The following is a 72,089-nucleotide window of genomic DNA, read 5'->3' as shown; positions in this document are numbered from 1 at the left end:
TCGTACCGTTTTCGAGCTTTTCATGATCGAAAGACAGACACCATCAAATTGTTAGTGAACGATTGTTAGTAAGAACCCAGATAATTGGTCATGGTCAACGATTTCATTTTCTGTTGGTGAACGATTTACGGTCAACCTAAACTCCTCATCCAATTTGCTGTACAGCATTACCACTAACTATCAAGTATTCTGTTCTCAGATGTGATGTTTAAACGACGGAAATGTCACAATACCAGTGCTACTACTTTTCTGAACATTTTCAAGACTTCAGTGGGGTGATATATCACTGTATTGACATTTACAGGGAAAAGACAATTATTATTTTAAAAAATGCGTTTATGTGACATAACAGGTAACCTCAAATACGTACAAAAAGATTTCAAAGATGTGCCAAATGAAACTGCTAAAGAAATTGTTGTCTCTAAGGAACCTGAAAAACTCAGTTTAGTATCAAAGGATGACGAATCACCATGTCCACCAGAAAAAGAAAAGATACACTCTTCAAAAAAGAAGAAGAAAAGAAACGCATGAGCCATTTTTAGAAGAATTTATTGTGTTAGTTAAAGATCAATTATTTCATGTTATTTTAATGGTAAAGAGGTGAAGATTCACCAGTCTATAGACAAAGAGTCCGCTAACACAACAGCAGCCTTTGTTTGTCAGTTCTGTGTGTGGCCACCATTGGCAGCAATTACTGCTCGGCACCGTCTCGGCACAGACTGGATAAGTCGACGAAGTCGCTCTTGTGGAATTTCATCCCCACTCTTCCTGCAATGCGATGACCAGTTGTGGACGTGTCTGAGGCGTGTGTTGACGTTGACGTACACGTCGATCGAATTCGTCCCATAGGTGTTCTATCGGGTTTAGATATGATGATTGGGAATGCCATAGCAAGACATTGACGTTAAAATTGGCAAGTAGGGGACTGTGACGTGTGCTGTATGTGAAATAGCGTTGTCATGCTGGAACAACTCCCTCTGTTAGTTCATAATCGGAAGTATGTGACGTGCAAGAACTTCGTTGATGCACCGATTCCCCTGAGTCGCCACTAAATCAGATCTTTATGTGCTGGACATCGCACCCTACACTATGACACTATCTCCACCGAATCTGTCGAATGCAGTTAGGGGCAAAACGTTAATTTCTCCGACGGTAAACATGCTGTCTTCCATCTCGCCGGTGAAGAAGAAATCGCGATTCATCACTGAACCAGACTCGCCTCCAGTCTCCAGTTCCGGACTCTACGACATCACCGCAAGCGATTGCGCCAACGGAAGTCTAGGGCTGTGTATTGGCAAATAAATTGTATTGCAAAGCATTGTGATACTGGTACCCGTATTCCGATGTATTGGGAGCCTAAGTGTTTGACAGTGAGTGACATCGATTGTACATGCAGAGCCTGTTTTCTACATGCTAAAGCCATAAAAAAACCTTAATGGTTGTGATAACAGACATTTCGAATTAAGATTTGATTTTGATGGATTGTTTTTGCTTTTTTATTAAATGTATTGTATGTAAAGTATGCTGTTTTGTCAATCAATTACAATGGAAAACGTCAGCGTGAATGAAAGCCTGTATGGATTTGAACTTAAACCCGTAAAGATAATCACAAAAAACAACATTGCAATACGTGTCGTTTGAAAGGCGTATTGCGATATACCGTTCATACCGTGCAGTCCTGGCGACAACTGGCCTTCTTGGTCGAATCCCAAATTCACGCAATCGATTCCTGACAGTTTGGTCGGAAATTCTTCTCAAACCAGGGATGCGGTGTGCAGTCTCCATGGCTGTGGCAAGACGACGTAAGTGAGCAACGGGGATGTAGCGGTCCAGAGCTTGGGTGGAAACTCTTGGACGGCCGCTTCTTGGACGGAATTGGTCTGCAGGAAACGATTCCAAAGGCGAGATATGGTGCTCTGATGAACGTTGAAATGTCGGGCAACTACAAACTGCGACTCCCCAGCTTCAAAGCGGCCAATGGCGATGTTTCGATTGGCGGCACTCAGTCGTGGCTTGATGATTTCCTCTTTTCCAGGCAAAACGAATGACAAAATTAAACACAATATTTGTCTTTTTATAGTGATCGATACCCCATGCTTTTCCGCTTACTTGCACGTGCATTTTGATTTGCAAATTTTCTTGGTGACGTTTTGGCGAATATTTCTTCAAACGCTTCTAAAACAAGGTAAAAAGTTAAAATTGCCGCGTTTTGGCGCTGAAGCACAAAGGTGACGTTTTGGAAAGAAATAGTATATTTGTATTGTTTTTGCCGCAGCTACATGAATCCAATATTCTCAAAATCACTAGGGTTGGGTATTGCAAAAACATTCGTAATGCGATATTCGGATTGCAATATATTGTGAAAGTGTAACACATGGGTTAAAGGTAATGAAATTACTGTTTCCTTTCTTTGGCTGACTGACTGAGTTTGGTTTTACGCCGCTTTTTTAGCAATATTCCAGCAACATCACGGCCACCAAAATAGGCCACACATTGTGCTCATGTGGGGATTCAGGACGAGCCAACGCTTTAGATAGGCTACCCCATTCCTCCTTTCTTTGGAAAAATTGTCACTAACCACTGTCAGGTCTCAGATGTAATTGTACAAGAGATCAATTGAAAATGTTTCCAATTTGAAGACTTCGCTCTAAAGTTTGGAACTCGAGAAAAAGCGTTATTAGTAGTTTTGACTTCATCACGAAAATTACCAATCGTATCGAGTGAATCGGTTACCAAAAGGTGTACCGCAATATATCGTACTGTGAAGTTCGAATTGCAATACACCGGTTAACCGGTATTATCGCTCACCTCTAAAATCACCTATGCGTTTTGCTGTTTTTTTTAAGAGTGTAGATGATGAATTGATGAATGAAACCGCACTTTCACGGCACAGGTGGAGATGTGCTCACAGGGGGTTGGGGGGTTAGTGGGGGTGAGTATGTGTCTCATTAATGAGACGTCCAAGGTGATTCCACTCACTTGTAGTGTCTCCATCTGATATGACATGTTGAAACAGTAGTTACGAATACAAACCACTGCCAGTTTTACTCAGATATTAAAGTTGACGGAGAGAATCGTAGGTAAGAAATATAATTACCATGTACTAATAATAAAAACACATGGTGAAAAACACTTATCAAGTTGATATAGTTCTACGTGACTGAAATACGGATGTATGTATATGGTTTCTCTGTGAATAAACTACTTTTGGGCAGTACAGCTCAGGTTTGTCACTAGAAACTTTATTGAATAACCACCGTAAAGCGTTCACTGTGTCAATTAGAGTTGGACAAGAAATCGTTCACCGTGATGTTCTCAAATCGTTCACTAACTGTTTGATGGCGTTGGTCTTCCGAGGATGAAAGCTCGAAAACGGTACACAACTAAGCATTGAAATTTGGCACAAAGATAGTTCGATAATTACTCTAAATGTTGGTATATTTTGTTTTTCGTTTATACAGCAATGATACCTTAAACTTTGATATGTTTTTGCATCTTTACGGAATCGTAACCGACGCTAGACATTGTTTAGCAGGCTCTTGGGCTCGTATAAAGACAGAATTGAAAGATATTTGGTGGGATTACGCACATGTGTCTTCAATTTTACAGCATGAATTTTGGGGACAATTTTGCCTATACAAATATAGATATTGACAATTTTCTACAACTATAAAATAAAACCTGTTCCCCTCTCGCGTGATAAATCATTCACTTCTATGCTAGGAAATATTTCCTGCCGTTCACCGCTCCTACGGTGTAATATGGGTGTGGATGTGTGTGTGTGTGTGGATGTGTGTGTGTATGTGGGCGTGGGCGTGGGCGTGGGCGTGGGCGGGCGTGGGCGTGGGCGTGGGCGTGGGTGTGGGTGTGGGTGTGGGTGTGGATATGGATGTGGATGTGGATGTGTGTGTGAGAAGAATATGTGTTTAAGAGTGAGTGAAATCCGATTTCGATCAAATCGTCGAATCATTCACTGATGTGAAAAATCAGCATTTGACAAACATTCGGGTACGTGAGTGAAGGGATGAGGGAGGATCGGAGGGTATGTGATTTCAATGCTTGGTTGAGTGAGTGAGTAAAATATCCCAGCTGAATCACACGTAGAATACCACGTGAACTAGTGTTAATGTAAGTTGAGATGGGGTATGTGGGCGGGTAAATGGGTATGGATGGTTAGGCCGGTGAGTGGGTGATTATGACCCATTACTGCAATGCGGTATACATAAAAACTTGGGGGTGGTGGGGTAGCCCCGTGGTTCGTTCGTCACGCCGAAGACCCGGGTTCGAATCCCCACATGGTTACAATGTGGGAAGCCCATTTCTGGAGTCCCCTCCGTGATATTACTGGAATATTGCTAAAAGTGGCGAAAACCCAATTCACTCACATTTAAGCTGACATAAGGGCATAGCGTCCAGGCTTCTAAATCTGAGGAAAGGTCAGGAACGTTTGACTTTGACAGAATCAATTTGAAAATATTGGAAATATTCCAAGCAGACGCATGCATCTCTCAATCAAGGAACTGAGCGCGAATTAGAATCTGTGATTAGAACTTCCTAATTTAACACAGCCACACACAGATATGGAGTCAGTCTTAGATTAATCATTCAGCAATTCAGCACTTTTTACCACTTCCCAAGTCGTGTACTTTTATATTCCAGACTCACAAACGCTGAGCGAATCAGAATTTCCTGGAAGTAGAATGATTTGTCAGATCTGTTGTCCATACATTTTGATCCGGTGTTACAATCTCAAATCAATCCTTTAAGAATTTATTATGGATTGATTTGGAAATGGGGAGTCATTTGGTGCGATAAATTCAATATACCCTGGAGTGACCTCAGCATAGACGCAGTAAACTCGAGAGTGATCTCAGCCAAGGACTAAGTCACTCTGGTGTGATCTCAGTCAAGGACCAAGACAGTCTGGTGTGGTATCACCCAGGAACCAAGTCACTCTGGAGTGATCTCAGCCAGGACCAAGTCACTCTGGAGTGATCTCAGCCAGGGACCATCTCAACCAGGACCAAGTCACTCTGGAGTGATCTCAGCCAGGACTCTGGTGTGATCTCAACCAGGGCTAAGTCACTCTGGAGTCTCAACCAGGACCAAATCTCTGGTGTGATCTCAGCCAGGACCAAGTCACTCTGGAGTGATCTCAGCCAGGACTAAGTCACTCTGGTGTGATCTCAGCCAGGACCAAATCATGTCACTCTGGAGTGATCTCAGCCAGGACCAAGTCACTCTGGAGTGATCTCAGCCAGGACCAAATCACTCTGGAGTGATCTCAGCCAGGACCAAGTCACTCTGGAGTGATCTCAGCCAGGACCAAATCACTCTGGAGTGATCTCAGCCAGGACCAAATCACTCTGGAGTGATCTCAGCCAGGACTAAGTCACTCTGGAGTGATGTCAGCCAGGACCAAATCACTCTGGAGTGATCTCAGCCAGGACCAAGTCACTCTGGAGTGATCTCAGCCAGGACCAAGTCACTCTGGAGTGATCTCAGCCAGGACCAAGTCACTCTGGTGTGATCTCAGCCAGGACCAAGTCACTCTGGAGTGATCTCAGCCAGGACCAAATCACTCTGGAGTGATCTCAGCCAGGACCAAGTCACTCTGGAGTGATCTCAGCCAGGGATGAAATCACTCTGGTGAGATCTCAGCCAGGACCAAGTCACTCTGGTGTGATCTCAGCCAGGACCAAATCACTCTGGAGTGATCTCAGCCAGGACCAAATCACTCTGGAGTGATCTCAGCCAGGACCAAGTCACTCTGGAGTGATCTCAGCCAGGACCAAGTCACTCTGGAGTGATCTCAGCCAGGACCAAGTCACTCTGGTGTGATCTCAGCCAGGACCAAATCACTCTGGGGTCATCTCAGCCAGGACCAAGTCACTCCAGAGTGATCTGAGCCGTGGAATGCTTGGAGCCTCCTTCACCGACTGCCATAAAGACAAAGTGTTGACTATATTGAATTGTTAACGTGATTTCTTTCATGTATGGCAGCCTGTCCGCCTGTTTGATTTCACATTTTTTACATGTATCATTACAGTGAAAAAGAGTAGGTATGTCATGACCAAACGTTTAACTATAGCGTGTCACTTTTTGTGTCGCTCGATATCCCTTTCATCGGGGTTGTGTGGGTACTCTAAAGAATTGTGGGAAATGTATTCACTCGGGGCCTTTAATTCTCAACGTTAATCGTTACACCAATGATGACATGAACTAATCACAAACTAATTACTACTTGTGGATAAGAATACACACACATCAATGTTGCGATTGAAAAATCAATACTCATGAAAGAAAGTAAGAGGGTTGGTAAAATTGATAAAAGTGCAAAAAGAGAGAAAAAAAATCATCGGCGTGATGAGCGAGCGCTTTAACCACTAGGCCACCTCACAAGAACAAGCCTTTAACAGTTTACTTCAGCTTTAAGTATATCGGGGCGGTGGGGTAGCCAAGAGGTTTAAACGTTCGCTCGTCACGCCGAAGGCCCGGGTTGATTCCCCACATGGGTACAATGTGTGAAGCCCATTTCTGGTGTCATCCGCCGTGATAATGCTGGAATATTGCTAAAAGCGGCGTAGAAAATACTCACTCACACAGGTATATCGATTATGTCATGTCGTTCAATAACGGTCAAATAGCCTCTGATTTACCTACTTGATATAGAAACATCAGAGACCGATGAAACCTTAGAAGCCTTTGATGACCAAGTATCACATTGTGTGAGTAACAATGAAGCATGTTCGTTCTAAAACAGCGTCATACGACTCTTGCTCTAAAGTTGTTTGATCAAGGCTGCGCCATTTAAAATTTTAGTAAAGCATTCTTGAAGATTTTGTGGTAGACGCGCAGGACATTTCCAAATTATACACGTCAGAGACAAAATGAGATCCCATGCATTTCCCATTAAATCAACACATGTATGTTCTCGCGTTTTCTCAGCTTTCAATATTCCAGAATATAACGGCGGGGACACCAGAAATGGGCCTTTGTACCCATGTGGGAATAGAACCCGGGTCTTCGGCGTGACGAGCGAACGATTTAACCATTAGGCTGCCCAACCGCCCCCGCGAACAATAATGTCATTACGAATTGATATAGTTTCGCGAACACCTGGTGTCATCACTGAGTTTTAGTGATCCATTCATTTATAATTTTCGCAGTTTCCTTTCCCTTTTACACCAAACGGAATTTGTTTCTGACATTATTCAAGTTAAGTCATTCTTTTACACTAACGTTCCATATCTGTATTCAGCCTAGTGGTTAAAGCGTTGGCTCGTCACGCCGAAGACCCGGGTTCGAATCCCCACATGGGTACAATATGTGAAGCCCATTTCTGGTGTCCCCCGCCGTGATGTTGCTGGAATATTGCTAAAAGCGGCGTAAAACCAAAACTCAGTCAGTCAAAATCACCTGATCAGGATAAAAATACAATCGATTTTTCTTTCTTGCGTCTTTGGTGGTTAGTGTTTTCTAATTTGGGCGACATTTTACGAAAATGGAAAACTTCACGTTAAGAGAGTAATTATACCACTAGGCGACACACTACAAGAATCTCACAGGTCCATCGGTCCCAATGAAGTTCCGAAAGTTACACGGCATAACCTAGTGGTAATATTTTTACATTTGAAGCGTTTGTTACTTTCAAGTAAATACGAAACAGGATACATGTCGCCCAAACTAATCCCCTTAACATTTAAACGTGGTGCATTAAGCGACAGTGGCCGACTATAGCCTGACAGTGTCACAATGACACAATTATTCTTAGAGACAGACAAGTGATAGGTTTTCATTTCCTGATCAAATTAAAGTTATTATGCTGTGATTTGGGGAAATAACGTCTGGTTGAATGTAATGAACCGAGCAGACGGCAGTTCTTAGCTCCCTCAAGCGAGCACAGCTCTTTCAGTTGATACAATTGCAGAGAGTTACAAATTGGCATGACGTCACACTTCCTGTATCGTGTGAAAAGACGATCGATGTGAGTGAATCTCTATTCGATGTAGACATTAATCCTGATTTCAGTATTACCCAGCCCGGTCCTATATTTACACATTTCCGGTTGAAACCGACCTGTCATTGAAACCAATATCCGCCTGGTCCAAGTTGCGGCAAACCAAGACATAATGAAGTAATTGGCCTGTCTCGTAAAATCACTCTTTTAAAACTGACCACGTTGTTAGCTACTGGCCAACGCCAATTGCAGATAAACTGTATTGTAATTCACGGCTCAAATTAGCAACAGAAATGAACGTGGCGTCGAACGTCCTTTGGTTTACGAGGGTAAATCGAAAAGGGCTTCACATAGGAAAACGTTCACTGTCAGCATTGTCTCAATGATGTCTCTAGTCAATTCAACACCCTTAGTCAGTGGTACCCCAGTTGTTATCCCGTCCAAAAGAAGTCCTCACCATACCCACAATGCTTAGCGAAAGAGCCTTTTAAAATGGATCGGATGATCAGGCATCATTCTGTGACGTCATAGTGAGTGAGTGAGTATGGTTCTACGCCGCTTTCAGCAATATTCCAGCAACATCAAAGCTGGGGACACCAGAAATGGGCTTCACACATTGTACCCATGTGGGCAATCGAACCCGGGTCTTCGGCGTGACGAGCGGACGGTTTAACCATCAGGCTACCCCACCGCCCCGTGACGTCATACCCAGTGGGACCAAACGGTGCTCATGCTGTCTCTCACTGGTTTTCGTGGCCCATATGTACAGAATTCCATGACTTATCAGGAATACTGCTGACTGCGGCGTTAATCGACATTCAATCATCTTTTCTTTTTTCGAAAATTTAATCATCATCAACCCGTGAAGATCCGGGTTAGAATTGGTCCTCAGCAATCCACGGTTATCGTAAGAGGCGACCAAAGGGGTCAGGTGGTCATGCTCGCTGACTTGGTAAACACATGTCATCGTATCCTAATCGGCTTGAACGATGCTCATGAAGTTGATCACTGGGTTATCTGGTTCAGACTCAATTAGAGTCCATTATTTACAGACCTCTGCCATGTAGCTGGAATATTGCTGAGTTTGCAGTAAAACAACAGACTAAAACAACATTATCGTCATCCTTCTTCTCCTCCTCCTCCTCTTCCTCATCATCATCATCATCATCATCATCATCATCTCCTTCAGTCTAATTGAAGATCAAGACAAGGAAAACTATTTAAAACTAATTGTCGCTTTGTTTAGTTGGACAGACGATGTAAAGTTGAGTTATTGTGTAGTCAAACCACACAAAGAGAACGCACGCCGTGAAGAGATTTGATAATCTTGTCTAATTACCTGTCGAGACGGAGATAAAGACTAAAACAGTCAACTACCGGCAGGAGCATGCCACTAGGGTTCATTATACAGAAATTCATTCAGTTCGGGATCTCTATGGCGATTCGAGAGCAACATCTCATTGTGGGATGTTCGTAAAATTCCGGTCATTGCCGTAGGTGCGGTAATCCAATTTTGTAACAAATTAGTTCCGCCGACTTTGTGAATGAACAATCACACTGCTCCTCCAACCCCAGATTCTCATGTAAAAAAATTGTATTGACGTGTAAGAAGTCACGTGGGGTCACGTGTAATATGTGACGTCAGCGGGGGGTAAGACAGGAACCGTAAATGAGGCCACTTCGATGACGTACGACGCCCTGGGATGAATCTTCACGTCTCGGGGTGAACGAAGGTCCTCGCTTTCCATAACCCCGTCGTCCATTTTCAAATTTAATTTTGAGTTAATTCACTTGTAAGCGGAGAAAGCGAGATGATTTGGTTATTTGTTATGGAAGCGCCGCGGGGCCACCCCGCTAATTGGTTGCCTCATCTGCTCTGGTCGCTGGCTTTGCGACTAAATGGAGTGAGGGTGTGCTCCGATAGAGGGCGTTGTGACGACAAAATCAGCTATTTGCACACCACGGATGTGTCAGTGGGCGACAGAGGTATAATTCTGTTTCCACGTTTGATTCATGCCTCATTTCATTCGAGTTAACCGACCGTGTTTCCAATATCCGTCAACTCGATTTATGTCTTCTTGTGACTCACGGACACCTTTTTTATGTGCCCTCTGAGTTGACACTGATTGGGCACACGCTGCCATCTTTTTGACTCAAGGTGTTATATATTGTCTTCCTTGTAAACTAAACGCTGTGACAAACACGCTGCTACTCCATCTACGGCTGGTATTCCTTGTCATTAACTACGACATATGCTACCACTGCAACTGCTACAACTGCAGCTATAAGTGCTGTTTCACAACTACGCAACTAACTCCACCACTACCACTACCACTACTACTACTACCACTGAAGCTATGACTGACGCTACTACTTGTACCACAACAATAGCGCCTTACTACTACTACTACAACTACTACTAAAACTACTACTACTAAAACTTCGACTACAACTACTACTAAACTACTACCATTACTACTACTACTACCACGACAACAACAGCGCCTTACTACTACTACAACTACTACTACTACTACCACTAAAACTACTACTACTAAAACTACTACTACTACTAAAACTATTACTACTACTACTACTAAAACTACTACTACTACTACTACTACTAAAAATACGACTACTACTAAAAATACTACTACTACTACTACTCAAACTACTACTACTACTAAAACTACGACTACTACTACTACTAAACTACTACCATTACTACTACTACTACTACCACGACAACAACAGCGCCTTACTACTACTACAACTACTACTACTACTACAACTACTACTACTACTAAAACTACTACCACTAAAACTACTACTACTAAAACTACTACTACTACTAAAACTATTACTACTACTACTACTACAACTACTACTACAACTACTACTAAAACTACTACTACTAAAACTTCGACTACAACTACTACTAAACTACTACCATTACTACTACTACTACTACCACGACAACAACAGCGCCTTACTACTACTACAACTACTACTACTACTACAACTACTACTACTACTACCACTAAAACTACTACTACTAAAACTACTACTACTACTAAAACTATTACTACTACTACTACTAAAACTACTACTACTACTACTACTAAAAATACGACTACTACTAAAAATACGACTACTACTACTACTACTACTACTACTACTAAAACTACGACTACTACTACTACTACTAACTACTACTACTACTAAACTACTACTACTACTACTACTACCACGACAACAACAGTGCCTACTACTACTACTAGTACGACTAATATTTCCTTCTTTGAGAGACATTTAGAAGTCGGTACACTAACGAATGATAACCATATATGGACAACTTCTTTATTACAGTGGGAGCGACGTCTCGGTGTAGGTTCTATCAGGTTATCAGGCAGGTGATGAACAGGATACGGATAAAGAGACATAATTACAGACGCGGGGAAGTATTATTCCCCTAATGGGATTCCGGCTGCAATAACATGGGGAAGCGAGTTAACTACACATTGCCTACTACAACTACGACTACTACTACTGCTGCTACTACCACTGCTACTACTACAACTGCTGATGCTGATGCTGCTATTAGAGTGCGGCGTGAAACCAACCAACCAACCACCATCGCCGCAACTCCATGTTCACCACCATTTCCATCACCACCACCACTACATGTACCACAACAATCACTACTGCTACTACTACCACTTTAACTACAGACATATGCTGTTGTTGCTATTGTTTTATGAGCAATACTAAATTACTAAAAGACCTCAAATAGCAATTCACAAGTTAATAGATGATCATAGACAATAAAGATGCATGTGTATTTGTAATCTGTGTTCCTTATGTAATCAATAACAAACTGTGTACTTTCAATCCATCTGAAATAAAATAAAATTTAACACCTGGAAGATCAAAGCTGGTGCCACGCGTCTTGTAATGTTTTGCACGTACATATTTTAACTGTCAATAAGACGACTTAAATCTTGCTCTTTATGTCCTAAATTGATTAGTTTGCTAAATACATTTTAAATGCCTCTGGAAGGGAAACACTGACGCTGGAGCTGGTCGTAGGGGAATACTGTCTAGACGGTACTGTGATGTTTGTTATTTTATATTGCTGTAATAGCTTAAAGGTCACAAGTGAAAAAGACCCGATCTGAACTGATTATGTAATGCCTCTTAAGCCTCTTTTACATGCACACATTTACTCCTGTAAGTATATTTACTTTCTGTTCACATGGATATTTAACCAATAGGAGTACATCTGATTTGCATACCACCCAGACATCTGGTTTTGAAGAAGTTTGGTCATTTAAACTTCAGATTCAAAATGAGTAGGCTGTTGATTTTAAAACGCAGAGGAGATCTGCAATATTCTTTTACTATGGGACCTGTCCTAGGTCTAACAAAGGACAAGAATGATTGGGCAAAGACCTGTTCAAGAACCTGGTGGCCAGTAAGAACTTGTAGCAGCGACCTGAATCAGTTCAGTATCGAAACGAGTCGTAACAATTTGAAGTAGCTTACGATGTGTCGTGAACATGCCCTATTTGTCACGACTGATCGCACGCTAAAAGTTCTTTACTACAGATCGGACCGTGTAAAGGCACCTTTTATCATTGTATCTTTACAGTGGTACTTGTTATTTTAAGGCTATCATTATCCCAGTAACATCTTCAATGCATCTGTCTTGTACACCAAAGACCCGGGTTTGAAACCCTGGCTGGAACATTGGTCAAGGTACCTCCGTCCACAATGTCTCAGTTCACCAGCTGTAAAATGGATGCCCATGAGGATGTACTGACAATGTGAGCCATTAGCTCTCTAAGCACCAGACAGCGTGGATGTCTGGTCCCCAAGGAGTTTAAAAAGTATCGGAAGGCACAATGTTCTCCAATGACAGAGATACTAATGTACGTAGCACCTTGTGCAGGCATAAAGCGTGGATATGACATTAATACAGCATTAATAGGCATTGATACAGAAAAGGAAAAGACAATTTGAACAATTGAGATAAAATGGAGGAAAGAAAATGGCCAAAAACCCACGGCGCACTACGTTTCGGTGAAACCCGGAACATATTGTAACCCAAGCATCAATGACGTATCATCCATGTCATGTAACATCATCATACAAAAAGAAATGGAAAAAGCAACAAAGACGGTTTCTGAAAACATGTCAATTCCAATGAAACTTATGTTTTTGATGAAATATTGATAAAACATAATCATAATGGAATAGTAGTACATTTGAAGATATGATGCAATACATTTACTTAAGGAGTAAATCAAAAGTGTCATTTACAAGGTCAGTTTGCTCCTGGAGTAAAATACTCCAGGAGTAAATATACTTTTACTTAACCTCCGGAGCAGGTATAAATTTACTCCAGGAGTATAAATACTTAGGTGAGTAAATTCGCTTTGTGACGTTTACACGTTTACTTACCATAAGTAAATTTACTTCCATAAGCTAATATACTCCTGTAAGTAAATGCGTGCATGTAAATGCGGCTTTAGACTTGGTCTTCAGTTCCTAGGGCTGTGGTCTAGCCTAGTGGTTAACGTTTTCGCTCGCCACGCCGAAGACCCGGCTTCGATTCCCTACATGGGTACACTATGTTAAGCCCATTTCTGGTGTCTCCCGAGGTGATATTGCTGGAATATTGCTAAAAGCGGCGTAAAACTAAACTCACTCACTCACTCTTCGGTTGCCTTGATTGGCGTATGTGGCTTCTGACGGGATCGTGTGGTCAGGCTCGCTGGTCAGGCTGATGCATGTATATCCTAATTTCGATGTACCCGTGAAGGTCCGGGTTAGAATTGATCTTCAGTAACCCATGCTTGTCGTAAGAGGTGACTAACGGGATCAGGCGGTCAGGCTCGCAGACTTGGTCGAGACATTGCTCGGATCGATGCTCATGCTGTTGATCACGGGATCGTCTGGTCCGAGCTCGATTATTTACAGACCGCCTCCATATAGCTGGAATATTGCTGAGTGTGGCGTAAATCTAAACTCACTTACTCACTCGTAGACATATGCTCATGATATCAATCACTGGACTGTTTGGTCGAAATAGTTTTTTTTTATATATGGATCAGTGTGGCATTAAACAACAGAAACACATGACGCGATTGCCAATGAAGTCATTGATATTTGATTAATGGCAAATATAGACAGTGAACATTCGTGAAAACGTGAATGTCAACAGTGTAAGGTGAATTTATAGAGAATGTTAACAATTATATATGTCAACGGTGAATGCTTCATTGAATGTCAGTGTTAATTGAATGTCAGTTGTGAGTGACACTTGTGAATGTCCACAATGAACGTTAATAGGAAATGTCAAAGTGAATACAAATAGGAATTGTGAATAGTGAACAAATGTATGCTTACCATGTAAAAGCGAATAGTTGGGGTAATCATGTGAACGTTCATAGTGTTTTTCCAAAAACCAAAGCCAATAGTGGCTGCTAAACAGGAACGCATTATTTTCGAAAACTGCCATGCGAATCGAACTTTACACTCCTTTGATCAAGGTTATAACATAAACGGCTTCTATGAAACATCGAGCAAGTGAGTAAGTATGGTTTTACGCTGCTATTAGCAATAATCCAGCAATATCACTGCGGGGGACACCAAGAATGGGCTTCACACATTGTACCCATCTGGGGAATCGAACCCGGGTGTTTGGCGTGACGAGCGAACGCTTTAACCACTAGGCTACCCCACCGCCCCGATAAAAATCGAAACTGTTTATGGTAGACACTTTTGAAGGGGAACACATCTGACAAAGTTGACGAATCAGCGAATGAAATTGATGTTCGGTGCATTTTCATATTTTGACTTGTACCATATGTTTCCTATGCTTTTCACAGGTGAATAGTTGCCTTGCCCTTGCGTGTGCTTGTGACCAGCGGTACACGAACACTTTCTTACTATTTGATGATGATTGTAAAATACATTTTCATGAATTGGTCGGAATCGTATAATCGACACAGTTATTTTTATGGGTATGAAATTGTTTCGTAGCTTATATGTATATATGGGGAAAATGCTGTCTGTACATTTCGAAACAGAAAAAGTTAAGATGGATGCTGGTGTGTATGCACTGTATTTCATCCAACCAAGAAATTATATTTTACATGAATACATTTGAAGCAAAATAATATTACTTGATATCCATTCGCGCAGAGTTTGACAATATTTTCATCACCAACGCCATTTTTCCATTACAAAAAATACATGGAAAAAAATATATATGAAAACGTACTTTTCATACAACCACACATTTAATTTATGTGCACGAAGGAGTCGATTTATTTTGTTAAATGTGTGTATGACATTGTTTATCGGCCCCAAAATCAATTTTAATTTCTACCAAGCACAAATCCTGGCAGGAAATCTGTCTGAGCTGATCTTACACGTATCTTTAAGGTCCCGTCTCTTCGCACGAGATTCCCCGAGGCAGTTATATTTAATCCTGGGCTTTCATTTGGATGCGGAAAGTTCCGATATCTTCCGCGTGCAACGTATCTTTAAATCCTCCTTTCCAGACACATGCAGGTGCATCTGTTCCAAGTTTCAGTAATAACCACACTTTGTTAGCCATCTTCATGAATGTAGCTATTTTGATGAGAGCTTTTGTATATTTGCAAGAGTTCGCTTCTGGAACATATATGTACATGTCCTAAGATCCACACAATTACCACACTTTCGGAGACATGGTATTGCAAAATGTCTCATCCAATATAATACGAGTGGAATACATTTGAATTACACATAGATCGTGATGTGTACATGCTTAGAGTACTGCCATTCGAAGTCACATACTTCAACTATATTTTTGTAACAGAAAAAGTGCACAAGACGTAAGCCATATGCTTTGACAAAAGTCTATAAATCGCTGCTTTAGAATGAAAATGTTCTGTTGACCAACATAAACAGAACATGTACAGAACAGTTTAATTTTCATACTTGAAATGTGTCTCTACTTTTAAAATTTCACCAACACTTGTCATTTTCTTGTGCAAATACCATTTCTTAATCGTTTTGCAATTTCAGGAACCGGTTGCAGAACGTGGACTTGGCAGCTAATGATTTAAACTCCACTTCTCGAAGATGCCCCAAACTCGTTATACTGCCACCAACCATTCGACAAATGACCACACAACTTCCCTTATGTTGAGAAAACAACCTTCGACAGTTATTTAAATCTGGGCCAACATATCGTTAATAGAACAGTTTCACATGGGACATCAACTACACTGTTATAGAACCTGTTGAAGCGTGCGCCACAGAATCAGCGAAAAGAGAAGGTGATCTCAATGAATGTCAATCGAAGTGACTGCACAATATTGTCATGGCAGAATGCACATAATATGAAACAAGAAACTAAATTTAAATATAGCTGCAGGTTTCGGCGGACCATGGTAGAGCAATTGTAATCCTTACAGTGAAGTTAGTCATTCATAGTCCTTCAATTTCGGATGGCAGGAGCAAATGGTCTCAAGCAAAAGGAAAACCAAAAACGATCCTTGTAAAGGCAAACGATCGGATACTCACAATGTCTATGTTATTTTGTAGATATGGCACAGGATAGGGAAAGACACTGAATATATTTGCTGACATCAGCGCATATCAGAAGTAGCCTCATCGTTCATGCAAAGACATCCTGATCATGAGTCATACTTTGTCTGATGCTATGTCGAACTGCTGTCTGTTAGTTTTGAATTAACTAGAAGCATCATATATTCGTTATGTTTCCTAAATTCTCTTGGATGTCGAGCTGCTTGTCTGTTAGTCGGGGGTATACTTTATACTCTGTTTCCTTTTGTTTTTCCTACTATTTCGGAATGAACAAAATAATTCATAACATGTTTCCAATTGTGTTCTATTGCGAATTACTTGCAATAAACAAGATACTTCATAGTTTGTTTCCTGTTTTTCTACTATTTCATGTTTCTTGTCTGCTTGTCGGGAAACAAAAAGATACTTCATAGTTTGTTTCCTGTTTTTCTACTATTTCATGTTTTTTATTTGCTTGTCGGGAAACAACAAGATACTTCATACTTTGTTTCCCATTTTTATACTATTTCATGTTCTCTTGTCTGCTTGTTGGGAAACAACAAGATACTTCATACTTTGTTTCTTATTTTTCTACTATTTCATGTTTTGTCTGCTTGTCGGGAAACAACAAGATACTTCATACTTTGTTTCCCATTTTCTACTATTTCATGTTTCTTGTCTGCTTGTCGGGAAACAACAAGATACTTCATACTTTGTTTCCCATTTTTCTACTATTTCATGTTTCTTGTCTGCTTGTCGGGAAACAACAAGATACTTCATACTTTGTTTCCCATTTTTCTACTATTTCATGTTTCTTGTCTGCTTTTCGGGAAACAACAAGATACTTCATACTTTGTTTCTTATTTTTCTACTATTTCATGTTTCTTGTCTGCTTGTCGGGAAACAACAAGATGCTTCATACTTTGTTTCCCATTTTTCTACTATTTCATGTTCTCTTGTCTGCTTGTCGGGAAACAACAAGATACTTCATACTTTATTTCCCATTTTTCTACTATTATATGTGTTTGTCTGCTTGTCGGGAAACAACAAGATACTTCATACTTTGTTTCCCATTTTTCTACTATTTCATGTTTTTGTCTGCTTGTCGGGAAACAACAAGATACTTCATACTTTATTTCCCATTTTTCTACTATTTCATGTTTCTTGTCTGCTTGTCGGGAAACAACAAGATACTTCATACTTTGTTTCCCATTTTTCTACTATTTCATGTTTCTTGTCTGCTTGTCGGGAAACAACAAGATACTTCATACTTTATTTCCCATTTTTCTACTATTATATGTTTTTGTCTGCGTGTCGGGAAACAACAAGATACTTCATACTTTGTTTCCCATTTTTCTACTATTTCATGTTTCTTGTCTACTTGTCGGGAAACAACAAGATACTTCATACTTTGTTTCCCATTTTTCTACTATTTCATGTTTTTGTCTACTTGTTGGGAAACAACAAGATACTTCATACTTTGTTTCCCATTTTTCTACTATTTCATGTTTCTTGTCTGCTTGTCGGGAAACAACAAGATACTTCATACTTTATTTCCCATTTTTCTACTACTATTTCATATTTGTTTCTTGTCTGTTTCTTGTCGGGGGAAACAAAAGAAACTTCATAGTTTGTTTCCTGTTTTTCTACTATTTCATGTTTTTTATTTGCTTGTCGGGAAACAACAAGATACTTCATACTTTGTTTCCCATTTTTCTACTATTTCATGTTTCTTGTCTGCTTGTTGGGAAACAACAAGATACTTCATACTTTGTTTCCCATTTTTCTACTATTTCATGTTTCTTGTCTGCTTGTCGGGAAACAACAAGATGCTTCATACTTTGTTTCCCATTTTTCTACTATTTCATGTTTCTTGTCTGCTTGTCGGGAAACAACAAGATACTTCATACTTTGTTTCCCATTTTTCTACTATTTCATGTTTCTTGTCTGCTTGTCGGGAAACAACAAGATGCTTCATACTTTGTTTCCCATTTTTCTACTATTTCATGTTTCTTGTCTGCTTGTCGGGAAACAACAAGATACTTCATACTTTGTTTCCCATTTTTCTACTATTTCATGTTTCTTGTCTGCTTGTCGGGAAACAACAAGATACTTCATACTTTGTTTCCCATTTTTCTACTATTTCATGTTTCTTGTCTGTTTCTTGTCGGGAAACAACAAGATACTTCATACTTTGTTTCCCATTTTTCTACTATTTCATGTTTCTTGTCTGCTTGTCGGGAAACAACAAGATACTTCATACTTTGTTTCCCATTTTTCTACTATTTCATGTTTTTTCTGTGTCTGCTTGTCGGGAAACAACAAGATACTTCATACTTTGTTTCCCATTTTTCTACTATTTCATGTTTCTTGTCTGCTTGTCGGGAAACAACAAGATACTTCATACTTTGTTTCCCATTTTTCTACTATTTCATGTTTTTGTCTGCTTGTCGGGAAACAACAAGATACTTCATACTTTGTTTCCCATTTTCTACTATTTCATGTTTCTTGTCTACTTGTCGGGAAACAACAAGATACTTCATACTTTGTTTCCCATTTTTATTTACTATTTCATGTTTTTTGTCTGCTTGTCGGGAAACAACAAGATACTTCATACTTTGTTTCCCATTTTTCTACTATTTCATGTTTTTGTCTGCTTGTCGGGAAACAACAAGATACTTCATACTTTATTTCCCATTTTTCTACTATTTCATGTTTTTTGTCTGCTTGTCGGGAAACAACAAGATACTTCATACTTTGTTTCCCATTTTTCTACTATTTCATGTTTCTTGTCTGCTTGTCGGGAAACAACAAGATACTTCATACTTTGTTTCCCATTTTTCTACTATTTCATGTTTTTTGTCTGCTTGTCGGGAAACAACAAGATACTTCATACTTTGTTTCCCATTTTTCTACTATTTCATGTTTCTTTGTCTACTATTTCATGTTTCTTGTCTGCTTGTCGGGAAACAACAAGATACTTCATACTTTATTTTCCCATTTTCTACTATTTCATGTTTTTTGTCTGCTTGTCGGGAAACAACAAGATACTTCATACTTTGTTTCCCATTTTTCTACTATTTCATGTTTCTTGTCTGCTTGTCGGGAAACAACAAGATACTTCATACTTTGTTTCCCATTTTTCTACTATTTCATGTTTTTTGTCTGCTTGTCGGGAAACAACAAGATGCTTCATACTTTGTTTCCCATTTGTCTAATATTTCATGTTTCTTGTCTGCTTGTCGGGAAACAACAAGATACTTCATACTTTGTTTCCTGTTTCCCTCCACATCGAGTTGTTTGTCTGACTGTCGGGAGTAGATAAATGCTTCATATTTTGTTTTCTAATATTTGTTCCATTTCTTGATGCTTGTCTGTTCGTCAGGAATAAATACCTAACCCAGACTTCATACTTTGTTTTCTACTTTTTCTTCTATTTCGAACTTCTGTTCTGATTATCGAGAATATATAGACAGATGCTTTATGCTTTTTCTTTTCTAAATCACCTATAGACAGAAGCCACATTCATCCATCGTTTTATCCCAGCATTTTATGTATGAAGTAAAACAAGCACAGCCTCATATCATGAGTCGCGCCTGATTTCAGTAATTGGGTTCATTTGCACGCTGGCAATGAATAGGGATGTTGTTGTTACCGTCGTCGTCCAGTAGTTTGTCTTGTATAAATAGATCAAGCTCTGAGAACACAGATCTTTGAAATACAAGCCTATGGTCATCAAAGACTTGATGATGCGGTCCTTCTTATACCATAAATATCCACATATATTTGGCAGGAACTTTACATGCGTTCTTTTGACAGGAACCAGCAACTCTCGGGTCCCGATCAACAAAACGTTCGTTGCGCTACGACATTCGTAAGCCTATGATAAGCTATTATTATGTTCTTTATTCCTCCTGAGGAGAGTTACATCAGAAATCATGAGAATGTGAGAGAATATACAATTTCAAAAATGCGGAGATGCGAAAGAATGTACAATTTCGAGGATGCAAGAAAGTATACAATTTCAGAAATGCGAGAACGCGATAGAATGTGCAAGTTTGAGAATGCGAGAATTCTAGAGTATATACAATTTCAGGAATGCGAGGAGGCGAAGTGTGCAAGCTTGCAAGCTTGCGAGTCTGCTAGATTGTGTTCACAGTTCACTCAATCAGTGCTTCGTGGGAAGGAGTCTGACTGGCTAAACAAAGTACATGCCCATGTCTGATAGCGGCTAAATGAATTAAACAAGAAATAGTTATTCAACGGAGATCTATTTTATACGTTTACCGTAGTTGTCAGTTGGAGATCCAGGAGATTGGTCTTAGGAGAACCATGCTTGTTGTGAAAGGCGACGGGATCTGTGGTCAGGCTTGTTGACTTGGTCGATGCATGTCATCGTATCCCAATGACTTAGGTAGATGCGTGTGATGTCAATCACTGAATCGTCTGGTTCAGACTGGATCATATACAGAACGCCGTCAAATAGCTGGAATATTGCTAAGTGCGGCGTTAACAAACAAAACAAAACAAAACAAACATCATCGCTGTGTAGAAGACTACCTTTACAACATTTCGGCGAAGGTTTTCAGCCAAGTTATATTTTGATCACGTATGCGATTTGTTAGTCAGATCTGTTATTCGAGTGAATGCATTCCTTACCAAGCAATAAAGTTCTTCCTGTTCACGAAGATTACTCCAATTTATGAGTTATTTGGTCCTAACATTGAAAACATCACATTATGCAACAAGTTCCGGTGAAAGTCGTGACCTTATTTAAATGTTGATCCATATCAAATATTATTATACCTTATCTGTACTAACCGTTGTCTGGACTATTTGCGGATGGATCGGTGGTAAATTCAGGTGATGAAAGAGCAAGAATTAGCTCTGAAAAGTCGTATAAAGAATAAAAAGAAGTTGTTATCCATAAAACGTGTCATGTATTCATGTGTTTACAATGATGAATCGATCATGACTGTCCCCTGTACTGTACTTACTCCGACCTGACCAGTTCCTGCTACAACCTTTCAATGCCTAGCCAGGTATATCAAGTACCTTCTCTGAATGATTATTTTAGTATGTCTTGTTTTCAAATGTTGTTAAATGTAGACACCAAATACTGGAGCTGCCCGAACACTGCTTCACACAGAGGGAGTGTCGAACTATTACAATTTGACGTCCGGTCGTGAGGAAAGTAATGTTTTGTAACTGAATATTTATGCACATGGTCTTCATATAAAAATACGAGGAGGTTCTATCTGTCTCGTTTATATCAAGTTCAGCGGGGTAACTGAGTGAGTGAGTGAGTGAGTATGTTTTACGCTGCTTTTAGCAATATTACAGCAATATCACTGCAAGGGACACCAGAAGTGGGCTTCACACATTGTACCCGTGTGGGGAATCGAACCCGGCGTGACGAGGAAACGCTTAAACCATTAGGCTACCCCCACTGTCCCTTGGATCCCGGAGAGAGGAAGGTACGTGGTTCGATCTCAGCCTCGTTTTGCCAAAGGACGATAAAAGATGGTACTTGTTGTTTTCCTGCCTGGACATTGGAATAGAACAAAGACTGGTCAGTCAGAGAAGACAGTGTCTGATTCGGATATCTGTTAAAACTGTGGCATGGTATCTGTAACAAATATTATATTTGGGATTACACAGCACACAAAGTGAGCCGCCTAACCCGCTCAGCCACCGCGTGTGCTGGTGATTAGGTGCCTGACTCTGAGGGTGTGGGTTGGAATCCCAGATGGGACGCGACCCCTAAAGAGAAAAAAAAGCTGGAATATTGCCGAGTGCGACGTTAACACTTGAATGTCGAATGAGTACGCGAGAACTTGTGGTCATCGCAACCTAAAGCCGCCCCAGGAACAGCTTGTCGTGGCCTCGGATCACAAATTCCGCCTTGATTCTAATCAATGTCTATGAGAACCATCTCCCATCTCACAGGCGGCGACGATTTGATTCAATTTGAGATGTCCCCAATCAATTGTTTGAAATATAAAACAATGCTTGGCTGCCATCAGGATCCACAGTTTTTAGAATCTGCAGGTCTTTATTAAACTCATTTAAAAAAGGAAACAAATAAACAGACTTATAAATTTCGTGCAGGCCATAAGGACACTTACAATCTGAAAGTGCGGACATCTATCTTCCACAGGCCTACTAGCTTGCATTCATTTCGAACACTGGTCCCCACTCAGACCGTAACAGACCGTGATAGAAACTGTAACGTACATTGGTGTTAAACACAACATGGTTCTAAAACCAAACACAGTTCCACACACAGTTTTTACCATTACCCTGAGAAGATTCCGGGTTATGACCAGAAACCCAAGTAAGAGGCAATGAAAAGCATCTGGGCCCGAGAACCTGGTTGACAGAAAGCCATCGTAAACCAACGGAGTTTGACTTTGCTCAATGTATCAGTCACTGGATTGTCTGGCCCGGATTTAAGTATTAAAACTATAGCGTTAAACAACAAACAAACAAAGATTTGCACGATCTCCATCTCCCCAAAAGGTGACATTCTTTTGTGTTCATTAAACGTCTTCTAGTTTTTGAAGGTTTGAATTGTTTATTCAATCGTGGTAAATGTCTGAGACTTGCATCATTAAGCACTTTCCTCTTATATTAGGGAAAAATTGTTGATAAATAAACTGAATACTGCTCTTAGTGACGTAAACTCATTCAAACCATGAAGATCCAGGTTAGAATTAGTATTCAGCAGCCCATGCTTGTAGCCAGAGGCGACTGACCTCATCCCATCCCAACTGCGTAGATCGATGCTCATGATGTCAATCACCTGATCGAGACTAGATTTTATACATACCACTGCCATATAGCTTGAATATAGCTGAGTGCGGCGTTAAACAACAAAAAGACAAACACCACAGATTGATTCCTTTGAAAGAAGTGCCACTGTGCCAAAGTATTTCAATCGCACTCACGCTTGCTACAAACGATTTACAAAACAGTTTACACTCTTTATACACCAATGTTTTCTCACTCACCTCCTGTACATATTAATTCATCAATAAATACAAATTTTGAATGAAGTTTCTAAATCTAAAATAAATTATAACCAATCCATTATTCCATTGAATTTCGCCCACGATAGATTAGTTTCCTTCTGTACAGACTTCACGGGTTCGAATCCAATTTCGTTAAATGGTATTATTACTATAACAATGGCAGGAAAGAGGACATTCCGCCATTTAAGTTCCGCCATTTATAAGTGGGGTTTAACAAGCAACTCCGTTGGTGATGTCCGCTCAAAGACAAATGAGCCGTGTTCTAATAAAAGGTGTTCGCATTTGGATCTCCGACTTTCGTCCATATTATATGCCAGACATAATAAGATGGTCGAACACTTATTGGATCATTTACGATCAGACAACATTTTAAGGTTCGGTTCATGGGCGTAACAACCATTGTTTGCGTGTGAGATCAACGACGACCACGTAATAAAATGTCGCACTGTGTATGACGTAGTTAATGAAACGATTTGAATAGCCAGAGCATTCCACGGGTCTAATTACAGCGTCCGTCACAAACACCTCCAATCAAGGCAATAACGCTTGCCCTGATGATCTGTTGATGATGACGGTCTCAAATACGGCCTTGACCTTTTGATTGTCGCATCATAAAGTTCCAGAGGGCTTGCGGTAATGGCGGAGGTGTTTTTGACATTAGGAAAGGGTATGGCGTGTCGAGGAAAATGTCCTTTTGATTTGAAGTAATTGACGTCTGCTTCTATTACAAATCTCACGAATTATCGCGCGACGAGAAGTGGACGTCATTGGCTAAATCTTTGATGGCGGAAAACGGATCGACTCGCAGTGACGGCCTGTGATGGAAGACTTTAGACAATCCAGATCAACTGAGATTACGAAAACCCCGGTCGTGATGCTGTCCCCCCTCCTCCCCCTGATATGGTGCATCAGGTAACAAGGATGTTGATAATGTCAATGGTAATTTGAACTCAGATTGTCGAGGAATTGACGAGCCACTGTTGGTTAAGGCAATACGACTTTAAGTTATTGACAATGGGGTTTTTTAGAGAAAAAACGTATTTTTTGCATGTATTATTTGTAATTCTTCACGTGGGTCGTTGTTTCGTGGATAATTCCTCCTGTTACGAAAGACAAAATCAATAATTGCTATTACTTTTCGATCAATGATTTGACTTTTTAAAGTTTGAAGCGTGTTAGGTTTTCAAATAGTTCAGGTGGAGATTGGTTCTGGAGTAACAAGGTCTGACATATTATATCCAAAGACACCTGCAACTCGCATACTACATTTGTAATATAAAACATGCTGTCATTTGTTAATCATGCTTAAACAACGCCATGATGACATAGTACACTACCGGTCAAAAGAAGGTATACCAGTTCGCAAATTTGATTTAACAAGAGAATTATGAACGTTATCAATCATTTAATGGGTTGAAAACCGTTACAAAACACACACTGAATACTTTGGTAAAACACACAACTGTGGTCCTACCTCAAATACAGTACCATCGACTACATCTTATTTGTGACCGCCTCCGTGGTATAGTGGTTAGAGCGTCCGCCCGGAGAACGGAAGGTCGCCGGTTCGATCCCCGACCGCGTCATACCAAAAGACGTTAAAATATGGTACTTGTTGGTCCCTGCCTGGCGCTCGGCATTAATGGGTACAACAAGGACTGGTCGGCTCGGAGTCAGTATAATGTGTCTGAGTGGGGTATTCATGCTTCACTGCGGCATGGCATCTCAGTGGGCTAGCACTATTAAAACCAGCTTCAGTCTGGGCTAGTACAAGCAGCCGCACATACACACACACACGCATGCACGTCGTCATATGAGCGAAATATTCTCAAGCACGACGTTAAATCCAATTTCACCTCACCTCACATCTTATTTGTTTCATGTTGAATATTCTTTTGTACGGTAGTTTAAGTCAGCTATCGACTTAAGGGCAGTGGGGTAGCCCTATGGATATTGCGTTCGCTCACCACCTGGTAGGTCCGGGTTTGATTTTGATTATGGGTACAGGCGTAAGGTATCACGTCGAGGTGTCTTCCCAGTGCTGTGTCATGTTCATTGAGAGATGAGGTTATTAGTTCAGATGAAAATCTGCTGGTCAGGATCGATAACTTGGTTCATTGTGTGAAATCGTACAACGGCGGCGTGAGAGGTTATTGATATCAATCACTGGATTGTCTGGTCGCGGCACTACGGATCTTCATGAACCGAAGGATAGAATTAATCCTTTGGCGGTTCTTGAGTACTCTGCAGTCTCATGACAAGGACCCCTTCCTCCCAATTTCTGGTGTTCCTGTTGCAGTATGACCAGAATGGTATGGAATCCTAGAAGGGACATTGTCGCGTTGTCGCATTGTCGCGCTCTCAAAAACAACCAAAAAGAGGCGAAATTAACCAAAGCGCGACAAGGCGACAATGCAACGTTTTGGCCATTTGTCGCATTGTCACGCTTTGGATAATATTTTCTGTTCATCCAAAGAACGACAATGCGACAATGTCCCTTCTAGCATTCCATAGAATGGTGCTTAAGGAGGTACAAATATAAAACTTCAATATCAAGAAAAGTCCTACAGCACGGGGAGAGCCGCACGGTCAAATGCGACTCGTTCTTTTTTTCTTGATTTTTGCTTAACACCGCACTCGGCAATATCCCAGCTATATGACGGCGGGCTGTAAATAGTCGAGTCTGGACCAGACAATCCAGTGATGTACATTATTAGTATCAATTCACGCATTTGAAATCCCGTTAGTCGTCTCTTACGACAAGCACGGGTTGACTAACCCGGATCGTCATGGGTCTTTGTGGCTCTTGAGTGTATTGTGTCAATTGATTATGTACTTGAGTATAAATCACTGTTCAATATTCTCGTAGGGTCATATATGGCCTGATGATCCATTATATAACGATGGTCTGACGATTCCATTGGGAGTAACAGACAAACAATTTGTAAACTATAGTCTGTTTGCAGTGAAAACGTACCGATGAATTTCACTTTAAACAAGAAAGTAAACCGAATAAAGTGACATTACGATTGCGAATCCTCATAATTTTACCTTGCCAACTGAACATTTAAATATCAGAATTTTATTAAACTTAAGATAAAAGTTGTTTAACAAACGATGATACTTTCAAATCGTGATTATTGGTTTGTATTACAATGGTGTATGCACATTAAATGAAACACCGAGAACAAGTAGGGTTGGTCTAAGTTTACGCTCATCACGTACCGCACGTGCATTTGTTTCAGTGTTCGAACTACTGCGCTTACCCCCTTGTAATACAAACCAATAATAGCAATTTGAATCTATGATCGTTTGTTAAACAACTTTTATTCTATGATGAATACAATTCTGAGATATAAATGTTCAATTGGCAAGGTAAAATGATGAGGATTCGCAATCTTACTTTCACTTTATTTGATTTACTTTCTTGTTTAAAGTGAAATTCATCGGTACGTTTTCACTGCGTCCCATTTGGGATTCCAACCCTCACCCTCAGAGTCAGGCACCTAATCACCAGCACACGCGGTGGCTGAGCGGGTTAGGCGGCTCACTTTGTGTGCTGTGTAATCCCAAATATAATATTTGTTACAGATACCATGCCACAGTTTTAACAGATATCCGACTCAGACACTGTCTTCTCTGACTGACCAGTCCTTGTTCTATTCCAATGTCCAGGCAGGAAAACAACAAGTACCATCTTTTATCGTCCTTTGACATAACGAGGCTGGGATCGAACCACGTACCTTCCTCTCTCCGGGATCCAAGGGACAGTGGGGGTAGCCTAGTGGTTAAAGTGTTCGCTCGTCACGCCGAAGACGCGGGTTCGATTCTCCACACGGGTACAATGTGTGAAGCCCATTTCTGGTGTCCCCTGACGTGATATTGCTGGAATATTGCTAAATTCGGCGTATACTAAACTAAACTCACTCACTCACTCTCCGAGATCTTGGGTGCAGATTTTGTTAGATGTTTTCTCTTTATTCTTTCAAGCCGATGTATCGCTAGAGATACTGGTGTCTTAATGAACCAGTGCAGAAGAGAAAGCTTCATAGAACATGGTTGTGATGTTAAGATTATTGAGACATAAAAATAAGGTAATTAAGTGTGAAACATGAAATCGTCCAGCCCGTGACAAATGGGTTGTTTGTAGTGTATGATTCTATTTGATGACGTGATGGGAGGTTGACTTGAGGAAATAACCTCCATTTCCTTGGTAACGTGCACGTTTTTCTGGTACAGACATGCATCGTTATTCTTTTGTGAAGTGTCATCTGTTGTATCTTAAACTGATAGACTCAGGTGGTTTGCACTTCACAAACTGTTTGACTTTTATTGATATGTATGTCATGAACTGATCGATTGGTGGTATACACTTGGTTTGGGCACACAAGGTTTTGCGCAGCTTTGCGTCTTTGCCCTCTGCTTCCCACATTTGCTGTTCATGCTTCAGAATGTATAGTGAATTTGAAACTGAAATATATTTCATTTTGTGAAATTAATATCGTAAAAATTAATACACACTGTTTATGCTACAGTAGCAGTACATCTGGAGTGAGTATGGTTTTACGCCGCTTCCAGCAATATTCCAGCAATTTCTCCAGAAATGGGTTTAACATATTGTATCCATGTGGGAAATCGAACCCGGGACTTCGGTGTAACGAGCCAACGCTTTAACCACTAGGCTACCCCACCGCCCGAGAACATCTAGACTATTCTCTATGTCTGCAGCAGGAGTGAGTGAGTGAGTTAATATTTAACGTCACATCGGCTCTGTAGCAGGACACACCAGCGACTGAAACAAAGTATAGTCTTGGGGCTAACTCGGATTTTCATGTAACAATACATACGAGCAAACTTGTAATTGAAACGTCACTTGACAAAATACACAATCTGAAAAATATACAACTTTGTCTTCATTTCTTCCACATCTTCTAAAATGCCACCTAAATCTACTGTTTTTTAATCAGGAATTCATTTAATACATCATCTCGTTCGAGTGTTGATGTTGACTGTTCAGTGAATTGCCTGATGCAAGTATGCAACTATAGGTTCCACTACACTAAATCAGAATCACATGCTCCCTGAGCGAGAACCTTTTGTAAACATCTGAAGAGATACAGACATATGGCAGCTGTGATTGGATGAAATAGTATAAGATTTTTATGTTTTTTTAAAAGCACATCCATCCTGACCACAATTTTAAGTATTTAGTGCTGTCATTTTTATCACCATGACCTATGCTTATTGTGTGTACGGATATTTTCCAGTAGGTGACATTTGGTGCGGAACTGTGGTTGATGTGTTCCGCTTCCTGTGCTCGGAAAATTAGCCGGACAAGTTGGCCAGAAATTGTGTTTTATTGTAGTATAACGGCCAGACTGTGCCCATGTGTACATGGAATGGCTGTTGATAGCCTGGATAATTAATTTTTTTTATAAGGTTACTATAGAAGCCTATGGGAAAACATTTGGTGTTGTGTAACCTATAACATCACTGGGGCCACAGGACGCCACATTTTGCTGTGCAGAGTTACGTCCCTTGAACAAACAAGAAACAGTCGATCCTGGATTTGAATCCTTGATCACTTCTGTTCTGTTCCTAGTTTCCCGCACCATTCCTCCAATCAGGTTGCACTACACTAAAATACGACCGAAATTTTATTCAAAGCGGCTTAAACAAAATTCACTATGACGTCATTGGTGACGTCAGAGACATGGTTTGTTCGATCAGAAACTTTTGGATACCGGTAGTCACAAATGAATATAATTCTATTTGGTGCGTTGCGTTTGATATTTATGTATTTTTACTTCTGACAAAGTTTCAATATTAATATATGTCCCAGTAGGAAGCTGAAGATTTCAGTATAATCAGTTAATGGACTCACTATTTATAAAACAGGATGACGTCAAGGCATTGTTGCTGCTATTGTTTCTAACCCAGGAATTTACTCGCCGCCGCCTTTTTTTCTGGAATATTGCTGAGTGCGGCGGTAAACAACCATCCAACCAACCAACCAACCGACCAACCAACCAACCAACCGACCAACTAACCAACCAACCAACCAACCAACCAACCAACCGGCCTTTCTGAATGAAATCTAAAAGCAAAACAAACAAAGCTTTACACTGTGCAAAAATATCCAGAAATTATAGATCACGTCGTAGAAATCCCTTTGTCCTCGTTGATTCGTCTCCCAGAGTCTCATGATATTGCCATGGCACATACAAAATCACACAAACTAAGCTAAACAATAGACAAACGAATTGGAAAAAATAGTTTATTCGATAGCAGTATCTAAGTATATGACTGAGAACATGCACTGAGAGAGAGGGTGAATATTGCTTTACGCCGCACCAGCAATTCCACTGAGAGAGACAGAAAGACACGTGACTAGTCACATGACACGATGGATAAGTGTTGATTAGCCGAGGAACAAGAGCGGCCCGTATGTCGGAGCTAGAATGATGGTACTTGTTAGCTATCTTACGGTACTTGTTTGTTCAGCGCCTTCCATATGCTCGACACGACACCGAAAAACCGAACATTAACAGACATCACTTGAGCACTATCATACTGTACAGCACTATAGTCGACTCATTGTTTATAACAACACTGTACATTCATGTACACTCTAATTTCCAGGATTCGGAAAAAGCTCGGCTAATTCCGGTGCACAAAGGTCCCATTTGCTCATTCTGAAGAAATTACGGCTATTTCCGTTGTGGCATAGTTCTGTGAGCTCCGAATGAACTCGTTCGTTAACAACTGGAAAATCTCGTCTCTGCTCCGAGGAGCAGCATTCTTCTTGACAGTTCCGATTCAACAAGCAGGTAAGTCACATGCCACTACGGAGAAGATCGACATTTTCCGATAACGTATTCCACGAAGTCCCCCGAAGATCTGATTGAATTGAGCTCATACAAACAACTTCCTGTTAACTGTTTTGTCAGGACGATTTTATATTATAATTGTCACATGAGTGTCACGTGTCATGTAAGCGAGATGCGTATGAACATCCCCTGGTCACGTGGTCCAATAACCGGTTAGTCACAGACATCACAGCTTCACATATCACATATCACATATATACTATATGTTTGAAAACAGTTTCAATCCACAGTGCTGTTTAAAGTGAAACATTAAGAAGGAGAGATTGAGAACGAATAAAAATTGCATTTATCATTTTCAAGGGGTCGGACTATATTTTCACATTCGGATATTCTCGGCTGATTTCGGTTTCCGAAAAAGGCTACGGAAATCTACCTAAATATTCCTAATGTTGTAGTATGCAATATTTGTTCATAAGCACTCCTTCTTCATGTACCACCTTAAAAAACGCTGTTCATAACTGCACCTCGCTTATCTTATGACGTCATCCATGTGATAACGATTTCTCACTGGTTGCCGTGGTAACGCACAAGTGATCTAAATGGGACTGGTTGGCGCTTGCATTGACGGTATCATAGTGAACATTGTTGGCGAATCTCTTCCTTTTTGCACGTTGTTTTCGACAAAGAAGAGCTCCACTTAGATCATATAGATGGTCTCGGAACTGTTGACTCATCGTACAATACAACACAAAGTTGATGGCGTTGTTGATCAACGCCGCCATGTCTAAAACATCCGCGAGAAGAAAATACACATGTCTAAAAAAGTACTGGTAAGAGGCACTCATCAGTATTATGAAGCTCTGTGGGAGCTCGGTGATCATATACATCACTATTATAACCAGCAACATCGTCGTTGTGCACTTGTGGCGCTTCTTCTTCTTCTGCGCATGATCGGAAGCGTTGAACAAACGCTTCTGACGTTTGGCACTCTCGTGCAGCTTCTTCAGTAGAAGTCCCATGAAGATTGATATTAACGTACACGGCAGGAGCTTACCAACGATGGCGTATAGCCAAAACGCAACCAGTGCTCGGGTCGTTGGGTTATTGTTACCAAGGGCGTAGTCGTTCAGTCTGTAGATGCTGGCGTTGAGGCCGGGGACGCTGGCTTCGTAGACGCCGGTGATGAGATAGTTGGGCATCATTATGAGCGCAACGAACGCTGGTATGACACAGATCAAAGCACAGGTGACCTTGATGCTTGGACAACGCTTGGTCTGAAGGTAGACGTAACGCATCACGGCCATGAACACCGCCAGCCATATTGAAATGCAGTGGCTCGTCGTCGTGACGTTGCCGTGGATGGCAAGGAACGTCGTCCAGCCGTAGGAGTAGCGTTCTGGGGACGGGGTGAGATCGCAGATAAGGTAGAAGTGAACGGCATATGGAATGTACGATGACATCGTAACGATGTCGGATATAGCTATGGCACATAGTATGCAGTTGATTGCCGTACGCATCGACTTACGGGTGAGGACGGTGACGTTGAGGATGTTTGTGAAGATGCCGAAGGTGCAGATGATGAGGCTGAGATAGCCATGGATGTGCCAGTACCAGTGGGCGAACTTCTCGAGGTTTGCGTTCACTACACCAAATGGCTCCTTCGACGCGTCCGATATGTTGGACGACATTGTGGAGGGTCTATTCTCAGTTTCTTTGTGTTGCGGATTCAAAGCATTTCATCTGAAACAAAAACACGATTCATTATTTTATAACATACATATGTTGTCAGTAATATACACTACCTGCAACGAACGTGTTTTCTCCAATTACAATCCCAATTTGCAACCCAATTCCTGTCCTGTGCAAAACTGCTGAATTATGCAATATTCACTCACTCAGACCATTACATGAAGCGGCTGTGTAGGTCGTTTAAGTGTATGTAACATTTCGCAGGTGAGAAACGCTAATTCCAGTCACATGTATTTGTTACATGATCTATACATTTGCAAAGCACATTAATTCTTGAAGACACTATAAAGGTGAGGTGAGTCGAGGTGAGGTGAGGTGAGGTGAGGTGGGATTTAAGGCCGCGTTCAAGATTATTGCAGGAATACATGATAGTAAAGTGCATTATGTTTGTGTGAGTGTGTGTGTGTGCGTGCGTGTGCATTTATGTGGCTGCTGGTAGTTGTCAAGACTTTATGTCGTGTTTGTAGTTATAGTGCTAGTCCATTGAGATCTCACGTCGCAGCTCTACATAAAGACAAAGCGCGAAGTTTCCGGACTCACGAGGTGTCACTTTAACGGCGTTGATATGTCAGTTGTCATAATCCAGTACGCGCAGCTTATGGGATATTTCCTTATTTGGAAGAAGGTCCCCAGAACCCAGAACCATTCATGTCCAAAGAGACCGCTGAAATGGGTAACCAATGCCTCTAGACAAGTTTCACCATTTCTTGTAACCTAACTTGAAAAAATGTCGCGACAAACGGGAGTTACACAGCTGATGCGGAGGTGTCTTTCGACCAAGCACAGACACATCAGTCATGTCAAAAAAATAATGAAAAAAGTTATTCATTGTTGATAGTTTTCTTGTCTGTAAAGGCTGATATCCCCTATCTACAGATGCCAGGAGTGCACTAATCCTTGGTCGATACTCCAGCAATTCCTGCTCCATGTAATACCATACGTGTCTTGGAGCTATTTGACCTTTCGTTTCTACGTTGTCGGCGTAAAAAGCAACGACCTGACCGAACGGTGAATCACGGTTACTGACATGGCGACGGATGAACACAGCTCATTATGTCAACCTGACTGACTGACTGACTGAGTTTAGTTTTACGCCGCTTTTAGCAATATTCCAGCAATATCACGGCGGGGGACACCAGAAATGTGCCCATGTGGGGAATCGAACCCGGGTCTTCGGCGTGACGAGCCAACGCTTTAACCACTAGGCTACCCCACCGCCCCTTATGTCAACCTGAAGGATGCTTGCCACCATCTGAATCAGGGACCTTTATAAGTACACTCGGGGTTGAAACAAACGGCCTTGGTGCGTTACTTGTCAAATCTAACGCTCAGGGATCGTCATGGCGACGTGCAAAGCTCGTCAAATCGAACGATCAACGAACGCGACAGTGACGCGGACTATACGAGCTCCGGCTCCGAGCAAGGGACAGGTAATAATGGACACCTCATTAAACCTCTTCTTGACTCCTGAGTACAATAGTACAATTACTCTATTCAGTTAGGGATATTCGCATAATTCAGTGATAATAAGTGGAATAATATGATAATAGAGAGTGAGTGGTTTTTTTGCCGATTTTAGCAATATTCCAGCAATATCACGGCGGGATATACTAACTCTTATAAATGAATCAACATATGACGGGTTATGACGTTTATTTGGATATAAATAATAACCTATGCCCTAAATGGTTATGCTTTTGCAATACTCTAAATATCGCCATGAGACGTGGGGGGTTGCCAAGACGTTGAAGCGTTCGACCGCTACGGGGGAGACATTGGTTCGATTCCCAATAATGTATTGAGACACTGGTTCGATTCCTAAAACTGTATGGAACCGACATTTCAGAAATAAATTATATATAGAAGACTGCATTAACTGCTCGCTAATGCCATACGTAAGATTAGAAAGCATCTACATAAGCAATAATTAATAAGGTTTTGTTTAAAGCCATTTTGATTTAATACGATATTTGTTCAAAACAAGTTGATATGAGAATGAGCGAATAGTGAGTGAGTTCATTTTTATGGCGCTTTTGGCAATATTCCCGTAATGTATACCAGAAATGGACTTCACACATAGTACCCATGTGGGGAATCGACCCGGGTCTTTGGCGTGACGAGCGAACGCTATATAAACTAGGCTATCCCACCGCCCACGAGCGAATGTGTCTAACTTGTTAATGTAAGTAATTATGTACATAGAAAACTGTGAATTACTACTGCCATGTAATATAACATATGATATAACAGATAGCACGAAGATTCTTAAACATGGTAGCAGTGGGGATCCAGGTTAATCTGATCTCAAGCAACCCATGTTTATTTTAAGGGGCGACTGACGCCATGTCAGGCTCGCTCACATGGTCGACACATGTTATCATACACGAACTGAGTACTTCGATACTTATGGTGGGAATCACTGGATTGCCCGGCCCAGACTCGATTATTTTCAGACGGCCGTCATACAGCCGCTATATTGCTGAATGCGGCGTTAAACAACAAACAAACATCATAATCGTCATCTTCTCCTCCTCTTCTTCATCATCATCATCATCATCATCATCATCATCAGTCTAATTAAGGATCAATACAATGAAAACTTAGACTATTTACAACTATTTGGTCGCTTTGCTTCGTTGGACAGGCGTTGTTCAGTTGAGTTATTGTGTGTAGTACCACAGATGGATTCCTTTGAAGAAGAGTGCTTATGTTTGTCAGATGGGATAGTGGTGTACAAAGATGGAAAGATCTAATTTCTTGACGTAACTTAAGTAGTTTCTTTTATTTGGGAATGAACAAAAACCCAGAACAATATTTATTAATAAGCGTGGGATCGACTCCATTTTTTTCAAACGCTTTCTGTGAATACGAAGAAAGCCCTTCACGATAGCATTAAGTATTCCCTTGACTGTACTTATTACTTAATATGGATATTCTCTGAAACAGGAATTTGGTGGTATAGTTCCTGGACGCAAAATTCATTTGACATTTCTCCAGGTTTTAGAGTCAAACTAAATGTACCAAAGCGGGTTTTTGACACGTGTCATCCTTCGTTTAGTTTTCTGGCCTTATATATTGCATTATTTGATATGTCACGTATTCCAAGTTTTTTGATGACTGATGACTTATGGATATTCTTTGATGACTGATGACTTATGGATATTCTCAGAAACGGGGACTTGGTGGTACAGTTCTGGAAGCAAAATCAATTTGACATTTCTTCAAATTAGCGAGTTAGCGAGTTTTGTGACACATGTCTTCCTCGGTAACCATTCTGACCTTATATACTGCATTATTTGACATGTCACTTATTCTAAGTTCTTTGATCAAACTCGTTTTTACAGCATTGTCACAGGGAAAAAACACAAACTGACAACATTAAACAGATTCTGTCTTCGTTAAGTAACGTCTCATAATGAAAAGACCAATTTATGGATAACAATTTCTGCTGTATGACACTGAGCGACGTTTCAATGTACACTGTTATCAAGCCGCTCTGAGCGTTGTTTGATGCGAACGCCTTTATCAACGATAAGGAAATGAATCCATTTCGAATATTTTAAATCTATATTAGTAAATGGGAATACTTCCTGTCGGGGTCAGAGCGTTTTATCAGTATCTGTCTCCGACGGCGAGGGACGTGCTGCCTCTTCACACTCCCTTACATCGGCCGTGCACACAAGCACAGCTGTGCCCAGACACACTGTCTGCCTGACTTAAAATGATCATTATATGATGAGCAAGGGATGTAGAAGTTTATTGAACACTGAGTGTGATAACGGGGAATTAACCCTCGGAGTTGACTTGCCACCTTTGTGAACAGATCGCATCAGTACCAACATCACGTGACCTCCCGGTGAATGAAGCATTAAATATTGAAAGCTTTCAGTCTATTGCAAGTACATAGTGTATACAGTGAATGGCAATGGAAGCTGTCGATGATTACAGCATGGCCTCAGAGGGCTCCCGTAAACGTCAATGAGGCCCAACGTTTGGTAGGGACTGTGGGGTAGCTGAGTGGTTAAAGCGTCCGCTCGTCGCGCTAAAGACTCGGGTTTGATTCCCCACATGCGTACATTGTGGGAAGCCCATTTCTGGTGACCCTTGCCGTGATTTTGCTGCAAATATTGCTAAAAAGCACGCTTTAACCACAAGACTACCTCATCTCCCTCATGAATTATTTGAACAATGTTACAACATTCAAGGCCCAAGTGAATCTTTAAGAACATGGAAGACAAGTTGAGAACATTGCCAAATTGACGCGTCTGTGATCTATGCAATTCCCTTTTCTGACATGGAATCATATGTTTTTGTGTCCCTTAAGGCGAACAGTTGCTTTGCCCTTGCGTGAGTTTGTGACGGGGGCCACTGATGGAGCAGGATACGCTCACCTTATTGTGAACACTTGTCATCATCAGTATTTGAAGTAATTCACAAACATACAATCTGTATAGCATTCAGCAGTTGTGTCTCTTGAATATATGGAAGGTTTTGTGGTTTTTAAAGAAATACAAATCAGCCCCTCCTTCTGACAAACGTTCTCTACAAGACGCAATGCACTAAAACAACCATCCCTAAATGAATATGATACGTACAACGATTGTGTATTCTTTACGTAGTTAGATTGTAGAGAAATTGATTTTTTGTTAAATTGTTAAATTCTTCAAAGCAACTCTTGGTTGTCATGGTGAACGCGTATCAGACATCAGACGTAACCAGAAGCATATTTCTACTGTACAATTCTTTGATTGACATGTCAACAAATGAGACAATGCGTAGCATCAGATTTCATTTACAAACAAAATACGTAAAATGAAACCATCACTTGAGTTCTTTTGTTCTCGGAAAGTCAGATAAAAGAGCACTTCGTTTCACTAAAACTTCCTTAACTCCATGTCGAGCTGAAACTATAGTGGTGGTGAAAACAACTACACACTTGACTGACTGACTGACTGAGTTTGGTTTTACGCCGCTTTTAGCAATATTCCAGCAACATCACGGCGGGGTCTACAGAAATGAGCATCAGCATTGTACCCATGTGGGGATTCGAACCTGATACTTCAATGCGTAGATGAGCCAACGCTGCGTAGATGATACCATTAATGCGCTACCCCACATATGCGTAGATGATACTTGACGGCGTAGATACAGGTGAAATGGCGTTTGTAGTCTCACAAAGGATTATTTCTTATGGAAGCGCATTGGTGCCACAGTTTACAAAAACGTAACATCAGCATAGATGATACTTACGCATGCGTAGATGATACTTACGTATGCGTAGATGATACTTACGTATGCGTAGATGATACTTACGTATGCGTAGATGATTCTTACATATATGTAGACGTTACATTTTTTTTTACATAAATGCAAGTATATATCATCTACGCAGATGAAAGTATCTTCTGCGTAGATGATAAAATTGTTATAGACTGTGGTCCATAACTTTACATTCCATAATTTTATTTGTATCACGACGTTCATAAGGGTGGCGTCACTGTTTGTACCAGTCCGGACCAAAACGCCAGTTTTATGATGCTAACCCACCACCATGCAGCTGTTGAACAGGGATAGTCCATTTAAAGACATAAATATGGCTCCGAGCCGACTAGTCCGTCTTTAATTTATCTCGTTAATGCGCAGCACCAGGGGGCCAACAACAAGTGCCCAACAAAGCCAGAGGATCGAACTAGTGAACCACCGCTCTTATGCCAAACCCTCCATGGAGGTGCCTTCGTGTTAGAGTGAGTGAGTGGCTAGGTTTTACGTCATGCTTTGAGCAATGTTCCAGCACTCCACGGAGGGTAATGTGCTTCACAAATGTACCTGACTGACTGAGTTTGGCAATCGAACTCGAACCACTAGGCTGCCCCACCGCCCCACCCATGTTTAGAATCGAACTCGATCTCCGGCGCGACGACCTTTCAAGAACCATTGGCTCTCACTTTCAAGAACCATGGTCCAATTTCGATATTTCACTTCGGGTAAAGAGGACTTCGCTATACGGAGTGCATTTATAACACGGTTTCAATAAAATAAATCGAGTTAAATAAATAAACAAATTATAACTACAAAAAGTCCGATTTCCGAAATCCAAGCTGAAATAGTGTCACTGATAAAGATTACTAAACAGTGTTGTAGAAAGCTTAGGTTTCCAGAGCGAAAACATGAGAAACACATTGTTAACATCATTTACTGGGAAGTGTGTCAGCTCATCACTAACGGAGAATTACCCATTGATCTGGGTTACGGACGCATGTACGAGATTAGTATGGTGGGCCGTAAGGGTCATTATGTGTATTGGGCGTGAGTAAATTCATCCCATGCTTCGTCGGTGTTTAGCTAGCGGTGATATATGTTGTACAGTAGCATTTTGGTCATCCTTAGTCCTTGTAACAAGAATCTTGTTAGCTGATTACAACACGCTGTAGTACTTTCTTAAAGGGGGTTAGGCCCGTGAAGGTCTCGGTAAGAATTGGTCTTCCGCAACCCATGCTTGTCCTAAGAGGCGACTAACGGGATCGGGTGGTCAGACTTGGTTGACACATGTCATCGTATCCCATTTGCGTAGATCGATGCTTATGCTGTTGATCACTGGATTGTCTGGTCCAGACTCGATCATTTACATACCACCGCCATATAGCTTGAATAATGCTTAGCGTGGCGTTAAACAACGAACAAGCGAAATGAGTTAGGCCATCGATGGGATTTGTCTATCACAATTCGTGAGGGTGTATATGACTATTTATTTGAGGTAGTTTCGGGGGTGAATGGTGACTGGACAAATGTTATTCTTAATAGCATATATTATATTTTGTTTACATCTACGGGTTCAAAGACATTACAAATTATATGAATTTAAACTCACTCAGTCATGATCAAAAGTATGGTTTACCAGCTTGCCACGACACAAACACGTATTTAATATGTATGCAACGTGTTATATGAAGCCTGCATGGTCAACGTTCTTATCCGAAACACATTTTCACTAAAGTGAGGTGAGGTGAGGTGAGGTGAGGTGAGAAGAGGTGAGGTGAGGTGGGGTAGGGTGAGGTGAGGTGAGGTGAGGTGAGGTGAGGAGAGGTGAGGTAGGTGAGGTGAGAAGAGGTGAGGTAGGTGAGGTGAGGTGAGAAGTGGTGAGGTGGGGTGAGGTGAGGGTGGGTGGGTGAGGAGGTGAGGTGAGGTGAGGTGAGGTGAGGGGGTGGGTTGGGTTGGGGGAGGTGAGGTCGATGGTCATACTGTCAGTCACTAGATTCCCTTAAGGAGACTTGATTATTTACAAAACCGCCGCTACAGTACGGCGTTACACTGAACCCAAACAAACATTCAAACCAACTGACTGATAACTTGTAACGGCAGATATAACTTTCACTTTACATCAATATCTACTCAATGCAAAGTGTATTTCTTAAAAAATAACTGACAGTAAAACCAAATACATGGGCAGTAAAAGTTGCAGCCCCGAAACATCTGAAACCGAATGGCACCAACAATCTGTCAAGTCAAACCGTCAACAATATTCATTCTCGATCTACCGACACAGATTCCAAAAAGCAAAAGGCAAAATAATGATAGATGGCTCTCTAAGAGTCAGTGATGACACTGACTAAAAGGTGGGCGGTGGGGTAGCCTAGTAGTAGTTTCTTGTCACGCCGAAGCACCGGGTTCGATTCCCCACATAGGTACTATATGTGAAGAATATTTCTGGTGTCCTCCACTGTGATATTACTGTGATATTGCTTGAAACCATAAACCAAACTCACTCACTCCACTAAAAGGACAAGTATGCCCTGCCCTACTAAAGGTTACTTAATAACAGGTTATGTTGGTTGTAAACAGTGCCCGTTGAACGTTAATACAAGGGTATAAATCCAGGCTGTCTCTAAGGAGTACTGAAGGTGTAACCATCAGAAGCTGCTATGTGGCGGGCACTATTTCAGAGTGTTATTGAGGTCAGGAGAACGACTGCTGATTATTCAAATAACGACATTCTGATAGAGCTGATAACGCTACAAGTAGCTTGGAATTGTCCGTTGTCTCGGACGTGTCTGTGATCTCGCGAGATCGGTGGCTATGAATGTCGGGACGTCTGTTACGGGACATTTGAGAGCAATATGGGTAAGTGTATGTTATCTTACAGTATGTTATCCGTAGGGTGTAAGGCAATAACACCTTGGAGATGTTGGCAAGTCTGAGAGAGGGCTAGAACGAGACATTATCAAGATGACTTGGGTCACACACTTCAGAATATATCATGTAGTTTATAGGCAAACTGGGGCGGTGGGGTAGCCTAGTCGTTGAAGTGTTTGCTCGTCACGCCGAAGGCCCGGGTTCAATTCCCCACGTGGGTAAAATGTGTGAAGCCCATTTCTGGTGTCCCCGGCGTGATATTGCTTGAATACTGCTAAACACTGCATACAACTAAATTCACTCACTCACTTATAGGCACACTATTGTGAAGGAATATCTGTGAATTGAATATAGGTTTTACGACGTCTTTAGTAATTGTCCGGCTATTTCATGGAAGGGAACACCGAAATTGGGTTTCACACATTGCACCTGAAGGCCACCGAACCTCTGGCATTACCAGTGAACGCTTTAACCATTTGGCTACCAAACCGCCTCTTCAGGAAAATGATGTCGTACAAGAATATTAAATGCAAATGAAATATTTGATGTTTTACTATGACACTTTCTATGGGTGGATAAATGGGGGGACGTGACGTCATTAAAAGAATTTTAAGACTGAATGACAACTGGTTTGCGCGAAACCCGAAGTGAACATCCTAGAAGTCTTCAATTTTGTTGAAACTCACTCATTTAGCTGACATGGTGTAAAGTAGTTAAACAGTATTCAAATGGACCTAAAACCCGCCTCTCTCTCATACGTTTTACTCTAGCACCAATCAAGAATACAGTGGTTTTCGTTGTACGTATGGGCGATGTGATGGTACGATTAGGATAAATGTCAAATAAATCGTTGTTATAAAATATGTACATACCACAGTAAACCACGACGAAGATCCACCGTAAACCGTATCACAGGTATCAACACCAATCTCTTCCCCATGAATAAGAAACCTCAGGGATCTCACGCCAGCTATCTCCAGACAGGTTGAATCTACAGACTAACACAATCAGTCATAAACCTGGACTTGTTTCTCCAGCCTTGTTATTTGATTACCGACTGCCGACTGAGACACTGCGTACCTTGGGAGTTACCTGTTCCTGACTCCGCCAGACGGCGCTACGGGGCTAATGGCTACAGGCTGCCTGCGTGTAAGGCCACTGCAGCTATGACGTTGACTGTCTAGAACGTAGAACAACTGCTGACTCCCTTTCGTCCCTTGTGGCAGTAGGTGAACTCCAGATTGACGTGGAAGGGGGATTCGGGCACGGTCTTTGAGGGGGATGCTGATGATTTGCTCCAAATATACCTTGATGACATCAACACAGAATGGCCTTGTGTTGTCTATAATTGTATCAGGCGTTGGTGACCTTGGATGGCAATGATGTCATCAGCCCAGAAAGAACGATCACATGCCTTCGTGGCACCAGTTCCAAATGGCTTGGATTGGTTAATGATGTCATCAGTTCCATCAACTATTTGGGTGAAGGGTGATTGGGTAGTTGTCGCAGTGCCTATGTAACGACGTTCACTGTTGAAGGATCATGAACCAGACCTTGCTGACTTCAAGCTCTAAGGTCAAAGTATGACCAACGGGATCTACATGTACATGTAGGCCAAGCAGATTCAGAGAACTCGTACATTACAAGTACCTTACAAAACACGTATGTAAGTTAATTCTAAGGTTGGTTGGTTGGTTGGTTGTTTAACGCAGCAATATCCCAGCTATATGGCGGCGGTCTGTAAATAATCGAGTCTGGACCAGACAATCCAGTGATCAACAGCATGAGCACCGATCTACGCAATTGGGATACGATGACATCTGTCAGCCAAGTCAACAACCCTGACCACCCGATCCCGTTAGTCGAATTTTACGACACAGCATGGGTTGCGGAAGACCAATTCTAACCCGGATCTTCACTGGTAAATTCTAAGGATTTCTTAACAATGGCGTGGTCTACATATATGTTATATGGGCACGAATTACGAGGAGAACATAGGCCAGTTCTCTCAATATAGATGCTAAAGACTTTAGTATCGACTATAAATTATCCCGATGATATTCATCGCATTAAAACGAAGATAATTTGCCTAACAAAACACGAGCCTAAAAGCCAGTAAAGTCTGCAGCAGATAAAGTCTAAATATACCGGCTTGGCTAAGATTTACTTGTTATTGTTTCCAATGAACACAACCCACTTTTGACAGTCTCCCATTATATGGGACGGTGGGGTAGCCTTGTTGTTTAGCTTTCGCCTGTCAATGTGTGAAGCCCATTTCTAGTGTCCCCCGCCATGATATTGCTGGAAAATTGCTAAAAGCGGCGTACAACTAAATTCACTCACTCTGTGTATTATACAACAACACCTTGCTAATCTGGACAAAGTTAGTCAGAAATCCCGCTTTTCTGAATTATTTTGTACGTAAGTCTAACATTCCCCGAGAATTTTTTCGTTTGTATCGTTCTCTATTCTTGGATTAATTAATGGATGCTAGATCCGGCGACTAGGTTGAACTCACTTGTGAACGACTCCGAACTAACTAGAAGCGCTTCATTTAACCGCGAGCGTTGTACCAGTTCGACCACGACATTTGGTGTTACGCCGCCATTGACAGAGTGCAACTGTACCAAGAACTGGTTAAAAGCACCGCCAAGATAAATGCCATTTTGACGTCGAAAACTACTCAGCTCGGCATCATTTGGTCAGTACATTTGCGATGTGGAGTAGATGCTTTGGAATTTATGTATCTACGACTGTAATTATGAACCCTGTTTACGGCGTGTAGATTCCCGGGAATGACTATGAGGAAATTATTGGGATAGATTTGGCTGAGGAGGTGCATGCGCCAGATACAAAATAACTCTCGTTAAAAAAGTTCCATATGTACATATACTCACAATTATCGTAAAAAAACATCCTCATGATTTCATTGTTGCCACGAAATGGACCCACATCACAACGCTTTTGTCGTAAATGAGTTTCATGTCCACTGTGATTGTCGTAAAACAGATCCGTGTCTCCCAGTTCTTGCCGTAAAACGGACCCACGCCGTAAAACAGTTTCACATATTCTCATGATGTACTCAAGACAGATCCACAGCTTATTATTTTTGTAAAATTTGAAAAATATCATTAAATGTTCATCGTAAAGTACAATATGGTCGAAAACAATTGATCCAAATTGTCTTAAATCGGAGTAAAATATTGACCAAAATCGCAAACATTGTCGTAAAACTTACCACTCCCATCACTGTCTTAAAACAGATAATCCACGTTCCATTTTATCTCAAAACGTAAATCCTTGAAACGATTACATTGTCGTAAAACATTGCCTCACCGCGCAAAACATTAACGTAAAACATACCCCACTGTCACACAGATACTCCATGCCCTGCAACGTCTCAAAACATCGATCTACCACACGGTCACATTGTCGTAAAACATTGACTCACCACGCCAAACATTGTCGAAAAACATTGTTCCACACGCCCCACCCTGGGTGACCCTAAAGTATGAATGACAACGGTAGGTGAGGTGAGGTGAAATTGGGTTAAGCAAGTCCTGTCCCATCGGTAGCATTCTCCACAAGCACAATTTGCATGCACATACTGCCATATTCCGGCCTTGCATTCGACGGCGTGTATATATACCGGACAATCGAGTCACACACGGTGAAGTGAAAGGTGAAATATTTCGCTCATATGACGACGTGCATGCGTGTGTATGTGTATGTGCGGCTGCCTGTACTAGCCCAGACTTAAGCTGGTTTTAATAGTGCTAGCCCACTGAGATACCATGCCGCAGTGAAGCATGAATACCCCACTCAGACACATTATACTGACTCCGAGCCGACCAGTCCTTGTTGTACCCATTAATGCCGAGCGCCAGGCAGGGACCAACAAGTACCATAGTTTAACGTCTTTTGGGGATCGAACGCGGTCGGGGATAGAACCCGCGACCTTCCGCTCTCCGGGCGGACGCTCTAACCACTACACCGCGGAGGCGGTCTACAACGGTAGACTGTGCAGAATGGGTATGTATGCCGTTGCATCCCCGTGGGTCAGGCCAATGTTGTGTTCCTGTCGTACGATACCCATGAACATCAGGGTAAGAATTGATCTTCAGCAACCCATGCTTGTCGTAAGAGGCGACTAACGGGATCGGGTGGTCAGGCTCGCTGACTTGTTTGACACATGTCATCGTATCCCAGTTGCGTCGATCAATGCTCATGCTGTTGATCACTGGATTTTCTGGTTATCTACAGACCGCCGAGCTAAGTGCGGCGTAAAACTAAACACGCTCACTCCAGTAGTAGGCAAATAACTCGCTTCAAGTGTTTGTGTAACAGGCTCTTATATTGCAATCTTCAGAGAAATGTTGGCACCAGGTGCTGGTATAGAGGATAATCCTGAGACACTGTCGGTACTTGTTATTTCACACCGCTATTCATGCCCGACAAATATGACTCCTATCCAATCCTGCAAATTATTTGTAGAGGGTCGGCACAATGAAACTTGAAACTAGTTACAGTTGGCATGTTTGTTAATATGACGGTACAGAGTGTACGTATGTACACAACTGTACTGCTGGTGAGTGAGTGAGTGGGAGAGTGAGTTTAGTTTTACGCCGCACTCAGCAATATCCCAGCTATATGGCGGCGGTCTGTAAATAATCGAGTCTGGACCAGACAATCCAGTGATCAACAGCATGAGCATCGATCTGCGCAATTGGAAACCGATGACATGTGTCAACCAAGTCAGTGAAACTGACCACCAGATCCCGTTAGTCGCCTCTAACGACAAGCATAGTCGCCGTTAATGGCAAGCACATGGGTTGCTGAAGACCTATTCTACCCCCGATCTCCACGGGTCGTACTGCTTGTGTATTGTTGAAAGTCGATCTATGGATTGTATTAGAGGGGGGAGTTTACAGGTCTCACTCTCTCTCATTGTCGTAAACATTGTCGTAAAACTTACCCCGAGAGAAAGATAGATATATAGATAGTGAGTGAGTGAATGAGTGATTGTGTTTCACCAAAATGGTACACGTCTGTAATCTGCATCACTTCGGGCTTTCTTCCCACATGAAGCAGACGCACGGTGATAAAACTTGACCACTGTCCAAAGTGGCATTAAACTCAACTCACTCACTTACTGAGGCTATTTATGATGTTTGCTTGAGACATATTGGCAGTAAGAAGGTAAGTTTCAAACTTAAATTATACAATTAAATTTGCAATTATAACACATGATGTTATATTTGGGATTTCACTTTCTCAGTAAAGTACATATTCTAGTACCTTTACCGAATCTGAACTTTACAGAGAAAGTGAAATCCCAAATATAACATGCGTAACATTTGATCACTTTCTAAATGGCATTGTTTATTCATAATTTTCCATTACTTCTTTAAGTGGATTTACAGGCTGGTATGATGACGATTGACACTGGATAACGGTGTCTACACCGAAACGTCACATGTATGCAATAAAGAAGTTGTCTATCCATAAAAAGTGTTCCTCTTCAATTTTCAACTACATGTACAGTAGTTGGTGGTGGTGAAATTGGGTTTAACGTCATGCTTGAGAATCTTTCGCTCATATGACGACGGGCATGCGTGTGTATGTGTATGTGCGGCTGCTTGTACTAGCCCAGACTGAAACTGGTTTTAAAGTGCTAGCCCACTGTGATACCATGCCGCAGTGAAGCATGAATACCCCACTCAGACACATTATACTGACTCCGAGCCGACCAGTCCTTGTTGTACCCATTAATGCCGAGCGCCAGACAGAGACCAACAAGTACCATATTTTAAGGTCTTTTGGTATGACGCGGTCGGGGATCGAACCCGCGACCTTCCGCACTCCGGGCGGACGCTCTAACCACTACACCACGGAGGCGGTCGTACAGTAGTTGGACATAAGTGAGTCATCAATAGTGAAATTTCCTTACATGTTAATTAACTGTTGAAAGAACAATTTTCATAAATTGAGCAGAAGTCATTTTATTTGATATTTTGTAAACATCTTGGAAATCATCTTCAGCTATGTGTACATACTTTTCTTTCATCTTTCAGTTGATTAGTTTTCGAATGACACCTGATTAAGCACCATAAGTACAACTTAATTTTGATCTATCCCATAGACACCCATTTTAAACCTGATTGGTATGTTTAATATATATATGTTGTATAAAAAGTCGCAGTTTTCTTAATAATCATCGGAAAAGTGAATGGAAAAATATGTGTGTGTAGCTGAGATGATTTCCCAGCTGGTAGATAAGTATTGAAAGCAATTCCACCGAAACTAAATCTATGAAAATTATTCTTGCAAGAGTTAATTAACATGCAAGTCTATGGGAATTTCACTAAGGACGACTCACTTATGGCCAAATACTGTAGTTGAAATAAATGTAAAAACGAAAACGACAAAGAAACGTTGGTTTAAGGATGTGGCAATGTCTAATCCCAAGTACCGCTACTGTTGAGTTAAGATGACAGGTTGAAGAACCATCACATTGGGATACAGCAACACGTGATGTATAACGTTCGTGGTCACAGTCATTTACAAAGTGTAATTAGAAAATTGGTAGTTTAATTATTCAGTAAGAGTTGTAGCTCAAGCAACATCAAATCCGCGGGTAATAACCAGAGATGCGGATACAAACTTTGCGTGATGGAGAACCCCTGGTGTTTGGAGCTTGTTAATTTCTGTAGGAAGTCATAATGACACACCACAAAACTCGTAAAACATCGGATCATGACAGGTAATAAAAGCCCGAACGTTGCCTTCTCCTCTATAACAGTTTTAGTCAAATGTAGGACAATATTCGTGAGAGTGTTGTGCAACAACCGATGCCGGTGTTTGGTCACGTTAATTGGTCCTTAGGGGCTTGTATTGGTGGCATACATGTCTATATTTCATTTACCCTTTTGTAGGGGGAGGAGGAGGAGAGCGTGGGAGAGAGAGAGAGGGTGGGTGGGAGAGAGAGAGAGAGAGAGAGAGAGAGAGAGAGAGAGAGAGAGAGAGAGAGAGAGGAGGAAAAGGAAGTGTGCAGCCTAATTTGAGACGAGGAACAGCTGATGTTCCCACAGCAGTATTTACCTGCACTGGATAATTAAATTTTTTACAGTCATTTATTTTTTTCTGGCCCTGCACCTGTCTGATGAAGGACGTTCTCATTTACATGATTGGGATTATTTGAATGAAATGTGCATGGCGAAATGATAACATATGATTCAGTGAATTTCATCCATCATCTCAAACACGTCTGACATATATCATACCAAATATTCTTCTCATCTATACTTCATTTTCATTTGGACACCTGGTAGTTAATTCCAGGAACATTAATGTCACCATTTACAAAAGATAGATCCACACAGAATATCATATCCGCCATCTTATGGTGCTCATCCGTATAGGTTTTCAATATCGTTTCTACGATGCCGTTGAACTTCAACGATGGTGTGGCGTCAGTCCACATGGATATTGCGTGCAGTGTCTGGTACAAGAAGTCGATGGTGTTAAGTTCGTCATCAATAGGAGTAATTTCAGTGGAGGACAGGGAAGTCAGTTAATAGCAGTAATACATATAGGGAACTGTATCGGTGGCCATCGTTAGAGCTTGATGAGGTATATATAAAGACATATACTATAGCCAGTGCGACAAATTCCTTTGTCCAGACGCTTAGAAAAGTAGAGCAACTTTGGTAACATTGTTAATTCTATAAGATTAAATTAATATCCAAACCAGAAACGATTTTTCTCAAAATAAATGGTTGATGTCGAATATATATTTCCCAACCTCTTCTAACCTAAATTCAGAATTTTGTCAGTATGGCCAATTATGGCTTTAGAACGTCGTGTCGCCTCCTAACAAACTCCATTTTAGCAAATGATCGAAATTGCTTGTTTTGTTTCCTTGGATGTATGTACTAGTATATACGAAAGACAGTGAATAAAAACTGCATTAGAGTAATGGAAAATAAGTCGGAAAAAATTAGAACATTGACTGATTTAGTATTTGAATCAACAACAAAAATGTTTAGAGTTGGAACAATTGTTCTGGTCCGTCGGTTCGTTCGTTCGTTCGAGGGAGGGAGGGTACGTCATCACACAACGTCTTCACGCAACGTCTTCACACTACGTCGTCACAACTCGCCACCTTTATCACCTGAAACGCTGTTCTTACAAACAGTAAATATTAATCGATACTTTTATGTTTATATTCTTCATCTGAGTGAAATGACCCGTAACAATATTGTCAAACGAGTTTCATATAATAATCACCATTTTTAAAGAAAAGGGCATTCAAGATGATGGCTCCCGCTTGGTGGTCGTCACAACTAAAATCGATAAAAAGTATGTCAAAAGATGTGTCGGATAACAACACATGATACACAATGCCTTATCTCAACTCTCGCTATAAATACACGCCTTGCTTGTCTTATTCAGAGAGCCAAGGGCAATAAGTTATCAGATTTTTTCACGAAACTCGCACACAAGTCATTGAAAGGGTTTCCACGGAATTCCCCCTGGAGTCTATCAGTCGTAGAACACATTCAATATAGAAACATAAAAACGTTCAACCTGAGCAATGTTCTTGTAACGTGTCACAAAGGAAAATCTCATAAAAATCAAAAAATCTTGGCGACAAAGAGTTTCGAAAACATTCTGAAATCCGTGTGTTTGATAAAAAGGTTCAAATCTAAAGATATTTCTTTGCCTTTTCCTCATTTCATGTGATTGTCTACACAATGGACACTGGTGTGATACGATGATTACGAATAGCCAGCGGGAATTAATCTGTGAAATGATTGTTTGCTATTTTTACATTTATGAAGTTGGTTCAGCGCCTAAAGGAATGGCACCTTCTTGAGCAATGTGACAGATTCAGATCAAGTTGATGGGAACATGGTTAACTATTTGATGAAACTTGCATTTTGTACCAAATATTGACTTAATGGCATCGTTTTCCTTTATCCTGTCATGTACTTAATTATATACGAAAGGTTTTCATATACTACATTTACAGATGGATATCATATATTCGTGGGTATACATGGAGGTTTGTGTTTGATGGTTAACTCGGCAATATTCCAGCTATATGATGGCGGTCTGTAAATAATCGAGTCTGGACCAGACAATCCAGTGATCAATGAGCATGAGCATCGATCCGCGCAATTAGGAACCGATGACATATGTCAACAAAGTCAGCGAGCCTGACCACCCGATCCCGTTAGTCGCCTCTAACGACAAGCATGGGTTATTGAAAGCCAATATTCTAACCTGGATCTTCACGGGTCAATTGACAATATGAGTATCGGTTTATGCAATTGGGATACAATGACATGTGTCAACCATGTCAGCGAGCCTGACCACGCGATCCCATTAGTCGCCAAGCATGGGTCACTGAAGACCAATTCTAACCCGGATCTTCCATGGTCCTACACGGACGTGAAATATATGACACTGAAGGGCACGAGAGCTAATCAGCTGAGGTTGTGAGTGAGTTCTTTTCAACGCTGCTTGGAACAATATTCAGCAATATATCACGTTTTGTTCCGTTACGTTGAATAATCTCTGTATTGCCTGACATACAGTACAACCAGAAATTATTGAGAATGTAAAGATCGTATTTTTAAAAAAAAATTCACTCATTACTCACGTATTAAATGTGAATATTAGCAGAACATAACTCCAGATTCAAAGACAGGTGAACAGTTAGTATTTTGTCAAGTCACCATGGGCAGCAATGCAGGCTTCAATGCGGCGGGGCATACTACTGATCAAAGGAGTTAGAAAGTTGTGGTCCATGCTGTCCCAATATCGGACCACCTCTTCTTTCATTTCAGCAATATTTGTCAGATTTTTCTTATTGACACTTTCCTTCATAAGTCCCCAAACATTTTCTATTGGATTTAGGTCAGGGCTATAGTTTGGCCAATCTAATAATGTCATATTTTGGGTCCGAAACCAGGCCTGTGAAAGCTTTGAACGATGTTTTGGGTCGTTGTCCTGCTGGAAAATCCAAACATTTCCATAGAACACGTGAGCAGATGGAAGTAAATGTCCCTCGAGAATATCTGTGTACCGCTCACTGTTCATATTCCTTTCAAATACACAGAGGGGCGTTGCCCCTAACACAGATATGCCACCCCACACGTTAAATTTCGGACTGTACTTTGGGCGCTGATACAAATGTTTTTCAGTTTGTTTGGTCCAGAATTTCAGTGTATTAGGAAACAGCCACACAGAACTTTCATCTGAGAAATCACATTGTCCCAGTTAAAATTTCTATGCTGTAAGCACCAGTTCAACCTTCGCTCCATTTGTTCAGGTTTCATAATCGGTGATGGAATTCCTCGACTTTTCTGCCAACCTATTGCATGCAGCTCAGTTCTAATTGTCTCATTACAGACAGCCACAGTTCCTCTATCCCTCAACGTGTTTCAAAGCTGGAACGTATTGGTCATTGACAGTATGACCTCAAACAAGAATGACCCTTCACTGTCCCAGAATACTGAAGAAATTACAACACCCGCTTGGATTTCTATTGCTGAGGTGTGATGCCATTTCTTTCTACTGTTTCCTTTGAACTTTGGAGCGTAGGTGATGGACTCAGACCTCATCTTGTGTTTCATTCAGCATTGGAATTTTATCAGGTTTCTGATGTTAACTGGTCGAAAGATCATGGTACAGTTCAGTCGGATCAGCTTTGATCGGTGTCAGTATTCAAACCAAGTGAGCATCCGCCTTGCTGATTGATCTGCTGCTGTCTAATATTCAAACATCCTTCACTGTCATTGATATTCTGAGAGGTGGTCCGTTTGGCTCAAAAGCGGACCGATCTTCTAACTCGAAAACTCATAAAATACTCAATGAAACGCTGATCATAATCAAAACATCATCCCACTCTGTGAGGTTTTTGCAGAATTTTGTCATAAAATAATAAAGTTGTTAACAAACTAACATTAAAATATTGACACAGTTCAGAGGAGGGTTTTAGGTGTTCGCACGTTTATTTATTCATTAACCTGCACCATTAACATTCAAACAATATCAAACAATATCACGGCGGGGGACACCAGAAATTGGCTTCACAAAATATACCCATGATGAATCGAAGTCGTGTTTTCGGCAAAAAATGACGAGTGAACGCTTTAATCACTAAGCTGTCCCACCTCCCCATGGGTATGCTGTGTTGAAACACATCTGTCATCAGACCATACGATGGATAACCTCTATATGAACTTCAGCCACGACATCATCAGGACATGGCATCATCTTCTGCTTCACTTAATTGTAGCAGCACATTTCTTCATAGTTAAATATGACGGGCTGTCATTTCCAAACGTGTTTTCATATCTCCGAGTATTTCTTTCGTGACATGCGTTTTATGCAGGCTCTTAATTACAGATCGTTTCTCAGGATTCCCAATTTTCTCACTTTCCATCATCCATGTCACATTTTAAAATGCACTTCTCTCAAACAGTTGCAGATATCTGTCTGTAATATAGCAGTCTGTCTGTCAAGACATGCCACTCTTCAAAAACGTGATTAAACCTAAAATTACACAAAGCAGGTGCCAACGGACTATCAAAGAAACCCTGTAAAATCAATCCCAGCTCCCACCGAAAAAACAACGTACAAAAATGTGTATTGAAATTCAATTCATTCAGTCAGGACGGAGCTGAGCACTGCAGTGCGTAATGGTTGGGGTAGTGGTCATTTAGTGGCTAAAATTCCACTAGGACCGGGGATCGATTATTCCGGTACGTTAATGACATGAGTGAATCCTACTGCTTGGTTCAAGCCTGGTATTCCTTAAAGAGCAGGAGTGACACAATTGGCAACCTACTCACTCACAGACCCTTATACCAAATAACAGCATGACATCTGTATTTCCTGACCTCTATTTCTTTGCCAGTCAGTCTGTACAACAGCATCATCAAATGCCACCACCTAATGATGCTTTGTAATAAAGTTATTTCGTTTATGAAGGCTTCATTTGATTTGTCTTCTGTTCGAGAGATGTGAATGCTCTTGGGAGGCTGGAGGAAGTTTGATAACCTCTGTATCAGATTAGCTGGTCCTGCAAGACACCATAGCACTTCGCGTATCAATGAGTGTCGATCAAATCCTCTTGGATCTGATCCAAAAACTGTTACATAGTGTTGCTGTCGCTTTCATGAATGAATTATGGCCTTTTGACCAACATTAATTATGTATGTTTAGCACCGTTTTACATCGATGTTTGCAATATAAAATATATACTTGGGCTTCAAACATTGTATTTGTTTGTTTTTACGCCATCCTCAGCAACGTTCCGGCTTTATGACGGCGGTCTGGACACGACAATCCAGTATTTGACACCATAAGCATCGATCGATCTGGCGCATGACTGGCATGCGAACCTGATCGAATTCCATGTGTCACCCCGATTCCGATAGTTAGCGAACCTGATCACCCGATTCCGATAGTTAGCGAACCTGATCACCCGATTCCGATAGTTAGCGAACCTGATCACCCGATTCCGATAGTTAGCGAACCTGATCACCCGATTCCGATAGTTAGCGAACCTGATCACCCGATTCCGATAGTTAGCGAACCTAGCGAACCTGATCACCCGATTCCGATAGTTAGCGAACCTGATCACCCGATTCCGATAGTTAGCGAACCTGATCACCCGATTCCGATAGTTAGCGAACCTGACCACCCGATTCCGATAGTTAGCGAACCTCACCACCCGATTCCGATAATCGACAAGTATGGGTTGCTGAAGACCAATAATATTATTCTAACTCGGATCTTCACGCTATGAAACATTGTAACCAAGTTGGAAATCGAACCGGGGCCGTCGATGTGACTAGCAATATTATTGCTTTAACCGTTGGGCTAACCGATCGCCCCTTTTGCTGTTGTCCAAGCGGTTGTAGTGGATTAAGATTGTTTAGAATTCAGAGCGTTTCTTTTGAAACGTCCGAAAATTAGGCGTTTCATCACATCACATAATTTGAGACAAAGACCTCCCGGTTCCATAAAACGGCCTCAGCCCCACGACGATGAGAACGTTGTATAATTATCATAAAGGAAGTTATCGAGCAATACCCTGGAGAAGAACGTGGCCGGAAGACCGAAGTCCCTATCTGCACCCGCCACCAGTGTGATAACTACCTTGGAGTGAGTGTGAGTGAATATGGTTTTACGCCGCTTTTAGCAATATTCCAGCAAAATTACGGCGGGGGACACCAAAACTGGGCTTCACACATTGTACTCATGTGGGGAATAGAAACTGGGTCTTCGGCGTGACGTGCGAACACTTTAACCACTAGGCTACCATACCGCCCATAACTACATTGGAACTATGATATGACGCTGAAATCAATGTCTGTTTAAGGAAAAAACAGCGTTTTGATTGAGAGCTTTTTGCTTACCTTTAACATGAAAAATCCGTTTCTCTGCTCAGTTAATCCCTGTATGTTTGCAGGACCAGATTTAGAGAGAGGGGGTTGGGTTGGTGAGGCGCACCCTCACGCCAAACACTCAGATACGTTAACTGAGCAAAATCAATACACAGATGCGTTGATTTGACGTTGTTTGAAATATATCATAGCTCACGATTAGGGCCCATCCCACTACCTTCAAACAAAACGTCATGGTATGAGACCTAAATAGAACGTAAATTTGTCAAGCGTTCAAGACGTAATGAGGTAGTGTGGTTTCATTATTCCTGTATTTGGATGACAAGAAGCCATTCTGAACCAAGCCCCAAATAAGTTAGGAGTCTGAGAAATGCGTCAGGATGTTGACTCATCTATAACAACCAAACAAAATGGTTCAGGGTGTGACAAACAGCGGTATAAATGGCACAACTACGATTATTGAACAAAACGTGTTTGATCGAGATTAAAAAAATATATGTATTTTGATTAGTACCGTTTTCAAAAATGTTTTTTATCTTAAACATTTGTCGGACGTTTCTGTATTTGACTAAAAAGATGCCCCATGTCAAATGCAGTTTCCTAAATAATATAAAATTGATTTGTCTTTGTATGTGTTTGCAACGGATAAATTCATATTTATCTGAATAATTGATATCAGGATAATTCGACAGCGATAAAGACATACTTATCACACACTCGGAATCACAACATACACTATGCTTTCAGAAGGAATTTCTTATGATTACAAAAATGACATTGTTTCTTGTATTGTACTTTTCCTTGATGGATGTATTCGCATTAACAAGGTTTATAGTAATGAGGTTGTATTGTCGTAACACAGTCAGTCAGCAGTAATATCCCCATAAGAGCATAGAAATATTATCATGACAAAGTTGGAGACACGAACACTAAAGGGGTTCGATCATGTCATGGGCATTTGTCAGTATTGATTTTATCACAGAAGAGCCAGTCAGCACAACACAGATTTGATATATAATTAACCAGGCACATATACATAAGAACAATATCTCAAGAAATCGGAATATCTCGATCCATTGACTGATACAATCTGTTACCACAGATAGGGCAGGGTATGGTAACATCACTATTTGGATAGTGGTTCATATAAACATCGTCTCTGATTTGAGCAGAGGTTTTGTTACGTACCTGGAGACGGTTTTCACGCTTTTATTTAAAGAATCATGTTTGATCTATTTACACAGTTAAATCGTTTGTCTCAGGTACGAAATGTATACAAAGTTAAGCGCAAAGACAAGAATATAAATCAGGACGGAGAGTTGTAGATATATAAAGGCACGTCATCGAGAACTTCAACAAATTTTTCGGGCCAGAATTACCTCTAACTTTCCTTTTTTCCTTGGAATCCCAGATGCAATCATTTGGAGCTACCATTTCACACATGCTGTGATTAGGCTATCAAAGTAACGTTTTTGTCAACATTTGTCCTTTCGCATGATTTCCCCAGAACATTGCCAATTCTGAACGTCTTGAATATTTCTTTTAGGTGTGGGCAACGAACAATAGATGACACGGTAAATTCAGTGAAAACACTTTCAAAGGTTTTGTGAGCGTGTCTGAAAAAAACTGTGATTTTTATCATCGTTGGTTTTATGAACAAAGAAGAGGCAGCGTGTGTTTACAGCGATTTGACGTCAATAATAGCGAAAAAACGTTTCCACATCTTTACAAGATATCTGGTAAAAACAGTGTCGCTTGTACGATTCCGAGCATGAGCATGTGTGCAGTTAGATAATGACGTCTAATCTGATTCATACACTAGCCAGGTGATGTGTTTCGTGACGTCCACAAAGAAAGAAACCTTTTTACTTTACATCGGATGCAATGCCCATTTTCCCGTGTTTTTCCGGGCAAACAGTTGTCTTGCCTTTGCATGTGTTTGTGATGGGTGGACCGTAGAGGCAGGATGCGATCACCTTTATGCGAGCACCTGCTTCATCACTATTTGCGAGTTATTCGCTAAAACACGCTTCTGACATAATCAGATTCGTACAATATGCAAGGATTATGATATTGTGAAATATTTTTTTAATATGTGATAAGTTTCATGGATAACATTCTTTTATTCTTTATCACGAGGCGTCAGAGCAAGTTTTGCTCCGTCATTACGTAGATGATTTAACTTTAACTAAAACATTTATTAACATTTTGATGCTCATATTTAACAATTAATCTCCAAATAATCATCCCCAGTCCCGGAATATCATAACGGAGGTGTGGACATGCGCAACCCTTTTGTCTCAGATTGACCGACGGTTCGAATATCACATTCACCTTATTATGAAAATTCAATTTGCAACACAGTGGTTGTGAGCTTCATCGAAGTGGTTGACGTCAAACAACCTTCATCACTTTGCGTTTACGGGCCACCGTGTGGTGATTAAACTAAAATACTGGTCAATGCGACCTTTAAACCAATCTCACTCATTCCTGAAATAATGCCGGGTGATACCAAACTCACTCACACATAGAGGCTGCGTTGCCATAAAAATGGTATAGTGCGGACGTCAAATGTATATTACAGACACATGCCAAACTCTTCTAACAAAAGAAGCACACTACCTGTTTCGTATAATTCAAAAGGCATAATGTGTGTAAGGACATTTCGTCGAACTGCTTCACCATACAAATGGTTCAGTGGACGTCATATTCTTGGTTCAGACACATATTACATTACAAAGACCCATTGTCCTGTTCCACGCGATTACGGTTTGACCTTTATAAAGACGAACATCAAAACAGTAACTCATTTCGAGCTGACCGGTACCCTTTAAATGGCAGTGAAATAAAACCTGCCAAATAACACAAACCCTTAAGGACAACGAAACAACAAAGTGAAAGGACCTTTTTCTGAAGCTTTGAAACTGATTGCAACTGTCTAGAATGCTGAACAAAGAATTACACAGTCTCCATTATTTTGTTTCAAAAGAACAATGCAAACAAAACCATAAGTCAGAGAATTTTATGGATGTCAACTTCTTCTGAACATTTACCCGATGAAGGAGTAAGTATATACCCCAAAACGTTGTGTTTCTCATAATAAAGAAGTTGACATCCATTCCTCTCTCTTACTTATTGTGTATCACTTCTATTGCCAGTCGGGGCGGTCGGGTAGCCTAGTGGTTAAAGCGTTGGCTCGTCACGCCGAAGACCCGAGTTCGAATCCCCACATGTGTACAATGTGTGAAGCCCATTTCAGGTGTCCCCGCCGTGATGTTGCTGGAATATTGCTAAAAGCAGCGTAAAACCAAACTCAGTCAGTCAGTCAGTCAGTCTATTGCCAGTCAAAGTCCCAAACAAAACCATATATTATCTGAACTTCAGATGCCTGATTTGATTGTTCTTGTAAACAAAAGAATCATCGATGAATGATTCATCTAATTATATTTCTTCGCATTCATAATTGATCAATTTTCACTGCAAGGAAGTTTGTTAGTCGCTAAAGAAGGTCCCGATGCAGATGGACTCGGTTGAAATGAACCGCTAAAGCCTTACCTGAGAATGGTGTTTAGTCCATTACACATTCCTTGGTCGTCATGATGTAACTGCTGTCTCTTCAACACTGTCACCCGAACTCGTACAGAGGACCCAATGTCCAGGATAACCAAGCCGTAAAGCGTCATCAACAACAATGACTAACTTCAATGAGATCGTACCTTCCAAGCCAGCAAAACTTCTTCCCAACTTTCTTCATTCGACACTACTGTGTCCATACACCTTGGTGGATTGTTCAAGCTTTACAAGCGTCTTGGTGACATGTAATTGTTAGTTACAGTCTCTCGGCTCTCTCCTCACTGTTCTTGGTTTATTGTCAAGAGCGTGGAAGAGTGTCTCCTTCTCCTGCCAAGTACGTGTTACAAATACAAGCCCTGTGTCATGGTCCCCACGCCACGGCTGATCGATACTGATTCCTCCCTGAACAGCGCGGATGCTTCTCTTGTGCCGGCTCTGGATGTCTGAAAGCTGCACTGGCGAGTCCAGAGAGATCGTCCTGATTCCTGCTGGAGGCGACGCTAACTGCTCTGTTCTCATTCGTCGGAGGAAGATCTGCGACCGCAGTCTACCCATACGTCCGCCGAGCCTCATCAGCAGATGGATCGGCTTCTCAGATCGCCATCAGCCAATCAGTACAACCTGGTTAACGAATCCGACGTTAGGATGACATAGTCCATTCAATTAAAAAGAAACATAATTACTCATTTTCCTGGGTTACATTTTCGTTGATTGGAGCAATGATCCACGTCAGTGGGGTACGAAGACACACAAGCAGCCATGTCAGCGACCAGGCCTTGTATATTCTATTCCCAAATGTGCCTTAAAGTTATTTCACTTTTTTTCAGAACCTCTCTGTCATGAGAGAGAGATAGAGCAATATAACGTAGCGTTGTATATTCTATTCCCAAATGTACCTTAAAGTTATTTCATTTTTTTCAGTACCTCTCTGTCATGAGGGGGAGAGAGAGAGCAATATAACGTAGCGTTATATATTCTATTCCCAAATGTACCTTAAAGTTATTTCATTTTTTTCAGAACCTCTCTGTCATGATAACCTAACATTGAGAATGTCTTCCGTCACGTTCAGACATGTTTATTAGCAATGCTTCAGTCTCGGAGCTGCCAAGAGTATAATACATATATCATCACTGTCGTACGCTGTCTACCAATCCATCTACTCTCGTTGGTTGTTTACTTCACCTGACCCGGCCCACGTATCACCACTGTGTCAGTGTCCAGTGTGCCTTGTGCTGGATGATGTGACTCAGGTTACAGAAGGCTTAATTCAGTTGACAACTGAAACAGGATGCGGAGAATAATTACGAAAGTAGCAGTTATCGTTATAAATATTGCTCACACATCATTTCGCGTGACCGTTGTGTCTGTTTTGCCATATTTTTTGCAAATGTGCTGTTGCGGAAATAATTGGACATTAACCACGGTGCTAGGTGACACTGTCTCGAGTGGCCAACTAGGACATCACATGTACATCTATCATTCACTAGGGACACATAATCCCTTATTCTGCAGTTTGAGTAGGACATAACAGGACTATGTGCGTCCATATTTTATATTAAATGCATGTTAACCGTGAGCTTATTATTCTGTTTGAAATAGAGACTGGGTATTTTATCCAACTTGTTTTTGCGTGTGTATGTGTATGTGCGGCTGCTTGTACTAGCCCAGACTGAAGCTGGTTTTATAGTGCTAGCCCACTGAGATACCATGCCGCAGTGAAGCATGAATATCCCACTCAGACACATTATACTGACTCCGAGCCGACCAGTCCTTGTTGTACCCATTAATGCCGAGCGCCAGGCAGGGACCAACAAGTACCATATTTTAACGTCTTTTGGTATGACGCGGTCGGGGATCGAACCCGCGACCTTCCGCTCTCCGGGCGGACGCTCTAACCACTACACCACGGAGGCGGTCTTCAGCAGCAGAGTAACATTGATGGCTTAAATGAATATATGCTTGAACATCAAATCTCAAAAGCAATTTTCTGATTTTGAGCCGCTTTCAGCAGCATTTCCGCAATGCTACAGCAGAGACAGGGAATGACCATCAAAACATTGTGACTATGTGGATAAGCCAATATGGGGTAGCCGGATGGTTAAAGCGTCTGCTCGTCACGCTGAACACCCGGGTTCGATTCCCAACATGGCCACAATGTGTGAAGCCCATTTCTGGTGTCCCCCGCCGTGATGTTGCTGGAATATTGCTAAAAGCGGCGTATAATCATACCCACTCACTCACTCAAAATGGGCCTTCCGAGTGACCAGCGAACTCTTTAACAAATTGGCTACGCTACAGTCCTTTAATTTCATTAATTATTCAAACCTAACATGTAATAATCTTCCTTTAGTACGAGTGTACCTTCCAGAATCGACGGAGAAAGTAATCTGCCGAACAAAAGATTGTATTATACATCAATGGCTGATGGGGCTAAAAAACAGGAGATGGTCATGCGATTGTAATATATTTAAAAGTAAAGTAAGTAAAGTTTGCAGTGTTTTGGCGACTGTTTGCTGCCTACTACCGTTTTGATAACGTCTTTAATTTTTTGGTCAAAACTCATTTTCAGTCGTGTACTTATGTTTGCCTGGCATTTATAACTTCCTGCTTTGGTGATTGTGCATTAAACAGAGAAACAATGGTCAGCTGTCTGTGTTTTTTAAAATTTGGCGTCAATATTTGCTGCAATTTTATCAATTTGATTTCTCTATGGCTTGTGGGATTGGTTCTCGTTAGGTCTTAAAAATAGATTAGGAATCCCCAATTGCATTAAACTGTATAGATTGTATTATTGCCACCACTATTTGGATTCCTGGCGAGGGTTAAATAGTTTAACGCACTGCAAAGGCCAGATGTTTCCCATGATGGTTCCACGTATACAGATGAGATAAAACACGGGCTGCTCAAACCACACAAACACAGGAATGGTTAAATTTCTTTGAACATATTTGAAATCTGACATTTTGTTTTATTCATGTCGGGGGATATTGGTAAAGAACATTTATTCTCTTTAGATATGAGATGAAAGAACGTTTATGTGAGTTGTTTATGTTTATCTAGATGAGAACACAAACAGAAATGCCAATTCCTGGTAATAATGAAGCAGCAAAAATGGTTTCCATGTCAAAATGGTCAACCGGTGTACGTTCTGTTAACCATTATCTGGCTAGATGGTGAACCGGTGCTAATTCTGTTAACCACAACCTGACAAGACAGTGAACCGGTGTTTGTTCTGTTAACCATTATCTGGCTAGATGGTGAACCGGTGTTCGTTCTGTTAACGAATTTTCCGGCTAGACAGTGAACCGGTGTTCGTTCTGTTAACCATTATCTGGCTAGACAGTGAACCGGTGCTAATTCTGTTAACCACAACCTGGCCAGACAGTGAACCGGTGTTCGTTCTGTTAACCACTCTCTGGCTAGACAGTGAACCTGTGTCCGTTCTGTTAACCATTATCTGGCTTGACAGTGAACCGGTGTTCGTTCTGTTAACCACTCTCTGGCTAGACAGTGAACCTGTGTTCGTTCTGTTAACCACTCTCTGGCTAGACAGTGAACCTGTGTTCGTTCTGTTAACCACTATCTGGCTAGACAGTGAACCTGTGTTCGTTCTGTTAACCATTATCTGGCTAGACAGTGAACCGGTGTTCGTTCAGTTAACCATTATCTGGCTAGACAGTGAACCTGTGTTCGTTCTGTTAACCATTATCTGGCAAGATAGTGATCCGGTGTTCGTTCTGTTAACCTGTATCTGACTAGATGGTGAACCTGTGCTAATTCTGTTAACCACAGTCTGGCTGTACGGTGATCCGGTGTTCGTTCTGTTAACCACTCTCTGGCTAGACAGTGAACCTGTGTTCGTTCTGTTAACCACTATCTGGCCAGGCGATGAACAGGTTCTAGGACATGATTTTGATGGTCCGTGTGACATCACTTGAATTTTGCTTACTGCGGCGTAAAACAACGTTCATTTACCGTGAGACCGCCTCCGTGGTGTAGTGGTTAGAGGGTCCGCCCGGACAGCGGAAGGTCGCGGGTTCAATCCCCGATCGCGTCATACCAAAAGACGTTAACATATGCTATTTGTTGGCCCCTGCCTGGCGCTCGGCATTAATGGGTACAACAAGGACTGGTCGGCTCGGAGTCAGTTTAATGTGTCTGAGTGGGATATTCATGCTTCACTGTGGCATGGTATCTCAGTGAGCTAGCACTATAAAACCAGCTTAAGTCTTGGCTAGTACAAGCAGCTGCACATACACATACACACGCATGCCCGTCGTCATATGAGCGAAATATTCTCAAGCACGACGTTAAACCCAATTTCACCTTTCACTTCACCATGTGTGACTCGATTGTCCGGTATATATACACGTCGTCGAATGCAGGGCCGGAATATGGCAGTATCTGCATACAAATTATGCTTGTGGATATTCATAATCTCATCAGAGACATCTCATCAGAGACATTGAGAATTAGCCAGTGTTGCTAGTATGTGTTCATTCACTCACACAAGAAACCAAACAAACAGGCTCACTCGTTTCACAATCCCGTATAAGGTGTGGGTGTAAATGAACCTTAGGCAAGAGTGAGAGGAGGGGGCAGGATGCAATCACAAGACTATAACGAAAATAAAGTGACAGGATCGATTGATCGAATCGCGGGCTTGACGGGGTAAGCTGACAATTGTTTTACCATGCCTTAATATAACGCATATGTGGTATTGAGAGAGAGAGAGAGAGAGAGAGAGAGAGAGAGAGAGAGAGAGAGAGAGAGAGAGAGAGAGAGAGAGAGAGAGAGAGAGAGAGAGAGAGAGAGAGAGAGAGAGAGAGAGAGAGAGAGAGAGAGAGAGAGAGAGAGAGAGAGAAAGAGAGAGAGAGACAGACAGACAGACAGACAGACAGACAGACAGAGAGAGACACAGAGAGAGAGAGAGAGAGAGCTGATGTTCCCACAGCAGTATTTACGTGCACTTGATAATTAAATTTTTTACAGTCATTGATTTTTTCTGGCCCTGCACCTGTCTGACGAAGGACGTTCTCATTTACATGATTGGGATTATTTGAATGAAATGTGCATGGCGAAATGATAATATATGTTTCAGTCAATTTCATCCATCATCTCAAACAGATATCATACCAAATATTCTTCTCATCTATACTTCATTTTCATTAGAGACTTCTTAAACTATGATGTATGTATATATGTGTGTGTTTGTGTGTATGCATGCATGCATGTCTGTGCGTCAGATATTTCAATTCACCACGATAAAAACATGTAACTATCAATTCAATCATGCATACATTTTTTTTCATTAATCCTCTCTGTCTTAATGAAACAATATTGAGAATGTCTTTCTGCACAACCAGGAATGTTTATTTGCAATGCTTCATTCCAACAGCTGCCAATATTTATGACATTCTCAGGGATGCGATTCTATTATCTGGCCTCACCATTCTCTGCAAACGTCACATATAGGAAGCATTGTGAATACACCCCGACCTTTAGACGACTTCTCACGATTAATGCAATTTAGGTTTTTGCTTTACTATCACAAATATTAGCCAATTAATACCAGAAGTTGAGCTTCGGGAAATAAATGAGTTGATTAAAATTATGTCACTGTTGATTGGAAATTCCACGTTGAGAATGGTGTCTACAGTTCACAAGAACCATACACCTTTTACTCAAGGGCCATGTTTGTGGCAGAATATTGAGGTCTCCGTGTAGGCACAAATGCTCATTTGATCGAGCTCTGATCTGGTGCCTGTCTTTTTGTCTCTACGGAAAAGGTCACAGCAAGGGCAGGTGAGCAATTTAATCGCGTATCTGCCTCTGTGTACGCGTCACTTTGATGTTGTGAAGAAACCTAATAAAGTGTTGGAAACGAAATGATACTGTGTCGATATTGCTCTTCATTGGTGCGTGTGTCGTTGTGCTTTATTATCTACAGTGACAGAGTTGCGGGCCCTAGTTGGGCCAGGATCGTGTGTGTATGAATGTTAATTTTCTTCTAATAATTATACTTGGTTTGTCTGCGTCACTTGTCATTTGACTCAGTCTGCTCTTTTCATGCCCTTATCTCTTTGGCTTTTCCACAAAGCGGCATTGGGGGGCAGTTGGGTAGCCTAGTGGTTAAAGCGTTTGCTCGTCACGTCGAGACCCAGGATCCATTTCCCACACTTCAGGTGTGGGAAGAAAGATGTGCTGTCCGCAATACACGGGATGTTGGACTACTAAGATGACAGTTAAGGCAAATTTAGAGATGATGTCGGAGTACTCAGGTGTACCACTTACCCTGATGTCGGTTTAGACAGGGAGTTTGACAAACAAGAGGTCGGATTAGGCAGGATGTCACTGTACCGAGATGTCGATTTAGAGAAATGACGTTTTAGTCAGGTTGTCAGTCGACCATGATGTCGGTTCAGACAATTAGTGATCTACTTATGCCTAGTCTCAAAGTGAGTGAATGAACTTAGTTTTACGCCGCACTCAGCAATATTCCAGCTATATTGCAGCGGTCTGTAAATAATCGAGTCTGGACCAGACAATCCAGTGATCAACAGCATGAGCATCGATCTGCGCAATTGGGAACCGATGACATGTGTCAACCAAGTCAGTGAGCCTGACCACCCGATCCCTTTAGTCGCCTCTAACGACAAGCATGGGTTACTGAAGATCAATTCTAACCCGGATTTTCACGGGTCTAGTCTCAAACTACTGGCAAACGGGGACTTTTCTTTGGACACATTTAATACCATTAAATGTTTGTTTCATATTCGACTGTTGTAACGTTCTACTCAGCATAGCATTTGTTGTCACGATATCTTAAATTGATTGAAATGATATCAAATATCGAATAAAACCTGCCAACATAATATTTATATTCCAAGTGATGTGCTACATTGTGTTTAACGTAAGACTCCAAGCCAATAGATAACGAAACGATCTTGCGACATCTATGAGATGAAAGACTGCTCATCTTAATGGAAGATAATTGATCGGGCCGCCGGAGTATCGCGGTATTACCATATACACTAAATATAATAACCTGCTCTGAAGCTCAAGTGACACAGAGTGTCTACAAGAGCTGCGTGGTTTATTGAAGGACACAAGTAGCAAATATCGTTACCGTCGACGAAGACATTGCAGCAGCTCCTGTAATATCAGCTGTCATCGAGAAGATGAAAAATGTCGAGTAATTATCAACATGGAGGCTTTTGACCAATGGTACACGTTCTTGTTATGGACAATCAAACATTATTTGTTTTCGTGATGCGTTGTTCGCTCGTCTAGACATTGCGAAGACGTATATATTTAGATGGTATTTGGGCGCTGTGATCCGACCGCAGCAGGTAGTACATTATGACGTGATTAGGATCATATGACCTATTGCGTGATGAATATAACAGACCGAGTTCATCCATAAAGCAATTATCCACTGTGCCACCTCTTTGCTGCAACGAACGAGAGGTGGCTGAAATCTTTGAAAGAAATACTTAAGAATTTGCATGCATTACGTTCTATACTTCCCCTAGCCTACAGACCCGTGAACGTCGGGGTTAGAATTGGTCTTCAGCGACACATGATTGTGGTTAGAAGCGACTAACGGGATCAGGTGGTCAGGCTCGCTGACTTGTTATCGTATCCCAATTGCGGAGGTCGATGCTCATGCTGTTGATCACTGGATTGTCTGTTCCAGACTCTATTTACAGACCGCAGCCATACAGCTGGAATATTGCTGAGTGCGGCGTTAAACAACCAACCAAAACCAACTATAACCTACTGACTGCGTTTGAATCCAAACACACAAGGCAGTATATTTCTGTTGGCATCAAAGCGCTCAGGTATTCTCTGTTGATGAAAACTGGCTACTGTGCTACCATCAAATATCTCCATCTGAAAGGCTGAAGGTCTTGTGTAAACGTTAGAATATGTTGCTGCTTTCTTTGCTACAGTGTCAGAGGTGGACAGCCGAGTTCATGAGAGGAGACGAGAGAGATTTACCAGCATCAGGAAGATGGTCAACTGTCACCACAAAGGTATATTTGGATAACTTGAATGGACAGTGGAGTTCAAAAGAGGAGAAGAGAGATTAATCAGCATCAGGAAGATGGTCAACTGTCACCACAAAGGAATATTTGGATAACTTGAGTGGACAGTGGAGTTCAAGAGATGAGGAGAGATGAACCAGCATCAGGAAGATGGTCAAATGTCACCACAAAGGAACATTTTGATAAAATACATGCAAAGATTATGGAACAAGGACGCCGTACCACACGGAATAACCAGTAAAGGAGACTTCTCTCATGGGACAGTTGTCAATATTCTCATAGTGAGGAAAGAGCAGGTCATGACCTACGTTTCAGCACGCTTGGTACCAAGGCTTCTGAGTCCTGTCAGAAACTGTCCATCCTTGACATCCCTAGGTTAGTTTAGGTTTCACTCATTTACATCGTTCTGGTTTCAAGCAGACCCGGGTGATTTTGCTGAGGAATTGTAGCAACGGGTTAGTCTTGGTTTCACCACGGTTTAGGTTTCTTGGGGTTTCATCACGGGTTAGTCTTGGTTTCACAACTTGGTTTCCAGGTTAGTTTAGGTTTCACTACGGGTTAGCCTTTGGTCTTGGTTTCATCACGGGTTAGTCTTGGGTTCAATTTCACTACGGGTTAGTCTTGGTTTCACCACAGGTTAGTCTTGGTTTCAAAACCTTGGCTTCACCACAGGGTTGTCTTGGATTCATCACAGATTACCATCACGTTAGTCTTGGGTTCACCACAGGTTAGTCTTGGTTTCACCACAGGTTAGTCTTGATTTCACCACAGGTCAGTCTTGGTTTCATCACGGGTTAGTCTTGGTTTCACCACAGGTTAGTCTTGGGTTCACCACAGGTTAGTCTTGGTTTCATCACAGGGGTTAGACTTGGGTTCACCACATGTTAGTCTTCGGTTCACCAACCTGGTTGTCCTGGGTTCACCACCTGGTTGTCTTGGATTCACCACTGCCGCTTCGGTTCACCACAGTCAGCCAGACACAAAACAAATGTCAATTCTATGGAACATCTGACGTCTTCTCCTTTGAAGAAGACCAAATTTGTTCACCAAGGTGATGGTGTTTTTCTGGGGACCCAACGAAGAATCCGTTTGGTGGACTTAATCTCAAAAGGTCACCGATGGACACTATTATGTAGTGTGCTAATTAGACAGTTACGTGAGAATATCAAGCAAAACGTCGCGATTGTTGTACCACCAGGACAACTCATGTTGTCACTCGCCATGACTGCAATGCTTAGTGAGGCTTCGTAGCCATTGAACATCCTCCATATTGACCAGATTTGAATCTCTTCTCATTACCGACGAAAGGTCTGTCTGGCAAGCATTACGACAGAAGTCCGATATCATTTCTGCTGTAAAGAAACGTTTACATGATTGTGATAGTGACAAATAATTTCTTTTAAATTGAAAAGAAGCCCCAGAGAGATGGGAGATTCAGGTTCCTGAAATCTAGACTTGCTTCATTAAGGGTTTGAGGTGAGGTGAAATTGGGTTTAACGTCGTGTTTGAGAATATTTCGCTCATATGACGACGTGCATGCGTGTGTATGTGTATGTGCGGCTGCTTGTACTAGCCCAGACTTAGGCTGGTTGTATGGTGCTAGTCCACTGAGATACCATGCCGCAGTGAAGCATGAATACCCCACTCAGACACATTATACTGACTCCGAGCCAACCAGTCCTTGTTGTACCCATTAATGCCGAGCGCCAGGCAGGAACCAACAAGTACCATATTTTAACGTCTTTTGGTATGACGCGGTCGGGGATCAAACCCGCGACCTTCCGCTCTCCGGGCGGACGCTCTAACCACTACACCACGGAGGCGGTATTAAGGGCTTGAGCATTGAAGAAAGGGTTGAGCGGAAGGTGGAACGTCACGGTTCAAGCAGTGTGAGACAGTCTAGTACCACAACCACCAGTTGTCTGTAGGACCATATGTCCTCTCAGATTGACAGTCACAATCAGAAATACATACCGCAGAAGAAAAATACACTGTATTTTGCGAATATGTAATTTATTTCTCTACCAAGAGATAAAAATGCCTATGCGGTTCAAAAGTAGGGTGATAACCTCAATCAAAACTTTTTTAGGAATTAAAGGTTTTGCAAGACACATTTATGACATGTTTTTGGTCAAATCAGTGTAATGAAATGGAAACGATATACTTTTTTTAAATGAAATTGACATTAAAGAAACCGCGTGCGTGAGGTAAAAGAGCACATTTTTCGTTTAATTTGGAATGGGCATGTCATGTCATACGATAAAAAACGACGTCGACGTCACCTATTTTCACGGGAATGACAACTTAATGAAGTGTTTTTATATAAATAATTGCTCACATATGTGTGGAAATTACCCAGTTCTGGAGACCTCACTTCACATCAAAATTAAAAAACCCATTTCAGCTGATATTGTAAGGTAACCACCTTCATCATGCGCTACATCATCCCTAATCGAGGATATGATTAAGAACGTGATGTCGTAAGCGTCAAGGGGGTTTTGAGCAGTTAATCCAGTAACCTTGTTAAGACGGATATTTACTTTAGGAACGTGGTTGGAAAATACTGGTGTCATATGCTATAGTGAGGTGAGGTGAGGTAAGGTGAGGTGAGGTGAGGTGAGGTGAAGCGAGTTTAAGCGAGGCGTGGTGAAACGGGTTAACGTCAACCGAGTATCTTTTTTAGCCGCTTTTTGCTATATTCAAACACTATCACACCAGACATGGGCTTCACACATTATACCCATATTTGAAATCGAACCCCGGCCTTCGGCGTGACGCGCGAACGCTTTGACTGCTAGGTTACCCCATGCCCATGTAACGTCAATGTATGACGCTTTTATAAAACATGTGCATGCCCACGTGTGTGTGGCCTGGCACTGGTCCAGACAACTGTCAGTTTTATAGTTCGAGCTTACGGAGATTCCGTGCAGCGGTTCAACACACAATGTACTGCCTCCGAGCTGACCACGCCTTGTTATATGCCATCAATGTGGAACATCAGGCAGGGTAACAATAAGTGCCATTTTCCAACGACTTTGTATAACGCGGGTGTGGATCGGGATGAGTGAGTGAGGGTTGACGCCGCTTTTAGCAATATTACAGCAATATCTCGGTGGGGGACACCAGACATGGGCTTCACGCATTGTATCCATGTGGGAATCAAACCCAGCTTTTCGGCGTGACGAGCGAACGCTTTAACCACTAGCGTACCGCCCGTAATGGATCTGGGAAGATGCTTTATCCATTAGATACATGACACTGTAGGAAGTCATATTATATAAGGTATCGCTCCACAACTTCATGAAAGGAATCAGGGCTAGCCATCCCAACAGCAATCAATCGCCAGGAAGCCGGTTTTCCAGACTAACGAATTTCACTGCATGAAACTACAGTATTTTTATCCTTTTCTAAGTCGAGCACAGATACACCATTTTGAAAAGAATATGAATATATATATTTTGAAAAGAATATATCTTAAGATATGTCTTTAAACGATAAGCGATGGGTGTGAGCAATTATCATGGAAGCATATTGCGTTTAGTAGTCGTTTTATAATTTTGTCTATCATTGTGTCGTAATGACTTAATGCTTACCCGTGAAGATCCGGGTTAGAATTGATCTTCAGCAGGTAACTAACGCGATCGGGTGTTCAGGCTCGCTGACTTGGTTGACACATGTCATCGTATCCCAATTGCATAGATCGATGCTCATGATGTTAATCACTGGTTGTCTGGTCCAGGCTCGAATATTTACATGTATCTTGAATATTGCTGAGAGCGCCGTTAAAAACCAACCAACCACCCAGCCATGTGCGCTGTCAATCCAATAAGCTAAAACAAATCCGACAGAGTATGTGCATGCTGCAGTTTTCCCCCATTTCCCACTCAATCCGCGTACATGTAAGGCTACCGTGTACAGTACGAGAAACTACGACAGTGGCTGCAAGTGACTGAGTGAGCAAAGCAATGCATTTACCGTTTGCCAAAACCTTAGACACTGATCTACCACGAAGAGTGATAGCTCAGGCTAAAGCTATTGCGCTAATGTATTGCTGGCTGAAATGTATCACATACGTGTTGCTTTCAAGTCAGTTTGAGAACATATATCCGAATTTATATGTGTAAGAAAACAAACTAGCTTTGTTAGTGTAAAAGGAGATATGTTGCCATACAGTTTATTGATGTGTGTTTACGCTTTTCGAGTTTGAACCAGATATAAGTTATTGCACACGAATTTCAAACTCACACGTATAACACGTGGAATATTTCTCTCGAAAGGATTTCATCCAGAGTAATTCAAAATCGTCATGTTTTATAAACTGTTTTGCTTGGTGCATTTTCTGAAATTTGATGTACATGTTCAGAGTGAGTGAGTGGCTGACTGAGTGGATGGTTGGTTGAGTGGGTTGGTGCGATGGTGGTTGAGTGAGCGGGTGGGGTGGGGGTTGAGTGGATGGGAAGGTGGATGAGCGAATAGATGAGTGAGTTGATGTTTGGTTGAGTATGTGGGTGGGTGGATGAGTGGGTTGATGAGTGAGTTGATGGTTGTTGAGTGGATGGGTAGGTGGGTAAGTGATTAAGTATTTGTGAGCGGTTTGGTGGATGACTGTATGTGGATGAGACTCAGTGGTTGTCTTGGTGGGTGGATGAGTGGATGTGTGGGTGGATGAGTGAGTGGATGGGTGAATGGGTGGTTGACTTGGTGGGTGGATGAGTGAGTGGATGAGTAAGTGGATGGGTGAATGAGTGGTTGACTTGGTGAGTGGATGTGTGGGTGGATGAGTGAGTGGATGGGTGAATGAGTGGTTGACTTGCTGGGTGGATGAATGAGTGGATGGGTGCATGAGCGGTTGAGTGAGTGAGTGGATGGGTGGGTAGATGAATATGTAAGCGGGTGGGTGGATAAATGAGTGGATGAGCCGATGACCCGTTACGCTGATGAGGGGGTAGGTAAATGTGTAAGTGAGTGAGTGGATGCGGTTAACGGCAATTTGAAAGCACAACATTTATATCACGACGTGTTTCCAGATGAACACAATTATCAACAGTGTTATGTTTGCTCGCGTTCAACCATCACACCATGCGTATACTTTGTTTACCCCACCTTGTTGACAAACATATATTCCAGGTAAACAAACACACCAATATCAAGCATGCTACACGTACAATATTGGCCACAATACATATTTCGATTTTGCATATTCACCAGGAAGCGACAAGCAGGATGTAGAGGCACTTAACAACGCAACACTCATAAAATATTTAATGAAACTCTCAGAACAAGTAGTCAAGTGCACTTCAATCAATGGAGACTTCACTGATCGATGAGCGTTACAGCTTCAATACAGGTCACTTGATAGTGAACTGCAAACTGAAAGGAGGTTTCTAGAAGCTAGAACGTGTTAAAGCTGAATCCATAAAAGGTAAAAAGTATAAATAGTTCAATATTTGAATTAGTTCTCACTTAAGCATAAAAGTGACTTTGAATGATACTCCAGCTACATAATGATGGAGGTATCCCCTAGCTACTAAGATGATAAATGGTTACAAGGTCTTTGAGGTAAGGTGGTGGTGCTGACAAATCTGAGATTGTTAGTGTGTGTGTGTGTCTCTCTCTCTCTCTCTCTCTCTCTCTCTCTCTCTCTCTGTGTGTGTATCTATGCAGGTGTGTTACCGACAAGTGCGTCAGAAACCTCTCACGTGCTGGTGAAAAGGTTACAGCATCCTGCGCTACAGGAAACACATGTCACAGACCCGTGGAACTCATCTGACCAGACACGAGAACAAAACAAGAACATAGGATACGAGTGAAAAAAGAGAATTAAATGGATATCAGTATGGTCACTGATACGACAAATATATAAACGTCCTCCTTTTTTTGAACGTTACACAAACGCATTGAATGTCGTAACCAGCATGGAAAAATTGTGAGCAAGGATCGTTAAAACTTAATCTTCGGAGAATGATCTCCTGTCGGCACCATGCTTTTATCCGGATCTGTTGTATATATATAGTAGGTAAAAAACACATCCTTCACGGAGACTTGTACAATTACTTCTCTCTAATTCTGCTATATTCCTTGTTTGCAAGACTCTCAACCAGATGACAGTGTTCTGCAACTTAAACGTTTTAGTATGTAAACACATCCAGTGTATTGAATGCCATCTGTCAGACAAGTATCATCACAAAAGCAGCGGCAGTAAATAAATTTGATTTGGTGGAAACCCAAGCCGGGTGATAAAGGTCGTGTTGCAGCTTGTACCTAATTTGTTTGTAAATGTCACACGGGGGAGTAGGCAAATCTAATCGATTTATTGTCTGACTGCAATATGACCGCCTCCGTGGTGCAGTGGTTAGAGCGTCCGCCGGAGAGCGGAAGGTCGCGGGTTCTGTCCCGCGTCATACCAAAAGACGTTAAAATATGGTACTTGTTGGTCCCTGCCTGGCGCTCGGCATTAATGGGTACAACAAGGACTGGTCGGCTCGGAGTCAGTATAATGTGTCTGAGTGGGGTATTCATGCTTAACTGCGGCATGGTATCTCAGTGAGCTGGCACTATAAAACCAGCTTCAGTCTGGGCTAGTACAAGCAGCCACACATACATACGTATGCACATAGTCATATGAGCGAAATATTCTTAAGAATGACTCTAAATCACATTTCACCTCACCTGACCGTAATATCGAGCACAATAACGCCTGACATCACGGTGTTCCGGTGTTGTAGGTGGTGGGAGCCGTCACAATTACATTTGTA

The 72,089-nt window shown here is 41.5% G+C and overlaps 1 protein-coding gene across 1 annotated transcript; it reads right to left on the bottom strand.

The window, feature by feature from the left end:
• Positions 1–29,838: 29,838 nt before the first annotated feature.
• Positions 29,839–57,782, bottom strand: LOC124271337 (G-protein coupled receptor dmsr-1-like). The gene is made up of 2 exons (XM_046706427.1): positions 57,266–57,782; positions 29,839–32,147 (listed from the first exon to the last, which is right to left on the bottom strand). The coding sequence occupies exon 2, from the start codon at positions 32,093–32,095 to the stop codon at positions 30,950–30,952; it is 1,146 nt and encodes a 381-aa protein (XP_046562383.1). The 5' UTR covers positions 32,096–32,147; positions 57,266–57,782; the 3' UTR covers positions 29,839–30,949.
• Positions 57,783–72,089: the final 14,307 nt, after the last annotated feature.

This window comes from Haliotis rubra, unplaced genomic scaffold (genome assembly GCF_003918875.1).
Source record: "Haliotis rubra isolate DU_JTF1 unplaced genomic scaffold, ASM391887v1 Scf16, whole genome shotgun sequence".
Classification (NCBI taxonomy): domain Eukaryota; kingdom Metazoa; phylum Mollusca; class Gastropoda; order Lepetellida; family Haliotidae; genus Haliotis; species Haliotis rubra.
The sequence above is the reverse complement of the archived record's forward strand: the minus strand, read 5'-3'. Positions and strand labels throughout refer to the sequence as shown.

Excerpts from the sequence above, each read along its gene's own strand:
- LOC124271337 (XM_046706427.1), bottom strand. The coding sequence starts at position 32,095 with ATGTCGTCCAACATATCGGACGCGTCGAAGGAGCCATTTGGTGTAGTG.